Below are 71,785 nucleotides of genomic sequence, written 5' to 3'. Positions count from 1 at the left end.
CAAGCCTTAGGGGCTAAAGGCAACTTATTTATTTACATCTGCCTTGGTTTAACACCCAGGGCTGGACATGGATGCCGTTGAGTATTTCTTCATTGACTGAACAATGAATGATGGAGTTAAGAGTGAAAACAGGGGGGATTCAGTGGGGCCCTGAATGGTTGAGTCAGACCCCAGGAATTGGTGTGAGACCCTTCTGGGACTCAACATTGTAGAGGTCCACTGTATCAGGGAGACTTAACTTCCAGCCAGCACTGTCAGAAAAAAAAAAAAAAAAAGGGAGAGGATCATAGTCTGGCTCAAGTCAGCCTTTTTGTGTGGGAGAGGTTTGGGATCGGCTTTCACTATGTAGCCCAGACTAGCCTTGAACTCATGATCTTCCTCCTTTAGCCTCCAGAGTGGTGTGCCACAGTGCCTGACAGTTTGCTCATGAAACACACAGACTTCACACTGTGGAAGATGCTTTTGGAGGGTCCAAAGATCCCCCCCAAATACTTGAGGCCTGGTGCTAGCCTCTCAGTCATTCATGCTCCCAAAGTTCGTTCATTACAAATGAATCACATGCTTACTTGGGCAATAGCATTCCTAAAGAGCGTTTTTTTTTGTGCTTAACACCAGGGCTACAGAGAGAGCCTGGGGAGTGTGACAGGGTGTTGGGGTGAAGAAAGGGCTCAGGTCATCACTGAACTCAGGTCTCACCATGGAAAGGTTTCCAAGTGACACTAACCCATGGGCTCGAACCTTCAGACTTCTGGTTTGGGAATGTGAAAAATTTTTAATTCTCTAAGATTTTTTTTTTGATTAATTAATTAATTAATTTTTTGAGATAGGGTCTCACTCAAGCTCCAAGCTGACCTGGAATTCACTATGTAATCTCAGGGTGGTCTCGAACTCACAGTTGATCCCCCTACCTCTGCCTCCCAAGTGCTGGGATCAAAGGCACGTGCCACCATACCCGGCTATTTTTACTTCTCATTGCTTATGATTGCGATTGAAGTTCAGGTTATTATTTTGAGTGGCAAAGCAAAATTTCCATTATTCTTTCATACTTTTCTTGGGTTGTTATTGCTTTGAGATAGGATTTCCCTCTGTAGCCCAGGCTGTTCTGGAACTCATGGAGATCCTCCTGCCTCAGCCTTGCAGGTACTGAGTGTACGGGTCTGAGTCATCATGTTCATCTTTTATCTGCCCCTCTTTTATCTATTGAGGGTCAAGTTCAGAATCATGTACCTGCTAAGCATGCACTCTACCGCTGAGCTACACTCACACCCAAGCTCTAAAACTTTAAGAGTGTTGTATAAATACAATCACATGTGAGCTCATGAAGTTTTTAAACTCAGCAGCATGTTCTTTTTAAAAGTTTTGTTTTTACAATATTAATTTGCAAGGAGAGGAAAAGAGGGGGAAGAAAGAAAGAATGGGTGTACTAGGGTCTCTTGCCCCTACAAATGAACTCCAGATGCATGCATCACTGTATGCATCTGCTTTTATGTGGGTGCTGGGGAATCGAACACAGGCTGTCAGGCTTTGCAGGCAAGCACCTTTAACCACTGAGTCATCTCTACAGCCTTAGACACATCTAAGTTGTGTGTATTGGTGCTTTGTTCCTTTTAATTCTAAGTAATTATAGTCAGAAAAGAAAGGCAAGAAAATAAAATAAGCATACAGGTAACAAGGAAAGAGATAAAATTGTTCTATTTGCAGATTTCTTTTTTTTTTTAAATATTTATTTATTTATTTATTTGAGAGCGACAGACACAGAGGGAAAGACAGATAGAGGGAGAGAGAGAGAATGGGCGTGCCAGGGCTTCCAGCCTCTGCAAACGAACTCCAGACACGTGCGCCCCCTTGCGCATCTGGCTAACGTGGGACCTGGGGAACCGAGCCTCGAACCGGGGTCCTTAGGCTTCACAGGCAAGCGCTTAACCGCTAAGCCATCTCTCCAGCTCTGTATTTCCTTTTTTTTCAGTATTTTTTTAAAATTTTTATTAACATTTTCCATGATTATAAAATATATCCCATGGTAATTCCCTCCCTCCCCACCCCCACACTTTCCCATTTGAAAGTCCATTCTTCATCATATTACCTCCCCATTACAATCATTGTAATTACATATATTCAATATCAACCTATTAAGTGTCCTCTTCCCTTCCTTTCTCTACCCTTTATGTCTCCTTTTTACCTTACTGGCCTCTATTTGCAGATTTCTTAATAGTTTGTGTAGAAAATGTCAAGGAATTTATAAAAAAAAAGACCTGGAACTAATTAGTTCAACAAAGTCATAGGACAATCACACAAAAATCAACTGTACTTCTATATAATAGTGATTAATATGTGGCAACAAAAATTAAAAATACAACATTATTCAAGACACTTCAGGAAAACTAAATCTGAAAACAAGAAATGGGCTGGAGAGATGACTAAGTGGTTAAGGTGCTTGCTTGAAAAGCCAAAGAACCCAGGTTCAATTCACCAGGACCCACATAAAGCCAGATGCAGAAGGTGGTGTATGCATCTGGAGTTTGTTTGTAGTGGCTAGAGGGCCTGGTGTGCCTGTTCTCTCTCTCAAATAAATAAAATAAAATAAAATAAACAAGGAACAGAATTTTCAAGTTGAAAACTATGGAATGCTGATAATAACAATAAAGTAAGAATCTAAATAAATAAGACACATACAGTGCTTGTTTTCTTAAATTTTTGTTTATTTTTATTTATTTATTTGAGAGAGAGAAAGAGGGAGGGAGAGAGAGAGAGAGAGAGAGAGAGAGAGAGAGAATGGGTGCACTAGGGCCTCCAGTCACTGCAAATGAACTCCAGATGCATGCACACCTTGTACATCTGGCTTACATGGGTACTGCGGAATCAAGCCTCGAACCGGGGTCCTCAGGCTTCACAGGCAAGCGCTTAACCGCTAAGCCATCTCTCCCGCTCATGCTTGTGCTTTATAAAATGCAGCTGGCAAGAATATTAATCCTTCTCAGGCTAATGGTGCATATGTAACACAATTTGTATTAAATTTCCAGAAAGATTTTTTGGGAGATATAAACAAATTATTTTACACATTATTTTGTCTGAAGAGAACTTTGCAAAGGGCCAAAATGATGAAAATAGCTTTGTAATGTGTTAAAGTTAGAAGTCATTACCGGATTCTATGAGGTATACACAGTGATGGTAATCTGAATGATGTGGCATTGGTGGATGGACACACAGAGCACCACAATAGGAAATGGGGAGCCAGAAGTCGCCCCATGCAGACCCAAGGAACTGATTTTTAAAAACATATTTTTATTTTTATTTAGTTATTTGAGATAGATAGAGAGAGAGACAGAGAGAGAATGGGTGGACCAGGGCCTCTAACCACTGCAAATGAACTCCAGATGCATGTGTGACATTGTGCATCTGGCTTATTTGAATCCTGGGGAATAGAACCTGGGTTCTTTGGCTTTGCAGGCAAGCGCCTTTACTGCTAAGACATCTCTCTGGCCCCAAGCAACTAATATATAATGTATTATATATATTTGGTTTTCTGAGGTAGGGTCTCACTGTAGCCTAGGCTGACATAGAATTCACTATAGAGTCTCAGGCAGGCCTCAAACTCATGGTGATCCTCCTACCTCTGCCCCCCAAGTGCTGTGATTGAAGGTGTGCGCCACCACTCTCGGCTAAAAATTGTTTATTTATTTAGTGAAGAGAGATAGAGATAGAGAAAATAGGCATGCCAGGGTCTCCAGATGCTGCATGACCTTGTGTATCTGGCTTCTGTGAGTCCTGGGAAATAGAACCTGGGTTCTTTGGCTTTGCAGGTGTAGTGGTTTGATTCAGGTGTCCCCATAAACTTAGGTATTCTGAATGCTAGGTTCCCCAGCTGATGACAATTGGAAAGTAAAGCCTACTGAAGGCGGTGTAGTGTTGGGGGCAGGCTTATGCGTGTTAAAGTCAGTTTCCCCTTGCCAGTGTTTGGCACATTCTCCTGTTGCTGTTGTCCACCTTATATTGGCCAGGGGGTGATGTCCACCCTCAGCTCATGCCATCATTTTCTCCACAATCATGGAGCTTCTCCTCGAGTCTATAAGCCAAAATAAACTTTTTTATCCTCCACAAGTTGCTCTTGGTCCGGTGACTTCTGCCAGCAATGCGAACCTGACTGCAACAGCCAGCTGGTGCCTTACCTGCTAAGCCATCTCTCCAGCCCCAAGCAACTGATGTTTTTTTTAAAAAAAATATTTTATTTATTTATTGAAGAGAGAAAGAGAGAGAGAGAGGCAGATAGAGAGAGAAAATGTGTACGCCAGGGCCTCCAACCACTGCAAATGAATTCCAGATGCTTGCACCACCTTGTACATCTGGTTACATGGATACCGGGGACTCAAACTGGATCCTTGGGCTTTACAGGCAAATGCTTTAACCACTAAGCCATCTCTCTGGCTCAAGTAACTGATTTTTGACAAAGCTACAAAAATAATTCAATGGAAAGAATTCATTGTTTTCATTAAATGGTGCTATAGCAATTAAACACACCTAGGCAGAAAGAAAACAAAGTCCACAAGCCCTTGACTTAAACCTCACCTCATATCTTAGATAAAAGTCAACTGAAAATGTGTCATAGGCTTAAGTGTAAAACTATACAATTTCTTGAAGAAAACATAGGACAAAACTTCAGATCTATGTCTTGAAGTTTTGGATATGAAAAGATCAGTCTGTAAACGGTACATGTAATAGTTACCTTCTCATTGCTGGACCTGAACACTTCACCAGAAGCAGCTGATGGGTGGAAATGGTTCATTCCTGACTGACAGTTTTCAGAGGAAGTTTCCTCATGGCGGGGAAAGCCTGGCTGGAGCAGACAGCCAGGCATCAGATCTCCACATCAGCAGGGAGGAAGGTGAGAGCTAAAGTAGGAAGGCCTGCCTCCAGTGACGTACCTTCTTTAGCAAGACTCCACACCCCAAAGGCTAAACTAGCTGGAGATTAAGTATGAAGCTTAATCAGAAACCCACTAGACTATGGGGGACATTTTTTATATTCAAACTACCACAGTAAATATCATCAATGAAGTGGTCTTTATCAAATTTGATCACTTTCCCTTTAAAGATCCTATGAAGAAGTTAGTTGCAAAGATAAATTGCAATTAGACAAGAATATTTGCAAACCACTTATTTAATAAAGAATTGTAGGGCTGGAGGAATAGTGTAGCAGTTAAGGCATTTGACTGCAAAGCCAAAGGACCCAGGTTCGATTCCCCAGGACCCACGTTAGCCAGGTGCACAAGGTGGCACATGTGTCTGGAGTTCATTTGCAGTGGCTGGAGGCCCTGGCACACCCATTCTCTCTTTCTCTTTCTCCCTCTTTCTCTCTGTCAAATAAATAAATAAATTAAATTAAATTAAATAAATACATAAAAATAATTGTAATGTAGACTATAGACACAATGATTAAGCCTCAAACCAGAAAACCAAACAATCCACTAAGAAAATGGACATACGACATGACAAGACTTTCCCTGATGAGGACAACTAGATACATGGAAATATGTCCCACATCCTTAGCCATTGGGGAAATGCAAATTAAAACCAGAGGTAGATGCCACTGCATTCCTACAGAGTATCTAAGATTAATGAGAGCGATACTATCAAATGCTATCAAGGATGCAGAGAACTGTATGCATTGTAAATAGTACAGCCACCCTGGAACACAGTCTGTCAGCTTCTTTGAAAAAAATAAAACAAAGTAAGCTGTGACCGCACTAATCTGGTAAGCAAATTCTTGGTCATTTATGCTAGAAAATGAAAATTTATGTCCATGTGAAAACTGGCAAATGAGAGTCCATAGCAGCTTTATTTTTTTTATACTTAAGAGAGAGATAGAGTGAGTAAGAGAAAGAGAGAATGAATGGGTGAATCAAGGCCTCCTGCCATTGCAAACGAACTCCAGATGCATGCACCACTTTGTACATCTGGTTTTACATGGGTACTGGGGGATTGAACTCTGGTCCTTAGGTTTGCAGGCAAGGGCCTTAACTGCTGAACCATCTCTCCAGCCCAGCAGCTTTATTTTTAATGAGCAAAACCTGGGAACAGGCCCGGCGTGGTGGTGCATGCCTTGAATTCCAACATTCAGGAGGCAGAGGTAGGAGGATCATCATGTGTTCAAGGCCACCTTGAGACTACATAGTGAATTCCAGGTCAGCCTAGGCTAGAGCGAGACCCTGCCACAAAAATAAATTAATTAATTAAAAAACTAGGAACAACCCAAATGTTCCTAAACAGAGGGATGGTCAAGTAAACCATGCTGCATCCACACCATGTTGTAGTGACTAGAACTAACAAGTACGAACCATTGAGGCTTAATACTTGGGTGGATTACAGATTCTGTTGGTGGACTTGTAATTTTTTTTTATATTTGACTTGACATTTTTGTGGTCTTAGAATGGTGAGTCATTTTTTGTAAAGATCACTGTCTTTTAAAAAATATTATTTATTTATTTATTTATTTGACAGAGAGAGAGAGAGAGAGAGGAGGGGGGGGGAGAATGGATGCTCCAGGGCTTCCAGCCATTGCAAACAGACTCCAGACACTTGGGCCCCCTTGTACATCTGGCCAACATAGGCCCTGGGGAATTGAACCTGGGTCCTTTGGCTTTGCAGGCCAACACCTTAACCGCTAGGCCATCCCTCCAGCCCTGGTGAGTCATTTTTTATTGAAACCTGGACATTCTGGGTATTACTAGATTGCGGGCTGTGCTCCAATGCTCTTTGCCAGCCTGTTTGCACAGACTCTGCTCTGCCTAGGGCTATGGGTCTGGCCTTGATCATTCCTCAGATGTGGAGGTGTGGGGAAGAGGAAGCTTCTCATGACTGCATGCAGGGTGAGGTTCCTACTCCAGGATCTTCCTCTTCTGATACTGCCTTGGCTGGGACGGAGCCTGTTCTCCATGTGGCCGTCGCTGGCACTGTGGGGCCTGGTGGCCGGGAATTGCTGCCTGGTGGTGACGGTCTGGACTCTCTGCTAGGTCCCTGTCACTACTACTCCGGCAGGGAAAGGAGCAATGACTTCTTCTCACAGGCAGGGGAAGCTGAGGCTGCCCACGGGACTTCTTTATTTCTTTGTTTTTTTGCATGTGTGTGTTTGTGTGGTGTGCATATCTATGTATATATGTGTTCATATGTGGTGGGTGCACATGCGTGTGCAAATGCATGTACATGTGTGTACATGTGCATCTAAAGGCCAGAGATCATTGTTATGTATATTCTTCAGTCACTCTTCACTGTAGTAAAAAATATTTTATATTTATTTATTTGTCAGCAGAGAGGAAGAGGGAGGGAGGGAAAGAGAGAGAGAGAGAGAGAGAGAGAGGGAAAGGGAGATAAAAAGAGAGAAGAGAGAGAATGGGCACACCAGGGAATCCCGCCACTATAAACAAACTCTAGATGCATGCACCGCTTTGTGCATCTGACTTATGTGAGTAGCGGAGAATTGAATCTAGGCCATCAGGTTTTGCAAGCAAGTGCTTTTAACTGCTTAGCAAGCACCTTAACTGCAGAGCCATCTCTTCAGTCCCCATGGTATTCTCATATTTGTTTTATGTATAATACCAAGGGTTTAAAAGATCATTTTTAATTAACATACAGAGTAGTAGGTGTTATTTTGACATTTTCACAAGTTGATATTTTTTGGGGGGTGGAGCAAGGTCTTACTCTAACTCTACTCTCACTCTAACCCAGGCTGACCTGGAATTCACTCTGTAGTCTCAGGGTGCCCTTGAACTCATGGCGATCTTCCTACCTCTGCCTCCCAGTGCTGGGATTAAAGGTGTGCGCCACTACGCCTGGCTCATGGTTGTTGAATTCTTCCCCACTCTCTTCCCCATCATCCCTCTGGTCCCTACCCCACTCTTCCTCCCTCTCTCCCTGAGGATTCCCCGGCAGATAGGGCTGTGGGAGAGGCGGTCCAGCTGGTCTGGATGGTGAGTGTCAATGACTCAGTCCCTCTCCTAGGCACCACAGAGAAACCACACTGAGTCGGGAGGTGTGTGGAAGCAGGATCTCACTTTATTGTAACAGGCAGGTGCTTATATAACGTTGAGAACGAAGGCGGGGATCTCAGGAAAGGAGGAGGTGTAAGGGCCAGCAGCACATAACGACTTTTTTTTTTTTTTTTTTTTTTTAATTTTATTTATTTGAGAGCGACAGACACAGAGAGAAAGACAGATAGAGGGAGAGAGAGAGAATGGGCGCGCCAGGGCTTCCAGCCTCTGCAAACGAACTCCAGACGCGTGCGCCCCCTTGTGCATCTGGCTAACGTGGGACCTGGGGAACCGAGCCTCGAACCGGGGTCCTTAGGCTTCACAGGCAAGCGCTTAACCGCTAAGCCATCTCTCCAGCCCCATAACGACTTTTGAAATGATTGGTTCTAAGCGCGCTCGGGAACTCTAACTTTTTTTGCAGAAGTAGCAGGCCAGAGGCAATTTGGCGCCCTGCTGAGTCCTAGCTTGCCAGAGACAAGCTTTAGCTAGGCTCAGGAAGTTCCACTAGGCCTTGCCTCTCAAGGCCCAACATCTCCCTTCCTCCCTTCCTTCTTCCTTCCTTCCTTCTCTTGCTTTCTTTCTCTCTGTCCTTCCTTCTCTCTTTCTTTCTTTCTTGGTTTTTCAAGGTGGGGTCTCACTCTGGCTCAGGCTGACCTGGAATTCACTATGTAGTCTCAGGCTGGCCTCGAACTCACGGCGATCCTTCTACCTCTGCCTCCTGAGTGCTGGGATTAAAGACGTGCGCCATCAAGCCCGGCTCCAAGCAGCTCCCTTTGTGCTTTCATGTCAAATGTATTCTGTTACTCTCTTCTTCTTCCTTTCATGGTCCCTTGCTTGCTCCCTGACCTATACCTATATGACACCAACATATAGACACACACACACATGAAAATTAAAATCTACACTTTGTGTATAGGAGAGAACATGCGGTATTTGTCTTTCTGAGACAGTTATTTCGCTTAACATAACAATGTCCAGAGTCATGCATTCTCTTGCAAGTTTCATTTTTGTTTATAGCTGAATAAATCTTCATTGTCTATTTCATCTTCATTAGCCAGGCATCAGTTGATGGATATTTAGGATGAACCTTTTGGAAGTGGTTTTTGTACAGTTTGAGATTTGGGTCTAATTCCATTCTTTTTTTTTTTTTCAGGTGAAAATCCAGTTTTATTATCACCATTTGTTGAATAGTCTTCCTCTCCCTCCCAGCGTGTTTTTGATACCTTTATCAAAAATTGGCTGTGTGCGTTCTTTTTTCTAGATTCCCAACTCTTGTCCTTTATTTATTTTCATGTGCGCACGTGTGTGTGTGTGTGTGTGTGTGTGTGAACACATGTGCACCAAGTTCTCTTGCCACAGCAAATAGAATGCTTGTGCCACTCCTTGCGTCTGGCTTTTCATGGGTGGCTTTATGTGGGTGGGTGGGGAATTAAACCCTGGCTGGCGGGCTTTGTAAGCAAGTGCCTTTGACCGCTGAGCCAGCTCCCCCAGCTGCTCCTGTATCCTGTCTCCCAAGTTTGTTTTTGCACCCCTATCCTGCTATCTTTGTCACTCCAATGTCCAGAGGACAAATAGAGACAGGGTCATTTACTCTATTTCCATGGAAGGTGTCTTGGTTGCTGATGTAAACATTGTCTTTATTGAGCTCCTAACTCATTAGATCTATGCCACTGATACATGGAAATCAGTTACTACTGTTATTACTTTTCTGGACAGGCAGGCGTGTCCTTCGATGCATGGGCGACAGTGGAGTCTGTAGATCCTCTTGCAAAAAGAATGAGCAGCCCTACTCCTACTGCAGAAACAACCAACCATGCTGCCTCAAGTCCTACATGAGGATAAAACTTTTCGGCCCAGAGGAAGCTACGGACTAGTCTTATGAGAACCACTGGCCCAAGATACCATGAAGGCTGGTGATCACTACCTGCAAGTTTTCCCACATTAAAATTTATGCACCTACCACCCTTGTCTATTTTTTTAAAAATATTTTTATTTATTTATTTGAGAGAGAAAGAGAGTGAGAGAGAGAGAGAGAGAGAGTGAGAGAGAGAGAGAGAGAGAGGGAGAGGGGGAGAGGGAGAGGGAGAGGGAGAGGGAGAGGGAGAGGGAGAGGGGGATGGAGAGAATGGGCACACCAGGACATCTAGCCACTGCAAACATACTCCACATGCATGTGCCACCTTGTGCCTCTGGCTTCAGTGGGTCCTGGGGAAATTGAACCTGGGTCCTTTGGCTTTGCAGACAAGTGCCTTAAATGCTGAGCCATCTCTCCAGCCCCCTGTCTGTCTTTTAACCACTAGACATATGACATGAAGCCAGGCGTGGTGGTGCACGCCTTTAATCCCAGCACTCAGGAGGCCGAGGTAGGAGAATGGCTGTGAGTTCGAGGCCACCCTGAGATACAGAGTGAACTCCAGGTCAGCCTGAGCTAAAGTGAGACCCTACCTCCAAAAAACAAAGAAAACAAACAAACAAAAAAGAAACAAATAAACAAAAAAAGAATGACATGAGCGTTGTTGTGTGGTAAGATGTCTGTCTCATTCTGTATACCACACTGTGGGAGAGGGACCCAGGCACCTGGAGTGACCGTAAGAGAGGGGCCTGGCTGGCCATTGAATAAGGGAGGAGATTGCAGTCGAGAGCAACAAGGGAAGGTTGAAGGATTTAGGCAGAGCTGTCTCCCCAAGAGGGACCAGCGAGAATGGGATGGATGTGTAGGGTGGTGGTAGGTAGAAGTTTTGTAGGCAAATTTGGTTAAGCATGGACAAACTTTTAATATGGAATGATCTGCTTTATCAAGGTTTCAGTTGTGAGGCTGGGGTCTGCTTGGTGGTTGTTGTGGAAGGAATTTAAATGCTGCATGTTCTTGTTATTAATTCATAAAATTCTAGAAGACATCTTTTAATTCAACCATCTACATAACATAAAACTTTAATTCTGCTTATGTCCTCCTTTCCACTAATATCTTTTATTAAATCTTTCTGATTTTTCAAGATAGGGTCTTACTCTAGCTCAGGCTGGCCGGGAAGTCACTATGTAGTCTCGGGGTAGCCTTGAACTCATGGCGATCCTCCTACCTCTGCCTCCCGAGTGCTGGGATTAAAGGCATGCACCACCATGCCTGGGCCCACCAACATCTTAATTACTAATTTAATTCCACTTTTATCAAAGGGAGAGTAGCTACCCATGGCCATTAGCTCTTGTTTTTAAAAATATTTTATTTATTTATGTACGAGAAAGAGAGAGAGAGAGAGAAGGAAGAGGCAGATAGAGATATATAGAGAGAATTATGCTTGAGCTTTTAGCTGCTGCACACAAACTCCAGTTTTGCACCTTGTGCATCTGGCTTTATGTGGGTCTTGGGAAATTGAACCTGGGTCATTAGGCTTTGCAGGCAAGTGCCTTAACCATTTAGCTATCTCTCCAGCCCTGTTTTTAGTTTTTTTTTAAAAAAATATTTTATTTATTGATTTGATAGAGAAAGAGAGAGAATGGGCACACCAGGGCCTCTAGCCACTGCAAACCAACTCCAGACACGTGCGCCCCTTTGTGTATCTGGCTAACGTGGGTCCTGGTGAATCAAACCTAGGTCCTTTGGCTTTGCAGGCAAAAGCCTTAACCACCAAACCATCCCTCCAGCCCTTTGCTTTTAGTTTTCCATCTAGGGTGATCCTCCTACCTCTGCCTCCCGAGTGCTGGGATTAAAGGCGTGTGCCACCACGCCTGGCTTTCATTATCTTTTTGTACTTCTCTGACTGTCCTCAATTCGTTACAATCTGCTTTTGTGTTGGTTGTTCTATGGCGCTGGCTCTGTCTGGTCAAAGTCTCCAGCGCACTGTCTTGTTGGGAAAGGTTTAGGATATTGTCAGTTTGAGTTTCACTTTGCCTTTAGGTTACATTTCCTACCATAACTTAGTAGAGCCTAACTTGCTTGGCCTCTGTGACCTCATTCTTTCTCCTGACTTTAAGGCTATTCTTGCTCCATTGCCTGTGGGGCTTCCTGTGCTGTTAGCTATCCTATCGTAGTTCTTTGGAATTATTTTTTTCTTTAAAAACTGTTTTTGTTTACTTTTATTTATTTATTTGACAGTGGCAGACAGAGAGAGAAAGAGGCAGAGAGAGAGAGAGAGAGAGAGAGAATTGGCACAGCAGGACCTCCAGCCACTGCAAACGAATTCCAGATGCACGCACCATGCTGTGCATCTGGCTTATGTGGGTCCTGGGGAATCGAGCCTTGAACCAGGGTCCTTAGACTTCACAAGCAAGCGCTTAACCGCTAAGCCATCTCTCCAGCTCTGGAAATTTTCTTTTTCTTTTGAAAATTAAAACCTCCTCACATTTGTGGTGGTTTGATTCAGGTGTCTCCCAAAAACTTAGATGTTCTGAATGCCAGGTCCCCAGCGGATGGCAATTTGGCAATTAAAGCCTCCTGGAGGCAGTGTATTGTTGAGGGTGGGTATATGGGTGTTTTATATATATATATATATATATAACCAGTTTCCCCTTGCCAGTGTTTGGCACATTCTCCTGTTGCTGTTGTCCATCTGATGTTGCCAGGAGGCGATGCCCACCCTCTGCTCATGCCATCATTTCCCACTGCCATCGTGGAGCTTCCCTCGAGTCTGTAAGCAAAAATAAACCTTTTTTTTCCCACAAGCTGCTCTTGGTCAGGTGCATTCTGCCAGCAATGTGAACCTGACTGCAACAGCATTCCTAGAAAAAGGCTGATAGTTATACAGCAATAATAATCAGTATATATCTCGAAATGTTTTCAACATTTTTTTTTTCATCAATCAGTATCAACCTTCATTTTTTTTTTTTTTTTGTTTTTTGAGGCAGGGTCTCACTCTGGCTCAGGCTGACCTGGAATTCACTATGTAGTCTCAGGGTGGCCTCGAACTCACGGCGATCCTCCTACTTCTGCCTCCCAAGTGCTGGGATTAAAGGCATGCACCACCACGCCCAGCTAGTATCAACCTTCTTGAATGAACACCTCTGATAGGAAGTTGTCAGTGACTGTGAGGCTCTGAGTTCATGTAGGTGCACACGTTCTTTCGTCAGTCCATCCCCACATCTGTAATCAACACAACTTTCCCCAAGTGTCCTGCGGACCCAGCACTTTGCTGCGCTTCCTGAGCCGAGTCTGCCCCGCGGGGCTTTCCTGTGTTCAAGGAAGTGATCACACCAGCATCCTGCTTGAGTGGGGGTCTTCTCTGATCACGTTCCATTCTGTTTTTCCTTCCATTATGGCCACCCAGCATACAGCTTAGGATCTGGAGGAAAGGGCTGCTTCTGAACGCGATTTCAGGGAGAATATTGAGTCAAAGACTCAAGCTGACTTTCTCAGTGAAAACAGCTTTAGAGAGCCCGAGTTAGAAGCCCATCAACTGACGGATGGGCAGTGAAGATGTGGGGCCTGCACGCAACGGAGCTTTCTTCAGCAGTAAAGAATGAAATTATGAGGAAATGCAAAGGCCACACAATCTCTTTCATGTGTAGATGTTAACTTTTAGATGTGTATGTGAGTTGGAATAAGAGCCAGAAGTAGAAGCCAAGCAATTAGAAAGGGGCCCAAAAGGGGAAAAGGCTTAAGGGGAAGGGATAGAAGATATGTAAGTAGAGGAACAGAACACTGGAGGTGGAAGGATCTACTGGGGTCAGGGGAAGGGGATGGAGGAGAGGAGGGAGCGGGAGACAGCTACTTCCTCATTAGCTAATTAAAAATATAAATATAATTAAGGGGCTGGAGAGATGGCTCAGTGGTTAAAGGCACTTGTTTGAAAAGCCTAATGGCCTGGGTTCAAGTTCCCAGTACCCACGTACAGGCAGATGCACAAAGTGGCACATGCACATGGAGTTTATGTGTAGTTGCCAGAGGTCCTAGAGTGCTCACTTTTTTTCTTTGTCTCTGCTTGCAAATAAAATAATAAAAACTAGCTGGGTGTGGTGGCGCATGCCTTTAATCCCAGCACTCAGGAGGCAGAGGTAGGAGGATTGCCATGAGTTCGAGGCCACCCTGAGACTCCATAGTGAATTCCAGGTCAGCCTGGGCTAGAGTGAGACCTTACCTCAAAAAAACAAAAACTATAATTTAAAAAAGAGAGTTTGGGCAGAAGCCCCCTTTGAGGGTGTTCAGTTAATTCTATACCCAGAAGCCATAGGGAGTTCCAGAAAAATCCCAGTGCCAGGGGTAGGATACCGCCCAGTGATTTGTTGGTCAGGGAGAACCATGAGGTCCCCCAAACAATACAGGCCACTGTCAATGTACTTGGTTGCCCATCAGAGTTAGATGGCAAGACCCTACTGCTGAAGACACAGGCTTGGCTTGCGGGACACTGAGAAATCAGGTTGAAACTGAACTGGAAGCTTCCCTGCCTACGAGCTGTCTGGTGTTGGAAGGTGCTATGCTGTGCAGGCTTCTGGAGGAGAAAATTCAACACTGATCTAGTCAACAGTGGACCCTGTGCGCTGCACAACCAGCCAGCAAGGCAAGAAATGCCCACCGGTGCAATGTTGCCATGCTTGGTATCCAACTGTGCTCTGAATGGATCTGAGATCTGTTTCATGGGATGGAATTCATGCCTGGTACTGAAAATCTACTCAAAAGTAGCTTTTTGGCTGGGAAGGCCATAGGCTGTAGAGGGGAAACAAGTACTATTGTTGAGTTGAATATGCTGTGCCAATCACTTTACCCTCTAAATATTTATGGTTCTGCCCATAGATTATTATTGCTCATTTATGATAAGAAAACCATCCTTTTATTGATTGTGGTGACTACTGGGAAGACCCTTATGCAACACAGTGCCATGTACAATGAACACAAAAACACATATATACATACCCACTATATATTAAAAGTTATATATTTATAAAGTTATAAATATATTTATATGATATAGTATATATAAAGTTATATAACTATATTATTATATATAAAGTACATGATATATATAAAGTTATATAAATATATATATAAAGTTCTATGTATGTATAACGTTAAGACATATGAGTCTAGCAGGGGACCCTACATACATGTCCATCCATACTGTCATACCTGCTGTGTAACGTGCATAAGTGAAGTGCACAATCTACCTCTACTGAAAGGCAAATCACCTGGCTTTGAACATGACGCACAGCGTACAGGAAACAATCTCCACTGGAAACTCACAGCCTCAAAATAGCCCTTTTCATCTTCAGTCCTCATTCTCAGGTCTGGGGGTGGTCTGAGAAAACTCAACCTGACCATGCAGTCTCACGTTGACCTAATACTTGTAGTACTAATGATTTCTTTTTTCTTTTTCTTCTGGTTTTTTGAGGTAGGGTCTCACTCTAGCTCAGGCTGACCTGGAATTCACTATGTAGTCTCAGGCTGGTCTCCAACTCATGGTGATCCTCCTACCTCTGCCTCCTGAGTGCTGAGATTAAAAGCGTGCGTCATCATGCCTGGATTGATTCCTTTTTTTTTTTTTAAAATGAATTTATCTCATTTTATTTTTATTTATTTATTTGCAAGCAGACGGAGATAGAGGAGAAACAGAGAGAATGGGCATGCCAGGGCCTCTAGCCACCACAAATGAATTCCAGATGCATGCGCCACTTTGTGCATCTGGCTTTAGGTACTGGGTGTGTGCTTGGGTACTGGGGAATCTAACTCTAGTTTTAGGCTTTGTAGGCAAGTGCCTTAACCACTGAACCATCTCTCCAGCCTGTACTAATGATATCTGACCAGAAGCCAATGCAAATGTATATCTTTAAAAATTTTTTGTTTTATTTTTATTTATTTATTTGAGAGCGACAGACAGAGAGAAAGAGGCAGATAGAAAGAGAGAGAAAAAAGAAGGGCACTCCAGGGCCTCCAGCCACTGCAAACGAACTCCAGACGCGTGCGCCCCCTTGTGCATCTGGCTAATGTGGGTCCTGGAGAATCGAGCCTCTAACTGGGGTCCTTAGGCTTCACAGGCAAGCGCTTCACCGCTAAGCTATCTCTCCAGCTCGCAAATGTATATCTTTAACTTGTGATTCAATCAGTTTTAGTCTGGTAAAATTCCAAGGAGAAAGAAGTGTTCAAGAACTCCAACACACAAGGAGAGGCCAGCAGGGACACAGGCCAGAGACTGTGCCTTTCAAATGTCAGGGTTTTCATTAGTAGTGGCTACATTTGGAAAGAGAACATTTACAAGGCTTGCATTTCCCTCTACAATTTTAGTTATCACTGGGATAACGTTAGAACTGTACGTACAAGCTGGGACTTAGCCGGAGCAAGTCGGCTGCAGGCGGCCGCGGCGCCTTGCCTATTCATGCTGCCCATTGCTGCTCATTGCCTGCCTTCGCCCCACACTCCTGGGGTCGTGAGGAACTTCTGTGGTCAGCTAATGAAAGAGGAAGAAACAATGCCAGGTTTACAGAGTGTCTGTCTGTTTCGCTGACACCAGCCAGAAGTGCTACATTTTTATTAAAAAAAATTTTTTTTTGAGGTTAATATTTCGCTCTAGTGCAGGCTGACATGGAATTCCCTATTGCAGTTTCTGGTTGGCCTCTTCCCTCAGCCTCCTGAGTGCTGGGATCAAAGGTGTGCACCACCACAACTGGTGTTGGGGGAAGAGAGAGAGAGAGAGAGAGAGAGAGAGAGAGAGAGGGAGAGAGAGATTGAGAATGGGCACATCAGAGCCTTTAGCCACTGCAAGCAAAGTCCCAAACCACTTTGTGCACCTGACTTTTATGTGGGTACTGGGGAACTGAACTCTGGTGGTTAGGCTTTGTGGGTAAGTGCCTTAACCACTGAGCTATCTCTCTGGCCCCCTTTAAAATTTTCAATTTAAATTTAACTTAAATTTTATTTTAATTTTGTTGCATTATGTTCTGATGTAGACATAGTCTGAAAGACAAAGACAAAGGGATGACCTTCCTGGAGAAGGAGGTATGCCCCAACACGTGCATCTGTAGTAATTCACAGGGACTAGAAATGAGGGACTTGGAAACAACAAAGTTAGAAGACTTTTACTGATAAAACAGATGGACCTGTGAGGGAGGAGACAAGGTGTGAAGACATTTTTATGCTCTCAGAAGGAGACAAATAGGGCTGGAGAGATGGCTTAGCAGTTAAGGTGCTTGCCTGCAAAGCCAAAGGACCCAGGTTCGCTTCCCCAGGACCCACTTAAGCCAGATGCACAAGGTGGTGCATGCTTTTGGAGTTTGTTTGCAGCAGCCAAAGACTCTGATATGCCCATTTCTCTCTCTCTCTCTCTCTCTCTCTCTCGTCTCTTTCTCTCTTGCCCAAATACATTTTTAAAAAGGAGACAGACGGGCTGGAGAGATGGCTTAGCGGTTAAGTGCTTGCCTGTGAAGCCTAAGGACCCCGGTTCGAGGCTCAGTTCCCCAGGTCCCACGTTAGCCAGATGCACAAGGGGGCGCACGCGTCTGGAGTTCGTTTGCAGAGGCTGGAAGCCCTGGCGCGACCATTCTCTCTCTCTCCCTCTGTCTGTCTTTCTCTCTGTGTCTGTTGCTCTCAAATAAATAAATAAATAAATAATTAAAAAAAAAAAGGAGACAGACAAAGCTCTCAGTTATCAGGTAACAGTGACTCATTTTCTTCACAGTTGAGAGGCTGCACCTAACCTTAATGTCCATGTGGGATGGAGGAAATGGTCCTGTGGAGCAGCCGCTCAATTACTTCTATTTTTACTTAGAAAAATTATTTACTTATTTATTTGAGAGGGAGGCAGACACAGGGAGCGTGAGCACACCAGGGCTTGTTGACACTACAAATGAACTCCAGATACACGCACCATTCTGTGCTTTCTCGCTTTATACATGGGTACTGGGGAATCAAACTTGGGTGCTTAGGCTCCACAGGCAAGCGCTTAACTGCTAAGCCATCTCTCCAGCCCCTCTCTTTTATTTTGATGCCATCATTTTTCTCCTCCTGTCATGTAGGTCTTGTGTAGGTAGCATCAGCCACTGTGAGGTCATGCATATCAAGCCCACTGTGTGTGAAAGACAGTGATATAAGCACTGCTCCCCTTCCTTTGGCTCTCACATTCTTTCTGCCACCTCTTCTGCAATGGACCCTGAGCCTTGGAGGGTGTACTAGAGATGTCTCAGTGCTGGACACTCCACTGTCACTTCCCAACACTGTGGCGAATTTTGAGTCACCCCCATGGTCAGCATTATCTGAAAAGAGAAGCTTCTCTGACCAAAAGTGAGAGTAGCATTAATATGCGAACATAAAGAGTACTTACAGGATAGTCTGGCGGGCAGAATATTTCATTTAACCAGAAAATAGTAGTTGTTCCCCACTTGGGCTTATTGACCTCCCCAGCCATAGACTTCTCATTAGGTTTTCACGACCAGGCAGAAATTCCCTCCCATGGAGTAGGCCTCATGTCCAGTCGGAGAGAAGTTGGTTTCCCCATAACAGAAATGCCACGATTGCATCAGTTGGTATGTTTTCTGGCCAACCATCAAGCTTGCAGGGTCCACTAATAACGGCTAGTCATGAGGGAGGAGGCTTCTAGCTAATCTCCAATTTATAGATTTCTCAGTGACCTTGCAGCCCAAGCATGTGGAGTCTTCAGCAATAGGGTCTTATCATTTAGTTCTGGTAGACAACCAGTGTATTGGCAATGGCCTGCATTGTTTTGGGGACCTCATGGGTCTCCATGACCAACAACTTATTGGAAGGTCACCCCTGGCACTGAAATCTTGCAAAAATCTGTGGCTTCTGGGCACAACATTATCCATCTTCTTAGGATCCTTTTGCCTAAATTCTCTCTTTTTTAAAAAAAAAAATTATTTATTTATTTGAGAGCAACAGACACAGAGAGAAGGACAGATAGAGAGAGAGAGAGAGAATGGGCGCGCCAGGGCTTCCAGCCTCTGCAAATGAACTTCAGACGCGTGCGCCCCCTTGTGCATCTGGCTAACGTGGGACCTGGGGAACCGAGCCTGGAACTGGGGTCCTTAGGCTTCACAGGCAAGCGCTTAACCGCTAAGCCATCTCTCCAGCCCAAATTCTCTCTTTTTTTAACACACACACACACACACACACACACACACACACACACACACAAGCTAGTATTGCAGTTAGGTTCACTTTGCTGGCAGAGATCACCCCACCAAAAGCAGCTTATGGGACAAAAGGTTTATTTTGGCTTACAAACTCGAGGGGTAGCTCCACGATGGCAGGGGAAACAATGGCATGAGGAGAGGGTGGACATCATTCTGTGACCAACATAAGGTGGACAACAGAAACAGGACAATGTGCCAAACACTGGCTTGGAGAAACTGGCTATAACACCCATAAGCCCGCCCCCAACAATACACTGCCTCCAGGAGGCTTTAATTTCCAATTGCCATCAGCTGGGGAACCTAGCATTCAGAACACCTAAGTTTATGGCAGACACCAAAATCAAACTACCACATTCTACCCCTGGGCCCATAAACTGATAACCATACATGATATAAAATACAATGCATTCAGTCCAACTTTAAAACTCCCCATATATATATATATATATATATATATATATATATATATATATATATAAAATCAATATTAATGATGTTCAAACATCCCCATACTTCAAGGATTTTAAACTGAGCCATAATACCAAAATACCCATAATGGCAAAGAATAAACATTCACACTGCAAAAGATGGCATTGTGCATAGCAAAGAAGTAGTCAACCAATATAAGATTTAAAACAACCAGGGCAAACATCAAACTCTATAGCTCCAACTCTGACAACTCTAGTCAGTGACAAATCTCCATGTCCGATAATTCTAAGTAGCAACAAGTCTCTGGCATTCCAATTCCGCCCCTCCGGCTAGGCTACTCACAGTCCTAGAAAACTTCATCCTGGGCCAGCACCTCTCCTTGGCAGTCATCTTGTGGTCTTGGCATCTCTACTGGGTCTCCACTGCAATCCACGGTTCATCCTCATGGCTCCATTGGGTCTCCATGCAGGCATCCAGCAAACCTGCTTCACACTGCCCATGGCCATTTCCAAAACATAAGACTGTGTTGCAAAGACAATGACCCTCTCTTTCCTGCATTTCTTATACTCCACAATACCAGATAGAGTGCCAATTTGTTAATCTAGGCAGGAATAAAGCAGACTTTGAAGAACAGGACACTCCTTGAGCACTCAGGCCCTTCAAAAGAGTTTACATTCTTCCTGCTGCCCCAGTGGAGGTCAGCGGACCCAATCTCAAAGGTTGTAATCTCTCATATAATTGCAGTTGAACGGGCAGAAGCTTCAGCCCAGTGGTTTCATTTCTGTGCCATATCCCTTTGCTCACACCAGTCCATTTCTATGCAATGCAACCCTGCACAGCTTCTCAGGGCATGGGCATAACAGCAAGCCTCTCACACAAATTGCTTGTAGCCCAGTCCAGGCAAAGCTCTTTCTCACCCTCATAAGCCAAACCTCACAGTCCATAGTTCTTACTGCAATCAGATCTTTCAACTGTGACCAGAAGAGTACATCAAATTGAACTTATAGCACAGCAAGGCATCTCTAGGGCCAAGGTTTCAAATCCTTCACATTCCTCTTGAAAATCAGCTCCAAAAGGCCAAAGCCACAGAGTCAGGTGTCCAGCAGCAATCCTACTCCTCAGTACCAACTCTACTGTTGCAGTGAAATTCACATTGCTGGTAGAAATCAGCCAACCAAGAGCAGCTTGTGGGGGAAAGGGGTTTATTTTGGCTTACAGTATCAAGGGGGAAGCTCCATTATTGCAGGGGAAAATGATGTCATGAGCAGATGGTGGACATCACACCCTGGCCAACATCAGGAGGACAATAGCAACAGCAGAGTGTGCCAAACACTGGCATGGAGAAACTGGCTGTAACACCCATGAGCTCGCCCCCAACAATACACTCCTCCAGGAGGCTTTAATTTCCAATTGCCCTCAGCTGGGGAACATAGCACCCTGAATACCTAAGTTTATGGGGGACAGCTGAATCAAACCACCACAGCTAGCAAAGAAATAGGTTTCCACATGGCTTATTCATAACATCTTAAATTTTTAAAAAAATTTTATTTATTTATTTGAGAGCGACAGACACAGAGAGAAAGACAGATAGAGGGTGTCTTTCTCTCTGTGTCTGTCGCTCTCAAATAAATAAATAAAGTTATTAAAAAAAAAAAAAAAGAAAGACAGGTAGAGGGAGAGAGAGAGAATGGGCGCGTCAGGGCTTCCAGCCTCTGCAAACGAACTCCAGACGCGTGCGCCCCCTTGTGCATCTGGCTAACGTGGGACCTGGGGAATCGAGCCTCGAACCGGGGTCCTTAGGCTTCACAGGCAAGCGCTTAACCGCTAAGCCATCTCTCCAGCCCAACACCTTAAATTTTAATGAACTCTCCTCTCCCTTCCTCTCTTCCATCACCTCTCCTGATCGTACTTTGATCCTTTCACTCTCAGTATTCTGGCCCTCTACTTACGTATCTACTATGCCTCCCCCTTCACCCCTTCCCTCCCTCCCTCATAGGCCCTTTCTAGCTTCTGGCCTCTATTGCTGACTTTTACTCCAGCTCATACACAAGTTTAAACATTTGAAGCTAGGATTCACACACCTGAAAGAGAACATGTGGCATTTGACTTTCTGAGCCTGGGTTCCCTCACTTCGTATAATCTTTTCCAGATCCACTCATTTCCCTGTGAATTTCGTAATTTCATTTTTCTTTGCAGCTGAATAAAACTCCATTGTATAAATGTACCACATTTTTATTATCCATTTACCCGTTGAGGGACATCTAGGCTGGCTCCATTTCCAGCTAGTATGAATTGAGCAGCAATACATGGCTGTCTTTAATGCAGACTTATACGTGAGTGGGCATGAGGGTAGGTCATGGGAATCTTCGGTGCTTTATGTAAGTGACTTAGTCCATCCGTGTTAGCATGTGAGTGGCATTTAAGGAGTCATTGATGAAACTAGGGGACGGAGGTCTGAGTCTTCATCCTCTCCGATAATTCTTCCTCTACCCCATTCGCTTTGTCTGCTAATAAGTAGTCCAAAGTGGCCGCCGTCTTATACACATCCATATAATCTAATGGAAACAGGCCTATGGGACTTGTCTCATCTTCCCTGGTGATGGCCTCTTTTTTGTGAAAGTTGGCATCTGGAATGCAGCAGACTTGGTGAGCTCTACATCCTTTCTTTATAATTTCTCCATCTTTGCACATTTTCCTGCATTGTCCTGATTTGCGCAAGCACATTTTTTCACCAAAAATGGCTAAATAATCAAAGGAAAGACCATTAATTTTAGGTTACTCATGCTCCCCATGTTAGTAGATAACTGTACATATAGCACTCCATTAATAACATACACGTAGGGATGGAGGGATGGCTTAGCAGTTAAGGCATGTGCCTGCAAAGCCAAAGGTCTCAGGTTCAATTCCCCAGAACCCACGTTAGCCAGGTGCACAAGGGGGCAGATGTGTCTGGAGTTCATTTGCAGTGGCTGGAGGCCCTGCTTCACCCATTCTCTCTCTGTCCCTCTTTCTCTGTCAAATAAATAAATAAATAAATAAATAAAAAAGAAATATTTAAATAACACATACATAATTAGGAGCCATCTGCAAGACTCAGCTCAGGCCCAATAGCACTGTGTTTCTCAAATTTATCCCTAACTTTCTACCTGCCCATGTTTCTGAAAGTGGGATGGACTGAATCATCAGTGAAAGGGAACTTGCTAGCTGTAAGAAACTGGATCCAGTCACTGAGGAGCACCTGGGTCTGTGTCAAGCCACCCAAGTTATTAGTATTACTCAAATTCCTTTGAATACATTCTACTGCAAAATATACATTCATGTACACATATAAAACATATTTGTGTAAAGACTAATAATCAAATGAATACACACGTAGCTGCACCTTAAGAAATAGGACACTGGGGGGCTGGAGAGATGGCTTAGCAGTTGAGGCACTTGCCTACAAAGCCAAACAACCCAGGTTTGATTTCCCAGGACCCACTTGATCCAAATGCATAAGGTGGAGCATGCATCTGGAGTTCATTTGCAGCAGCTGGAGGCCTGGTGTACCCATTTTCTCTCTTTCTCTCTCTCCCCATCTTCCTCTCTCTCAAATAAATAAATAAAAATGAAAACATTAGAAAAAAGGAAGTAGAGCATTACCCAGGAGCCAGAGGCTATTACAGGAAAATCCTAGTGCCAGAAGTGGGACACTTTTTCAGTGTGTTATTGTTCAAGTCCCTGAGGCTCCCCAACAATACAGCCGATTGCTACTGCCTTTTGTTGTTCCATAGAACTAGAGCGTATCACCCTTTTGCTGACACCACACGCTTCAGTTATGGGACACAGAACTCAAGCTGGAACTGAGAAGGAAGGTTCCTTGCTGCTGGCTGGCTGTGGCAGTGCTGGATGGCATTGAACAGGCTCTGGGGCGAGAAGAGTCATCAACAGTCTTATCTAGCTATGGACTCCATGGCTATACAACTGACCAGTCAGGCAAGACATTCCCACAGATGAAATAGTGACATAACTGTTATAGGGGTAACTAACCTCTCTCTGTTTGGATTTGAGGCCTGCTCCATGAACTAGGGAGTCCATGCCTGGTATTGAAAGCCTAGTCAAAAGCTTACAGCTAGGGAGGTCCTAGGTCCTAGGAGTTAAGTTACTATTGTTATTTGGCTAAATGGATATACCCATCAAATCACCCTCTAAACATTTGTGTTTATGCCCGTAGATTACTGTTGCTCTTAGTTTTGGTCAGAGAAGCTTCTTTTTGTAGCTGGTGGTGGGTGACTACTGAGACTCAAAAGTCATTAAAGTGCTGAGAATAAGTGACTGTTGAGTGCTCAGTGCTAAATGAGGCATCTCTATCACCCCGTGCATGGCTCAGGGAACCTTGCAGAAGAGGGGAGGAAAGAATGTAAGAGATAGAGCATGGGGAGGGTGTGGTGGCATGCTACCTTCCAGTAAGAAGTGACTGTTGTTATGTGTACAAGACCTGCATGATGTTGGGCCCATCAGCCTTCTCTCACAGAAGGTGGAAGAGACTCCGAGGCTCCCATGCTTCCCTGAGGAATTATTGGCAGTTCACGGCTGCTGGGGACTGGGAGACGTTCTCTTCAGTGATATCGCTACTGCTAAGTTGCATGTGCTCTGGTAAAGGATCCTACCACCCATGCTTCCTATTGCCTTTCCTTGAGGCATTTGTTTTAAATTAAATTTAATTAATTCATTTATTTTCACATGTGTGTGTGACATGTGCCAAGGCCTCTTGCTGTTGGAGTTCAAACTTCCAGTGAAGGTATATTAAAAGTAAACACAAATTTTAATAGACCAGCAAGTGTTAAGCAATTGAAATATTAGAGGAAAAACTCCTCCTCAGCCCTTGATGATATTTTTTCAAATTGTAGGAAAATATGCATAAATCTTATCAACTTAGTAGTTAGTTGTTTTCCCTTTTTTTTTTTAATTTTTATTTATTTATTTGAGAGCGACAGAGACAGAGAGAAAGACAGATAGAGGGAGAGAGAGAGAATGGGCGCTCCAGGGCTTCCAGCCTCTGCAAACGAACTCCAGACGCGTGCGCCCCCTTGTGCATCTGGCTAACGTGGGACCTGGGGAACCGAGCCTCGAACCGGGGTCCTTAGGCTTCACAGGCAAGCGCTTAACCGCTAAGCCATCTCTCCAGCCCTGTTTTCCCTTTTTTAAATGAAAGAGTGAGTGTGTGAGATAATGAGAGAAAGAGAGAGAGAGAGAGAGAATTAGCATGTCAGTGCCCTAGCCACTACAATCGAAGTCCAGACATTACATCACCTTGAGCATTTGGGTTATGTGGGATCTGGAGAGTTGAACATGGGTCCTTAGACTTCACAGGCAAGCACTTTAATTGCTAAGCCACCTCTTTAGCCCAATGCTTAGTTTTATTTCTTTATTTTTTTTTGTTGTTTGTTTGTTTTCTCAAGGTAAGGTCTTGCTCTAGCTCAGGCTGACCTGGAACTCACTATGTAGTCTCAGGGTGGCCTTGTACTCAAGGCGATCCTCCTACCTCTGCCTCCTGAGTGCTGGGATGAAAGGCATGTACCACAATGCCCAGCTCTAAAACTTAGTTTTTAAGTGTTTGTTTCGCTGGCATTAAGCACGATCACATCATTGTGTCAATGTCACTACTGTCCATCACAGAACTCTTCATCTTACAGAACTTAATTCTGAAACTACTGGACAGTGAGTCCCCATTTCTACCCCTCTCCTTTGGAAACTTTATGTATCTGTGAATCTGACTTCTCTAAGCATCTCATGGGAGTGGAATTGGGCAATATTTTTCCTTTTGTGACTGGCTTATTTCACTGAGTATAATGTCTTCAAGGGTCATTTGTATTAGACAATGTCAAAATTTCCTTTTTTTTTTCCCAGCTGAATAGTACATTATGCCAACCCATTTACTTGCCAATAGATACTAGGGCTGGTTTTTACCTTTTGGTTATTGTGCATTAATCTTGCTATCTTAGGTCATTTCAAAAGTGAGTTCTACTAATTTCACAGAAAATGTAAGTACTATTATATATGTAATGTTCCAGAAGATAGAAAAACAAAAACAAAAAGGAAAAGCTATCTGTTTTATTTAATGAGACTTGTGTGATCTTTATTTTAAAGCCTCAAAGTTGTAGATCTATTTTCTTTGTAAATATAGATGAAAAAATATGAAAATAAAATATTAACCAACCAAATTTAGCAACACATTATTGTCAAGTAGGATAATATGCATAATGCCTTCCAACATGAGGAAAAAAAAAATCTATCCATGATATTCACTGCTTCTTCAGAGTTAAGGACACAAATAATGAAAATATCTAGATTCAGAAAATCGAGTCAGCAAAATTTACTGCTTGTTTATGATGAAAACTCTAGGCAAAGGAAAAAAAAAAGGATTTTTCCTTATTTTGATGGATGTTGTATATCAAATTTCAAAACCAATATTATCTGATAGAGAAACTTGAATTTCCCCTGGGATTAGGATAATGAAAACATTCTCTTTTCTTTTCTTTTTCACTTATTTACTTGACAGAGAAAGAGGGAGGAGAGAGAGAGGGAGGAAGAGAGAGAATGGGCATGCTAGGACCTCCAGCCACTGCAAACGAACTCCAGACGTATGCGCCCCCTTGAGCATCTGGCTAACGTGGGTCCTGGGGAATCGAGCCTGGGTCTTTGGCTTTGCAGGCAAATGCCTCAACCACTAAACAACCCCTCCAGCCTGAAAATATTCTCTTTCATTGCTAGTATCTAAATACTAGTATTGGGCACTGTCAATTGTTACAAGGAAAAAGGAGATAAACGTTCTAGAAATCCTGATTGTAATATAAAACCAATAAGCTACTGTAATTCATGAATTAAGTCATCGTGTCAGATGAAATGTGAATTTACAAGCATCTATAGCACTGCTTTAAATGAGCAGTAGCTAACTGAAGAGTAATAAGCTATGCAGTATAGCTAAGAGATATCCTCTTACAAACTAAGATCACCCAAGACTTCTATGGGGAGTATATTAAAACTAAAGGAACATGTGACCTTAGGTAACGTAGGGTGACATGATTATTATGAGGATTATTTTCCCCCTAATATGGTACATAAATTTAGCATAATTTTATTCAAAATTCCAGTGGGAATTTGGAGAGAGAAATATATTACATAAGGTTTTAAATTTTTTTTAGTTTTCATGTTTTTTAGAGATAGAGAGATGCAGACAGAAAGAGAGAGAGAATGGGCTAGCTGGGGACAAGCACAGAGCAGAGGAAGAACAAGTACAAAAGACAGAGGCAGGCTCCGCCTCAAAGCTTTCTGGAAAAAAACACCACCAAAATAAGCAGGAGGAGAGGAAAATAAATTAGGGGATGATTATCAGAATGATGTGTAGAAACATAACGAGGCTGATGGGACGTAGGGTCTTGGGAGCCCTTGAAAGGAAGCCATTCATACATGTTGATCACTACATAATAAAAAATGCAAGCCGGGCGTGGCCTTTTATCCCCGCGCTGGGAGGCAGAGGTAGGGGATCGCTGCCAAGTTCGAGGCCACCCTGAGAATCCATAGTGAATTCCAGGTCAGCCTGGGCTAGAGTGAGACCCTACCTCGAAAAACAAATAAACTAAAAGGAAGTACAGATCAAAACAACAGTGTGGTGGCTGGAGAGATGGCTTCACAGTTAAGGCACTTGCCTGCCAAGCCAAAGGACCCAGGCTCAATTCCCCAGGACCCACGTAAACCAGATGCACAAGGGTGCACATGCATCTGGAGTTCCTTTGTAGTGGCTAGAGGTCCTGGCACTCTCATTCTCTCTCTGTCTATCTCCTCTCTCTCTCTGCTTGCAAATAAATAAATAAATAAATAAATAAATAAATAAATAAATAAATAAAAAAAAGACTGTGAGATACGTTCATGCGCATCGGTCTAGAAGAGGTGGTGCTAAGTGTTGAAGGCGGTAGACGCACCCTGTACCTGGCTCTGAGGGCTATGGAGTCTTCCTGTTACTATACTTGCCATTGCTATTTGTTCTTTCTATTTAAAAAAGATTTACTTATTTATTTGAGAGGGTGAGGCAGAGAGTGAAAGTGGCTGCACTTCGTTGTTTTTCTTTAATGAAACAAATACGTGTGTCATTTTTATGTGACTTGGTTCATATACCAAAATGTGCTGTGTAAGCCGAGCGTGGTGGCGCACGCCTTTAATCCCAGCACTCGGGAGGCAGAGGTAGGAGGATCACCGTGAGTTCAAGGCCACCCTGAGACTACATAGTGAATTCCAGGAGAGCCTGAGCTAGAGTGAAACCCTACCTCGAAAAACCAAAAAAAAAAAAAAAAAAAAAAAAAAAAAAAAAGTGCTGTGTGTGATACACAAGAAAAGGCAGAATCAGGCGTCCTTCAGCAGAAAGCTCAAAGTCCTGGTTGTGTCTTTAGATACAATCTAACAAGCAGTAGTTATTAAATCTTAGATTTTCACTTTAGAACGGGGAAGAAAAACAGCTCTACCTTTCACATAACAGCTCTGCAGATATTTTTGGACCTGCTTACCAAATTTCAGACAATGACAAAAAAAAACCAAAAAAACAAGCAAACAACAAAAAACCAAAAGAATGTCATTGAATGCAATTTTGCAAGGATTTTAGGGTTAAGAAGACATGGATCTGTAGACTCTGGGGAGTGTTTTCAAGAGATGCACAAGCTGGAAAGAGAACCAAACCAAAAAACTTGGAACCAAGGACTACTCTGGACGTGGGGCTGCCCCTGTCTGTGGAGTTTTTTTTTTTTTAAATATTTTTTTGTTCATTTTTTTATTTATTTATCCGAGAGTGACAGACACAGAGAGAAAGACAGGTAGAGGGAGAGAGAGAATGGGCACGCCAGGGCTTCCAGCCTCTGCAAACGAACTCCAGACGCGTGTGCCCCCTTGTGCATCTGGCTAACGTGGGACCTGGGGAACCGAGCCTTGAACCGGGATCCTTAGGCTTCACAGGCAAGCGCTTAACCGCTAAGCCATCTCTCCAGCCCTGTCTGTGGAGTTTTTTTTGGTCCTATCCCAGGTTCTCCCCCTACCGGGACGTAGTCCCAATGTGGAAGATGCCAAGCCAGCCGGCTGGAGAGAGCAGCCACACATTGTGGGTTCCACAGGCCAGAGCGCATTACCTCTTCATTTTTGCAGTGCCCCCCGGTTCTGATTACCTGGGATCACTTGGGGTAGGAACACGAGGATGGAAAGAGCCAGCAGCAGAAGTCTCATGGTTCCTGGGAAGTAGGAGGTGGCAGATCTAGGCTTCGAGAACGCTGTGTGCAGTGTGGCTCCCACCAAGCATTTTATGGTCTCTGCAGTGGGGGCAGTGAGGCGGGCACCGAGCCAGAGCCATGGCAGAACCACATCCATGCAAAACAGCAGCCCACTGGCTGTTGTGCTAATAGAGGATCTGATTCAGGCATGGCAAGGACACACCCAGGGTCGGTTGCAAGTCACAGGCTTTGAGGAAGTGTTTGGTGGTCTAGAGAGGGAGAACTCAGGCTAGGATTCCTTCCCTATACTTCTCAGCAGTCTTACCCTGGTTCACAGTCCCTTCACTCCAGCTTTTAAGCTTGCTCTCTCTCTTTTAAATATTTATTTATTTAAGAGAGAGAGAGAGAGAGAGAGAGAGAGAGAGAGAAAATGGGCATACCAGAGCCTCCAGCCACTGCAAACAAACTCCAGATGCTTGAGCCAACTTGTGCATCCAGCTTACATGGGTCCTGGGGAATCGAACCTGGTTCCTTAGGCTTTATAGGCAAGTGCCTTAACTGCTAAGCCATCCCTCCAGCCCCTAAGCTCTCTCTTGACTTGTGTATTTCTCTCCCTTAGATAGATTTCTATGATTAGGAATGAAGCATTTCATCATCAAAGTCCCAAGGTCCAAAACATGCTGTCAGTGAAAGATTGTGGAAACAAAAACCACACATATGTTATCATAAAGGCTCTAGTTCTCACTTACCTATGTTTCCTCAGGGAAAGTGGCCAGCCTGAGAAAACGGAGTTGACTTGCAATAGAGCTTGGGGGAGAGCGTTTATAGTATCACTTCAATAGGTCAGAATATGATGATACTCAGTGTCATCAAGAATGCTCCCTATCAAGGGCACATTGAGAGTAACTTTGGTATGTGTGTGCCTGTTCCTGTATGTGCAAGTGCACGTGTGTGTGTGTGTGTGCACATGGGGTCCAGAGAACAACCACAGGTGCTGGTATTCAGGTGTCATCCACCTTTCTTTCTTTCTTTCTTTCTTTCTTTCTTTCTTTCTTTCTTTCTTTCTTTCTTTCTTCCTTCCTTCCTTCCTTCCTTCCTTCCTTCCTTCCTTTCTTCCTTCCTTCCTTTCTCTTTTCTTTATTCCTTCCTTTCTCTTTTCATTCTTTCTTTCTTCTTTCCTTCCTTTCTCTTTTCTTTCTTTCTTCCTTCCTTTCTTTCTTTCTTTCTTCCTTCCTTCCTTCCTCCTTTCTCCTTTTTCTTTCTCTCTCTCTCTCTCTTTCTTTCTTTCTTTTGATAGGGTCTCTCATTGACCTAGAATTTGCCTAATTAGGTAGGCAAGGGCAGTTTCAGGGAATTGCCTGTCTCCGCCTCCCCAGTGCTGGGATTACAAGCCTGTGCATCACCTAGCCCACCTTTAAAACAAAGTATGCTGGGAATCAACTCAGGTCCTCATGCATGCAAGACAAGCACTTTACCAACTGAGCTATCTGTATAGGTAGGGAGTAACTTTGGAAGTTATTTTTTGACAAGGGCACCATGGGGCACCAGAGAGTTGAGCATTATCTATCAAGGCCCCTGATTTTTAGTCCCATCTTTGGGCTACAGAACCCTGATGTGACTTTCAGAGTCAGCCTCGTGTCACCTTGCTTCAGTCACACTTCCACACTTGCGTTTTCTTTACTGGGCCCTAGATGTCCCTGTGAAACCGGTGAGCAGGTGGCTAGTTTTCCGTCGTCTGGATCTGAGGCCCTCGTCTAGAGGAATTAGCAGGGTTGTCACGTGGAGGAAAGTCTGTGCCCTGCTAGATGTCACCATGTGCCTGGGCTTTCAGGTGAGTGTGTTCTAGCATGTTCATGGCAGGCCTTCCTCACTGCGGAATAGCTGCCCACATCTGGCTTACGTGGGTCCTGGGGGATTGAACCGAGGTCCTTTGGCATTGCAGGCAAACACCTTAACCGCTAAGCCACCTCTCCAGCCCCTTAGCTTTATTCCAAACGATCATTGTCTCTAATGATAGTGATAAACTTGGAGAACTTTCTTAAATCATTATTAAAAGCTGGGTGTTCCTGAAAAGTTTAGGTCTTCCTGGTGGCTGGGTGAGGTGGTCGGTGTGGCTGAGTTTCCGTCTTGCTTGGGATGCAGCAGTAGTCACTGCTGCAGCATGGCTTTTTCACCTGCTCATCAGATTTGCAGGTTTCCCTGCAATGACCTCTTATGACCCAGCGAGCTTTGCGGCTCCTGTAGACTGAAAAGAACACAGGAAGAAAATTATTCCAAGATATAGACACTCATCTGCAGTAACGATCGGGTCACCATATCTGTAATCTCCACAACTGTCTCGAACTCATTAAGGGAGATTATGTCAATGTGGTTAGGTGCCTGTTCTGTGCCCAGAGATCTTGCTCTCAATGTCACAGAGACTTTCTAGCTAGTAGGAACTGGGATTGTTTGGTAAGAAGTTGTGTGATTATGGAAACTTAGCAGTATAGAATAGGCTTATTTAATTCCTCAGAACTGAGCTGTTTTCTTTTCCTCCTATCACGGATATAGGAGTTTCAGCTTAAATTGACTCTAAAATGGCCATTCAAAAATGTATTAAAATGCTTGTTTTAGGGAGGAGGAAACTTCTGGAGGTGAAGGGTAGATTTATAAAGCATGATTGTGGTGATGGTCTTATAGTGTGTTCTTATCTCCAGATCCATCAAATAGGATATATTAAGCTTCTATAGGTTTTCCTATGCCAATGGTTTTGTTTGTTTGTTTAGAGGTAGGGTCTCACACTAGTCCAGGCTGGCCTCGCACTCAGTGACCCTCCTATCTCTGCCTCCTGAGTGCTGGGATTAAAGGCATGTGCCCCCATGCCTGGCCTCCTTTCCTTCTTCTGATAGTCTCCTCCCTTCCCTTATTCTTTAAAGACCCATTTGTGTATATACATGTATACTTTTTTATCTATAAAAATTCTTCTTTATTTTATTTTTAATTTTTTTCAGTTTTATTTATTTATTTGAGAGTGACAGAGAGAGAAAGAGGCAGATAGAGAGAGAGAGAGAATGGGCACCCCAGGGCTTCCAGCCACTGCAAACTAACTCCAGATGCGTGCGCCCCCTTGTGCATCTGGGTAACGTGGGTCCTGGAGAATCGAGCCTCAAACCAGGGTCCTTAGGCTTCACAGGCAAGCGCTTAACCACTAAGCCATCTCTCCAGCCCTTCTTTTATTTTAGAGAGAAAGAATTGTTACACCAGGGCCTCAGACACTGAAATCGAACCCCAGGCGCTTGCGCCACCTAGTGGGCATGTGCGACCTTGTGCTTCCCTCACCTTTGTATGTCTGGCTTACTTGGGGTCTGGAGAGTTAAACATAGGTCCGTAGGTTTCACAGGCAAGCACCTTAACCACTAAGCCATCTCTCCAGCCCCATATCTATACAACTTCTAAGACCCAACAATGATCTTTCTTTTGCATCTGGCTTATTTCTTTTAATGTGATGAACTCCATTTGCAGCCATTTTCCCACAAACAGCATTCAGTCACTCTTCTTGATGAGTGAATAAAACTCCATGTGGACACATAGCCATTCATCTGTTGACAGACACCGAGGCTGAGTCTACACCTTGTCTATTGTAAATAGGGCTGCAATAAATGTGAATATGCAGGTAACTCTGGTATGTTGCCTTAAAGTCTTTTGGCTACATACCAGAAGCTAGGTTGTATGGTAGTTATAATTTTAGTTTTATGAGGAGCCTCCCCACTGAGTTTTGTAGTGACTTGACCGATTTACTCTCCCACCAGCAGTGCAAAAGGGCTCTGCTTTCCCCACCAGCATTTGTTCTTTGGTTGTCTTTTGGTGATAGCCCTTCTGATTAGAGTGAGATAGAATCTCAAAGCAGTTTTAATTTGCATTTCTCTCATAGCTAAGGAGATAAACAGAATCTTAAACAATGCCTTTGGGAGCTCACTCCAGGGCTTAACTCACAATGGCTTATATTTACTACCTGAGCTGAGTATGGTGGTGCATACCTACAACTCTAGAATGTAGGAGGCTGAGCAGAAGGATTGAGAGTTCGAGACCAGCCTGGGCTAGAGCTTGTCTTCAAAACCTAGTAAATACTGTCTCCCCAAATTTACTGCCTTATATAACTCAGTGGTATCACATCTCATTTTTTATTAATAAAAAGGCTATTTTAAGTGCCAGGATGAATAAAAGGAAAAGAAGGATCACTAAAGGGAATCTATACAATTCTGTAAACTATAAATTTAGAAGCTATGTGAAATAAACTTATATTTGAGTTTTTTTTAAAAGGAAATGTATTTTTTAATATCTTACTTTTTTAAATTTATTTGAGAGAGGGAAATAGGGGAGAGAGAGAGAGAAAGAGCGAGAATGGGTCCCCCAGGGCTTCCAGCCACTGCAAACAAACTTCAGATGCTGCGCCACCTTGTGTATCTGGCTTATGCGTGTCCTAAGGAATTGAACTGAGGTCCTTTGGCTTTGCAGGCAAGTGCCTTAACCACTAAGCCATCTCCTCAGCCCTTATATTTGAGTTTTGAAAGTTAACTTTTGAGTTGGAGAGATGGGTTAGCAGTTAAGCCGCATGCACATAGTGGCACAAGTGTCTGGAGTTCATTTGCAGTGCCCTCTCTCTCCATCTGGCTGTAATAAATAAATAAAAATAAAATCTTTAAAAAAAGAAAGTTAACTTTTTTTGAGGCAAGCCCAAGAGACTGTCCCCTTTTATTTCTATGAAAGGGAGAAAGAGAGAGAGAGTGAGTGTGAGAGAGAGAACTGGCACGTCAGGACCTCCAGCCAATGTAAATGAACTCCAAATGTGTGCGCCACCTTATGAGCTTGTGCACCTGTGTCGTTTTGTGCATTTGGCTTATATGGGACCTGGAGAGTCAAACAGGGGTCCTCAGCCTTCTCAGGAAAGTGCCTTAATTGCTAAGGCATCTCTCCAGCCCAAAAGTCCAATTTCTTTTTAAAATTTTATTTAAGAGACAGGTAGAGAGAGAGAGAGAGAGTGAGAGAGAGAGTTGTGGGGGGGGAGAGAGAGAGAGGGAGAATGGGCACACCAGGGCTTGCAGCCACTGTAAAAAAACCTCCAGATGCAGGTGCCACCATGTGCATCTGGCTTATGTGGGTCCTGGGGAATTAAACTTGTGTCCTTTGGCTTCACAGGCAAACAAATGCCTTAGCCACTAAGCCATCTCTCCAATTCCCTGGGAAGCAAACTTTTAATTGAAGTATGACATACAACCAGAAATGTATGCTAGGCGTGGGTGTGCAGCTGGGTGAACCGTCATGGAGAAACACACACGTAGTTGGCACAAAAGGGTGTTGTTTCCACTCCCTCCAAGGCAGTCCCACCGTGACTCCAACACCCTGTGTTAGACTGACTTCAAAAAATGCACCAAGTTTTCTCTCTCTTTCTCTCTATGGCCATTGCTGTATAACTTTATGGCATCTTGTTTTATGACTGGGGGTGGGGGTCACCTTACCATTTGAGTCATCCATATTATTTGCTTATTAGTCATGGTGAGTTTTTACTTAACTCCAGTTTATTTAGTAACATGTTATTTCATTTCTAAATATATGTGTTTCTGATATTCTAAGTTCCCATGTTACTTATTATCATGGGGAATACAGTGGACATATTATTTAATAAAGCTTCCTCTTTGGGCTAAAATGTGAACTATTTTGTGCCCAAAAGAATAGTTACTCTGTTGGGCATAGAAATATTCTCTCATAAATACATATTCAGTAATTCAAACTTTTCAACATATTGGCCAAATCATCAATGTGTTGCTTTTATTTCCAGTGCTAAAGTTTGGTTTAAGGATTGGTGCTACAGCTCAGTTGTAGTAGTAATAGTAGGCTGTGGGTTTGATCCCCAGCATGGAAAAAAATCTCATTGCAGAGGTGCTAAAGCTCTCCAAATATGGCTTGGAAAGAAGCTTAATGGTTAAAGTCCTTGCCTGAGAAGTCCAAGGACCCATGTTCAACTCTCCAGGTCCCGCGTAAGGCAAACACGCGAGGTCACCCAAGCGTTCAAGGTCACACATGCACACAGGGCGGCACAAGCATCTGGAGTTTGACTGCAGTGGCCCAAGACCCTGGTGCACCAATTCTCTCACTCACTCACTCTCTGGCATGAAAAGATCCCTAAATCCTATTGTTAATTATTATTTTCTTAAGTAGTGTCATCTGCTGCTTTTCGAATTTGGAAGCTAAAATTGTAGATGCCAATACTTTTCTATATCTCAATTATCACTTTACCAGTAGATACCCCACCTGCACATGCATGTACATGCACCACACATCTTATACATGCACATATGCACACACGTGTGCATTATACTACGTACATATACATGCAAAAAGAGATTTGGAAGTACATAATTTGACCCTCACTAGGGACAAGTTGGACAAATTATAAGTTACAGAATAGCATACAACTTCTAGAAATATCAAGGTACATGTCTATGTGCCAGCAAGAAAGATGTTTACCATAAATTTAAAAATTCAGTTCAATTCAATTAAAGTTTTTTGAACACCATGTATACTACATGTCCATACATGTTTATATGGATTTACATAGACACAGATAAAAGGGTTTCAAATATCTGGAGGGGGGTACAATACTTTATCTGAAAACCATTCAGACCCAATAAACAGTCATTTCAAAGCTCTGAACATCTGCTTGTGAAGTCGTGTTATACATTACTAACAAGACCACCCACTTCCACGGCTGTAAAGGAGCAGGAAGTTGTGCATTTTCTTCCACATGACTGCTCTGCAGACGCTTTCATCTTGGGAGAACAGGGACTTCGTGGGAAGCAGTAATGCAAGTTAATGTCTAAGCAAGAGAGGCTTCTGGACTCACCCTCAGCAAAGACTGGAGAAACTGCTGAAGAAACACAGCCTCTCAGCTGGGTCATGGGGCCACTGATTGGTGCAAAACACCAAGAGAAACAGCTGAGCATGGCAGGGACTTTTCCGAGGACACCCTGATCAATTCCATGGTTCTAAGGATGCTAGCCAGAGACGTCCCCAATCTAGGCCCCAAGAGAACATCATTGGGCTAAGGTCGATCAGATTGCAGCCACCGGGAAGACTCTGTCCACGATGGATGGACAGATGGTAAACCTTCCTGCCACTGGCAGTTCTCCAGCCTAGCTCTCTTTCCTTTTGGTTGGTTCTGTTTACCTGGAAACATCTGGAACAGTAACGAGAATACCGTAAGAGTCAGGAGCAAGCATTTCATGGTCTTTGGGAAGGATGCGGCACATCCAGGAATCCAGGACATTTTGCAGTGGGGCTCTGGATTTGGGTTTTTATTTGCTCCCATGGGGTGGAGTCCAGAGAGTGAACCGTGGGTAACAAATGATGCACAAAATGGCATTCAACCTATTGGCTCTTTGGCCAGTATCACAAACCATCACTGCTCAGGACACTGCTCCAGGTACTCTGAGGGCATGCAGAGGGTGAGAGAAAGGTACAAGTTCTGTGCAGGTGTATTCAGAGAGGACCCATGCACAGCAAGTTTCCCTTGGCATGTGTCCTCCTCAGGGGAGAGTTGGGAGGATTTGTCTCATAGCTTCTCTCATTCTCCTTTCATACTGTTTTGGCTCAACTGAAGACTCCTTATGGATAGAAACTCTCTCTCTCCTTACCATGTTTCCAGGGCCAGGGACTTCAAATTAGGTGGCATCAAAATGCATATCTTAATGAAGTGGACAAGCACATACTTATTTAATCTATAGCACCCTAGGGACTCTAACCATAAGATCTTCTCATTTTATTTATATTTATTATTTATTTGTGAGACACAGAAGAGAGGCAGAGAGAGAGAGAGAGAGAGAGAGGATGAGAGAACGAACACACCAGGGCCTTTAGCCACTGCAAACAAACTCATGCACCACCTTGCGCATCTGGCTTACATGGGTACTGGGGAATCAAACCTGGGTCCTTAGGCTTGGCAAGCAAGCACATTAACTGCTAAGCTACCTCTCCAGCCCAGATCTTTGTTTTGTAGGTTGGGACACAGAGACCAATGACATGTAGCAGGGCCTGTTGTCGTCAGAAATGCCCTTTTCCCAGGGTGAGGTATAATAGGTGTGTTTCCTGGGACAAAGGTCTTTTGGGAAAGAAGGCAGTAACTTCTATGAAGAGCTGACACATGGAGTTGCTTATGGACCTAGATGTCATCCCAGATCTACCTCAGGCTTGTCTCTCCAGACACCTCGTGAGCAGTCCTGGCAGAATGAGCCACAGACTTTCATACTCACGAAATCTGCCACAGAACTACCAGTAGACTGTGGGAGGAGGTGCCAAGGAGGACTCTCGCTCTGGTTAAGTTTCCTGGTGGCTTATTTCCTTTGTTTAATTTGTGGACGATTAGCTTTTGGCCCTGATGACTATGGTCAAAAACTTGAGCCTGATAGCCATGATTTATTTTTGAGGAATTGTGGGGATCGAGACAGGGTCTCCAGGGCTTTGCCACTGCAAATCAACTCCAGACGCATGTGGCCCTTTGTGCATCTGGCTAATGTGGGTCCTGGGGAATTGAATCTGGGTCCTTTGGATTTGCAGGCAAACGCCTTAACTGCTAAGCCATCCCTCCAGCTCCAGTAGTTTCTTTTTGCCAAAGATCTGGTTCTGTGGTCTGATTTTGGACAAATCTATTAAGTTAATCCTTTTTGCTCTCTTGCTCAAATCCCAATATTATCACTTAATTTCTGTTTACTTGAAGTGTGAGATACTCAGAGAACTGCATTAATATCTTCTGGGTCTGATAAAACATTTGACCCAGGTCTCCTCTCTTATTTCCAGGAGTTTTAAAATAATGTGATTATTTTACTGATTTATTTTATGGTGCATTAATTTTTATAACTGTTAGCATTTCTCTGTGGATTATGGCATTTTCTTTTACATGCTATTCCATATGTCTTCCCCTTAAATTCCAGTGTTTTTTTTTTTTTTTTTCCTGAGGTAGGGTCTCAGCCCCAGGCTGACCTGGAAGTCACTCTGTAGTCCCAGGCTGGCCTTGAACTCACAGCAATCCTCCTGCCTCAACCTTGCAAGTACTGGTATTAGATGCGAGGGTGATCTGGCTGTGACATCTGTCACCCCATTGACGGCCAGGGTTGATTTGTCTGATCTGGCTGGCTAGGGGGTGTCCCTTTCCCCCTCACCGCTACATGTGAGTCTCTCCCGAAGCTGTGTGCTCGGTTGAAGAGGGTGACCTTCCCAGAATAGGGGAGGATCTGTCTTTGCTCAGGGGTATATGAGTCGCTAGAACCTCCAAAAAAGCTCCCGAGTGCTGGTATTAAAGGAGTGGGCCACCCCGTCCAGCCAATCCCACTGTTTTTGTGTTTGAACAGGGTGTCACTAAGTAGCTGGCTTGGCTTCGAATTGTGATTCTCCTGCCTCATCCTCCCAAGTTCTGGGATTGCAGGTTGTCAGGAGCAACAATTCAAAGCAAAAGTGGGATGTTAGAAGAAGCAATAGTTAGAAGTAAAATGGGGACTGCTAGAAGCAGTAGTTGGAAGTAGAAATGGGGCCCTCACTCCGCAGGGACAAGGTCGCCATGGCAACCAGGGCCCAAGACCAGAGACTGACCAGAGACCCTCTGCCAGCTGATATGCAAATGAGCTAACCCTAGGTGGCCACCAGCAGCCAGAATGACTGAGGAAAAAATGGGTATAAGAATTCCAGCAAAGGCTCAGGAAACTGCCACTCAAGTCAGAGAGGCAGACTCCAATGTCCCTCTCTTTCTCTCTCTCTCTCTCTCTCTCTCTCTCTCTCTCTCTCTCTCTCTCTCTCTGTGTTGACATCAGCCCCGAGGAGAAGGAGCAGCCAGAGGTGGAAGTCGCTTGGGAGTGCCCCAGGGGGTTAAGGCCAGGAGGCTAGGGTAGATGAGGGGATAAGGGAAAGGGAATTGGCTTAATTCACATGTGTGAAGAGTGAATAAAGTCTGTAAACTGAATCCACATAATCTGCCTCTTGACTAATGAGCTCGCAACACAGGTGTGTGTAACCCTAGGCTCTGTAGACTTGAAGTCTCATGTCATTTGATTCCTTTTTCTTTATTGGTATCTTCTATCTTTTGCCTGTAAATTTATTTTATCTTTTTTAATTAAAATTTTAACTGATATAGTCGGGCATAGTGGTGCACACCTCTAATCCCAGCACTCAAGAGGCAGAGGTAGGAGGATTGCTGAGAGTTCAAGTCCACCCTGAGACTACATAGTGAATTCCAGGTCAGCCTGGACTGGAGTGAGAGCTTACTTTGATAAAGAAAAAGAAATAGAAAAAAAAAATTAACTGGTATACAGAAATGCACATACTTATGGGATAATTATGTAATAGTTTGATACATGTATACAATATATAATGTTTAAATCAGGGTAAGTAAATTCATTTCTTCAAGAATTTATTTTTTCCTGGTGGTGGAAGCATTCAAGCTTCTTCCTTCCAGTTTTGAAAATACGACACATTATCATTACTGTAAGTGCTGGGCGGTGGGACCTCAGAATTGCCTCTTCCATTGAGCTCCCTGGAAGAGCGGCCTTTCCCATCCCTTCTACACATTGTGCTCCACAGCTTCTGGTAATTATTATTATTTTAAAAATATTTATTTTATTTTTATTTATTTGACAGAGAGAAAGAGGGAGAGAGAGAGAAAAAAAAAATGGTTGTGCCAGGGCCTCCAGCCACTGCAAACGAACTCTAGACGCGTGTGCCCCTTGTGCATCTGGCTAACGTGGGTCCTGGGGAATCAAACCTGGGTCCTTTGGCTTTGCAGGCAAATGTCTTAACTGCTAAGCCATCCCTCCAGCCCTCTGGTAATTATTTACTCTCCACTTCTATGAGATAATCTTTTTTATATTCCAGCTGTGAATGAGCTCATGATCTTTTAAAAAAATTATTATTTTCTTTTTTTTGAGGAGCTCCACCAACACCAGCAGGATGCTGGGTCTTTTTTTTTTTTTTTTTTTTTTTTTGGTTTTTCGAGGTAGGGTCTCACTCTGGCTCAGGCTGACCTGGAATTCACTATGTAGTCTCAGGGTGGCCTCGAACTCACAGCGATCCTCCTACCTCTGCCTCCCAAGTGCTGGGATTAAAGGCATGTGCCACCACGCCCGGCTATTATTTTCTTTTTTTGGTTTTCCGAGGTATGGTCTCACTCTAGCTCAGACTGACCTGGATTTCACTGTGCAGTCTCAGGGTGGCCTCAAACTCATGGTGATCCCCCTACCTCTGCCTCCTGAGTGCTGGGATTAAAAGTGTGTGCCACCACACATGGCAAAAAATTATTTATTGATTTATTTATTTGTAAGGAGAGAGAGAGAGAGAGAGAAGAGAAGAGAAGGGAAGGGAAGGGAAGGGAAGGGAAGGGAAGGGAAGGGAAGGGAAGGGAAGGGAAGAGAAGAGAAGAGAAGAGAAGAGAAGAGAAGAGAAGAGAAGAGAAGAGAAGAGAAGAGAAGAGAGGAGAGGCATGCCAGAGCTTCCTACCACTGCAAACAAATTCCAGATGGACGTACCACCTTGTGCATGTGGCTTTATGTGGGAACCTTGAAATTGAACCTGGGTCTTTAGGTTTTGCAGTCAAGTAGCTTAACTGATGAGCCATCTCTCCAGCCCCAAAACTTTTGTTTTTCTTATTTTTTGAGGTAGGGTCTTGTCATTCTAGTATAGGTTGACCTGACATTCATTATGGAGTCTTAGGCTGGCCTTGAATTCACAGTCATCCTCCTACCTCAGGCCCTCGAGTGCTGGGATTAAAGGCATGCACCCCCATACCTGGATCATGGAGTCTTTTTGTTTTTTTCTTTGAGAGAGAGAGAAAATAGGAGGAAGGGAGGGAGAGAGAAAGAGAGAATGGGCATGCCAGGGCTTTCAGCCATTGCCAATGAATTGCAGATGCATGCACCCCCTTATGCACATGTGTGGTATTGCATACTAGGGTCACTATACATCTGGCTTAGGTGGGACCTGAGCATAAGTTCTTATGCTTCACAGGCAAGTGTCTTGACTGCTAAGCCATCTCTCCAGTAGCAGCCGTTTTGTTACAGAGCTTGGCTCATGCACTTAACATGTCTTCCAGTTCCATCCATATTGCTGGTAATGATAAAGGCTTCATTTCTTTCTATGGCTGACTGACATTCTGTTGTGCACATATGATCATCTATATATCTTTATTCATCAGTTGACAGATACTTAAGTTGATTCCACTTTATTATTAACATAGGGTCTTATGTAGCCCAGGTCTAACCCAAACTTGAGGTTCTCCTGCCTCTGCCTCCTGAGTGCTGGAATTATAGATATGCATCATCACATCCAACTGAATAATTCTGCAATATACAAGATGGTGTGTATCTCTTTGATATACTGATTTCATTTCCTCTGGAGTCAGACCCAATACGAAGTGGGATTGCTGGGTCAGAAGGTAATTATGGTAATTCTATATTTTAATGATTTGGGAAACATCTGCACTATTTTTTTTAAAATTTTTTATTTATTTATTTGAGAGTGACAGACACAGAGAGAAAGACAGATAGAGGGAGAGAGAGAGAATGGGCGCGCCAGGGCTTCCAGCCTCTGCAAACGAACTCCAGACGCGTGCGCCCTCTTGTGCATCTGGCTAACGTGGGACCTGGGGAACCAAGCCTCAAGCCGGGGTCCTTAGGCTTCACAGGCAAGCGCTTAACCACTAAGCCATCTCTCCAGCCCCATCTGCACTATTTTACATGTCGGTTATACTTCTTTAATTCTTGCCAACAATTTATAAGGGTTCCCTGTTCTGCACGTCTTTGTTGACACTTGTTGCAGTTACTTTCGTGTTGCTGGCAGAAAGCACCCGACCAAAAGAAGTTTATGGAAGGAATGGGTTTATTTTGGCTTACAGGCTCGAATGGAAGCTCCACAATAGCAGGGGAAAACGTGGCACAAGCAGAGGGTGGACATCATCTCCTGGCTGACATCAGGAGGATGATAGCAGCAGGAGAGTGTGCCAAACACTGGCAAGGGAAGCTGCCTATAATACCCATAAGCCCGCCCCCAATAATACACTGCCTCCAGGAGTTTCCACTTCTTAAATTGCCACCAACTTGGGACCTAGCATTCAGACCATATAAGTTTATGGGGGATACCTAACTCAAACCACCACACATGTTATCTTTTGTCTTTAAAAAATATTTTATTTTATTTATTTGACAGAGAAAGAGACAGATATAGAGAATGGGCGTGCCAGGGCCTCTAGCCATTGCAAGCAAATTCCAGATGTTTGTGTCCCCTTGTACATCTGGCTTATGTGAGTACTAGTGAATTGAACCTGAGTCCTGCGGCTTCACAGGCGAGTGCCTTAACTGCTATGCCATCTCTCAAGCTCTCTTTTGTCTGTTTTTTTTTTTTTTTGTTTATATATTTATTTGAGAGCAACAGACAGAGAGGGAAAGAGGCAGACAGATAGAGAGAGAGAGAGAATGGGTGCGCCAGGGCCTCCAGCCACTGCAAACGAACTCCAGGCACATGCGCCCCCTTGTGCATCTGGCTAACGTGGGTCCTGGGGAGTTGAGCCTCGAATCGGGATCCTTAGGCTTCACAGGCAAGCGCTTAACCTCTAAGCCATCTCTCCAGCCCTCTTTTGTCTTTTTGGTAATAGGCACTCTAGCTGAAATGAAGCGTATCTTGTGGTTTTCATGTGCATTTCAGTGATGGTTAGTGATGCTGTGTATTGCTCATATCCCTGCTGTCCACTTGTAGGCCTTTTCTTGTGATGCTAGGGATCAAGCCCAGAGTCTTGCGCATCACAAGCAAGTACTTTATCACTGAGCTCCAGCCCCAGCTTGGGGGAGGATTTCTCAGCTCTGTAGTCCGTTCCATTGGTCTTTGTGTTTGTTTTATGCCAATGAGATGCTGGTGTTTTTTTTTTAATTTTAAAATATTTTTTGTTTATTTTTATTTATTTATTTGAGAGCAACAGACAGAGAAAGAGGCAGATATATAGAGAGAATGGGCGCACCAGGGCTTCCAGCCACTGCAAGCAAACTCCTTGTGCATCTGGCTAACGTGGGTCCTGGGGAATCGAGCCTCGAACCGGGGTCCTTAGGCTTCACAGGCAAGCGCTTAACTGCTAAGCCATCATTTTGTTTTTTGAACAAGACTTTCCCTATGTATGAGTCCCTGTGAACTGATTGATTGGAGGATGCACACACTTGTATTGTATAAACTGCATCTCCATCTTTGTGATGCTGAGGCTATGGAAGCCCAGGACAGCTGCAGAAGGCCCGGACCCTTGGGCGTTGATGCGGACGTGATGAGACTAAGATGAAAGGGGTTTCCTTTCAACCTTGTCTTTAGGTATGGTATTGACAAAGCTGTAAAGGATTTACTATCAGAAAACACACACACCAACACACAATTCTTAGTGCTTTAAATTTGGTAGCACATCAAGGAATGAAAAAAGCCCTCCAGAGTTGGAGAGATGGCTTAGTGGTTAATGTGCTTGGACCCAGGTTCTATTCTTCAGATCCCACGTTATCCAGACACACAAAGGTGAGGAAGGTCACACATGCCCACCAGGTGGCACAGGCATCCAGAGTTCTACTGTAGTGGCTGAGACCCTTGCATGCCAATTCTCTCTCTCTAAGATAAAATGAAAAATAAATAAATTAAAACAACCCTCCAGCCTAGGAAGGTGGTGAGCTTGAGGAATCAAGTTCCCAATTAAGCTTTGTAATACATAAATTGAGTAAGTAAATTGGAGAGATGTGTCTTTAGAAGTCCGACTAGTAAGGATTTCCCACTTTAAAAAGTTCTTTGGAAGTGAGGACATTAAAGCACTGTGGTGGTCTGAGTTAGGTGTTCCCTGTAAACTCGTGTGTTTTGAATGCTTGATTTCCAGCTGGTGGCAATGTGGGAAGTGGAGCCTTGCTGGGGGAGGTGTGTTATTGGGGATGGGCTTAGGGGTGTTATAGCCAGCTCCCCCTTTCCAGAGGTCAGCCCACTCTCCTGTTGCTGTTCCCACCTGCTATAGCAGATGTGATGTCCAGCCTCCGCTCAGGCCATGTTCTCCCCACCATCACTTCCCTCCAAGACTATAAACCAAAATAAACAACTTTCCTCTCATGAGTTGCTTTTGGTCAAGTGATTTGTACCAACAACACAAAGGTAACTACAGCAAGCACTGAAGTGTTTGAAATCTTTTTTTTTTTGTTTTGGTTTTTCAAGGTAGGGTTTCCCTGTAGCCCAGGCTGACCTGGAATTCACTATGGAGTCACAGGGTGGCCTTGAACTCACGGCGATCCTCCTACCTCGGCCTCCCGAGTGCTGGGATTAAAGGTGTGCACCACCACGCCCGGCTTTTGTTTGAAATCTTAGATGCTTTTACTATAATGCATTGAAATGTTATAGTCATAAATATGTACAGAACTTTAAGAAATTAAAAAATAGATATTGTAGTAGGTGGAAAATGACATTCCAAAAGATAAGAGAAAGGAATTTTATACTTCCAGATATACAGTATCGAATGTACAAACAACAAATGTATAAAGACCCTGTCAGAAGCACAACAATCTTAAAAGTTATTTTAATGGTATCATTTAAAAGTGATTTTTGGAAGAGAGAAGGGAAAATCTAATTTGGGTTAAATGACCTCAATGTTTCTGTCAAAGACAGCGTGAGAGACAAAAGCAAATCAACTCTCATGTTACTGTGATGGCCAGTTCCCATTAATACTCCCAACCAGCAGAAACTTTTATTTCAGGTTAAATAGAGTCAATGTTTACTGTCTAAATTCGCCTTAGTGGGAAAGAGAAATACAAATATAAGATTTTTATTAAGAACTTTATTGTAAGAACATATTGAAAATTAGTCACATTCTCATGGGGTCATACTCTATGTCTCCTCTTCCTGCTCCAGTTCCACTGATGTCGTCCTCGGTGGGGTTATTGGAATTCACTGGGGGATCGTAATGGCACCAGTCAGTCTGTGGCAGGGACAATACCTCAGGACACTCCTTCCCACCCTATTGTCTCTTGCATTCTTTCTGCCCAGTGGTCCCTTGAGGAACATTGTAGGGCATGCTGTATCTTTTAGGGTTGAGCTCTCAGCAGCCTATGATTTTCTGCTTTGCTGAATTTCGAGTCACCTCAGTGTGCACCCCCATTTCTCTGGTGGGGGTTCTCGGGCCAGCAGTGAGAGCAGCTTTCATATTTAATCCACCCCTTCCTGTCATGCTTCCTAGGCCCCGACAGATGTGCTAGAGATGACTCATCTCATGCTAGGCACTGGGCTTTCTTTCTTGTCAGTCCGATGGGTCTCAAAAAAAGCAGATTCTCCAGCCAAGAGTGAGAGCAGCATGGATCAAAGGAATAAACACAGACATTTAGATATCTTTTTGATGGGCACAGTCTCTCCCTTTAGCCAAAGAACAGTGGAAGCTTCCTGCTAGGGCCCATGACCTTCCAAGTTATAGGCTTGGTTCTTTTCAGTAGCAGATAGGAACTTCTTCCCTCTGAGAGGGTCTCATCCAATCAGAGAGTAGCTGATGACCCTCATATCCAATTACACCAGTGAGTACATCTTGCCTGGCGGGTTGGTTGATTTTGTAGCTTCAAGATCCACTGCTTGTTCACACTGTTGGTGACCATTATACTCCAGCAGCTCACATAGCATTTTCCAGCACTATGAGAGCTAGGCAGCTGGCTTCCATCTCAGTTCCAGCATGATCTCTCTGTCCCACCATCGCAGCCTATGGTGCCTTTAGCAAAAGGGTTTTACCATTGGGATCTTGTGGGTAATCAAGTGCGTTGGCAATGAGTGCTCTGCATTGCTTTGGGGGCCCCATGGGCCTTGCTGATCAATGGCTCACTGTGTGTGTGTGTGGGGGGGTAATCTAATTCTGGCACTGGGATTTACCAGCAAGAGCCTATGCTTTTAGGGGAAAGCTTGCTCTACCCCTGCAGAGTATTTCTGCCCTAACTATTCCCCCCTCCCCTATTCAGGGTATTATCTCTTGGGGGGGGGCACTGGGGAAATGGCTTAGCAGTTAAGGCGTTTCCCTGCAAAGCCTAAGGACCCCATTTGATTCCCCAGGACCCACATAAGCCAGATGCACAAGGGGGTGCATGTGTCTGGAGTTAGTTTGCAGTGGCTGGGCCCCCTGGTGTGCCCATTCTGTCTTTCTCTCTGTCTCTTCCTCTCTCTCACTCTCATACATAAATAAATAAATAAATAAATAAAATAAATAAAGAGTGTTATCTCTTTTAATTAGCTAACCAACAGGAAGGTTTCTATGGTACTGGTTTATGCTACCATTAGTTTTGTATATCTACCCCTTCCCTTATCCCGGTTAAATATGAGATTTTTAGTTTACTTATGACTTTCCATTTATTTATCATTTTACAAAATAAATACCCAATTCTTCACAATTGGTTTTTAGGTTGGATAGATTTTTATTGATTCTAATCATTTTTTAAGAATGTACAAACATAGGGCTAGGGCTGGGGAGATGGCATAGCGATTGAGCGCTTGCCTGTGAAGCCTAAGGACCCCGGTTCGAGGCTCGGTTCCCCAGGTCCCACGTTAGCCAGATGCACAAGGGGGCGCTCGCGTCTGGAGTTCGTTTGCAGAGGCTGGAAGCCCTGGCGCGCCCATTCTCTCTCTCTCCCTCTATCTGCCTCTTTCTCTCTCTGTCACTCTCAAATAATCAAATAAATAAATAAATAAAAAATCTTAAACATAGGGCTAGGGAATAGCTCAGCAGTTGTGCTTAAGCACAAGAGTCCCTGGGCAGAGACTGCAAGTTCAACTCCCAGAACCCATGTCAAAAGCTGGGCATGGCTGGAGTGATGGCTTAGTGGTTTAGATGCTTGCCTGCAAAGCCAAAGGACCCAGGTTCTATTCTCCAGTACCCATGTAAGTCAGATGCACAAGGTGGCGCATGTATCTGGAGTTTGTGTTCAATGGCTTGAGGCCCTGGTGTGCCTGTACTCTCTCTCTCTTGCTCATAAATAAATAAAATATTTAAAGGAAAAAAAGCTGGGTGTGAGCTGGAGAGATGGGTTAGCAGTTAAGGCACTTGCCTGTAAAACCTAAGGACCCAGGTTCAATCCCCAGGACCCACATAAGCCAGATGCAGATGGTAGCACATGCATCTGCAGTTCCTTTGCAGCGGCTAGTGGCCCTGGCGTGCCATTCTCTCTCTCTGTCTGTCTGTCTAATAAATAAAAATAAAACCTTAAAAAAAATAAGATGTAATGGGATTGACATCAATCTCTATCTCTGCACACACGCACACATGATGCGTAGGGGAGGCTGCGTAGTTTGCAGCCTTCACTAGTAAATAGCAAATTCCCTGCCTGGATTTTTCCACAGCAGTGTGTAGTGGAAAAAGAAACCCTGAAAATGAAGTAAAGGCTCCTCGGTATATTCAAGCATGAGGTGAAGCGCCCCCACATGGCAACAGAGAGGAATATCATGTGCATGTAACACCACATAGTTTATTTGTTACAATATTGGGCCTATCAACACCCTGTCATCATGGACGATGAAGGAAGGCATAAAACAATAACACCACCACATCGTGGGAAAATATGCATAATAAATTTAAAACTACCTTAAAAAGGGATAGAGAAATGGCTTAGTGGTTAAGGTCTGCAAAGCCAAAGGACCCAGGTTTGATCCTCCAGTACCCATTTAAGCCAGATGCACAAGGTAGCACATACATCTGGAGTTTGTTTGCAGTGGCTGAAGGCCCTGGTGTGCCCATTCTCCCTCTCTCTCTCTCTCTTCCTCTTTCTCTCTCTCTCTCTCAAATAAATAAAATAATTTAAAAAAATACCTCAAAGCAAAACAATCCAGCAAGAGTCACACTGGAAGCAATGCAAACCTGTGAAGATCAACCAAGTTATTGAAGTGGGCCTGGGAGGCTTCCCTCCCCACAAGTCACAGGCTCAGAAAATGCCAATGTTGAGTTCCATCTAATTTTGGTTAGAACAGTCCTTCTTGTTCATGTTCTTTCACCCTGGCACATTTATTAATAATATTTATTCTCAAGTGTGTCCTGATTCCATAAATCATCGCTGAATTGTGCAATCATCTAAGATCTTTAAGGACAGGTTAATTTCTGTGTTGTACAAGTTGTTCTAGAACAGCAGAAATGTCAAAGCTGCTCAGATGACTTCAGAAGGTCAGGGTTCTTGTGATTTCAAAGACAGGTAAGAAGCCAGGCATGGTGGTGCACGCCTTTAACCCCAGTACTCGGGAAGCAGAGGTAGGAGGATCACCGTGAGTTCAAGGCCACCCTGAGATGACATAGTGAATTCCAGGTCAGCCTGGGCTAGAGCAAGATCCTGCCTTAAAAAAAAAAAAAAAGATAAGAAGGAGTGCTTTGGAATACTGTCTTCCAGACACTAAGTGGCTGCTGCATTCATGACCTTACAGTAGCTGTCACTACTTACACAAGACCTGCATAACATGAGGCCAAAAAAAGTCCAAAATATCAAAATAGAAGAGGGACTGTCAGAAAGATGAACGGGTTCAGGGGAGAGGTAATAAAAAAGGAGAAGCAAAGAAGAATGGTGGGAGGGAATTATGGCCAGGGTACATCGTGTGTATGTGTGAAGGAGGCTGTCAATAAAAAGTTTTAAAACTTGGGCTGGAGAGATGGCTTAGCGGTTAAGCGCTTGCCTGTGAAGCCTAAGGACCCCGGTTCGAGGCTTGGTTCCCCAGGTCCCACGTTAGCCAGATGCACAAGGGGGCGCACGCGTCTGGAGTTCGTTTGCAGAGGCTGGAAGCCCTGGCGCACCCATTCTCTCTCTCTCCCTCTATCTGTCTTTCTCTCTGTGTCTGTCGCTCTCAAATAAATAAATAAAAATAAAAAAAATAAAAATAAAAAAAAAGTTTTAAAACTTACAAAAATTTTTAGAAAAAGAAACAAAGGCAAATTATAGCCAAATGGCATATGGCATGAGATAAATTCGAATGAAGAGAGAATTGAATAATAAGAAAATTAATATGCAACTATAATAAAGAATCCTTAGACATGCATCTTTATTAGAAGGTAAAGAATGACTAAATTCAATCATTAAAAAACATGCAGAAGTTTAATACTCCTAAGAAGAGCACCCAATCATATAAAGCAATGTTATTATATAAAACAATATTATTCTATGAAGCAATGTTATTACCTCTTAATGGAGAGATCAGCCCCAATTCCATGGTGGGGAATTTCAACACTCCTCTTTCTTCTGTGGATATATGATCCAGATGGAAAGAAAACAGCAAAGGAACATTAAAGCACGCTGCAGACCAATGGGCCCACCAATGTTCACAGAGTCTCTCATCCACCAGCCACAGAATGCACACCATTCTCACAGCACACAGAACACCTCCCCCTTAGGCCATATATTAGATCACAAAAATGTCTCAACAAAGTTTTACAAATCAAAATCATAACTTGGAATTTCTCTGATCACAGTAGAATAAAACTAGAAATTAACAGGAGGAAGTCTTGAATTTTCTTTCTTTCTTTCTTTCTTTCTTTCTTTCTTTCTTTCTTTCTTTTTTTTTTTTTTTTGGTTTTTCGAGATAGGGTCTCATTCTAGTCCAGGATGACCTGGAATTCACTATGTAGTCTCAGGGTGGTCTTGAACTCATGGTGATCCTCTACCTCTGCCTCCCGAGTGCTGGGATTAAAGGCATTGCACCACTACATCCAGCTTTTTCCTGCCTACTTAAAATTTTTTTTGGTTTATTTTTATTTATTTACTTGAGAGTGCCAGACAGACAGAGAGAGAAAGAGGCAGATTATGAGAATGGACGCGCCAGGGCTTCCAGCCATCGCAAATGAACTCCAGATGCATGCGCCACCTTGTGCATCTGGCTTAGGTGGGTCCTGGGGAATCAAGCCTCGAACTGGGGTCCTTAGGCATCACAAGCAAATGCCTAACCACTAGGCCTTTTCTGCCTACTTTTAACGACTGAACTTTTATGAAATAAGCTAGCATGTAGACAGACATAGTAACATATCTCCAACTAATGTAAGGTTCTCACTGACTCCACTATATTCATCAAACCCAATATTATTTGCAGCTACTACTTGGCAATGAGATGCTCCTTTCAGGTTTTTGGACCTCTGTGTGCAAATATGATCGCAGGACCCATTAAATGCCATCTTCCACTGTAAATTCTGGTTCTGTGAAGCAGAAGGCATCTGTGAGATGCCTTTTCTGTAAGGGAAACAAAGATTAGTAAATAGCAAAAATACATGTATCTGGCTAGAGAGGTGGCTTAGTGATTAAGGCGCTTACCTGTGAAAACTGAGGACCCAGGTTCGATTTCCCAGGACCCACGTAAGCCAGATGCACAAGGTGGTACATGAGTCTGGAGTTCATTTGCTGTGGTTGGAGGCCTGGTGTGCCTATTGTCCCTCCCCCCTTTCTCTCTTTCAAAAAAAAATAATAATTTAAAAAAATTATTTATTTATTTATTTGAGAGTGACAGACAGAGAGAGAAAGAGGCAGAGAGAGAGAGAGAGAGAGGGAATGGGCACACCAGGGCTTCTAGCCACTGCAAATGAATTCCAGACGCTTGCGCCCCCTTGTGCATCTGGCTAACGTGGGTCCTGGGGAATCGAGCCTGAACTGGGGTCCTTAGGCTTCACAGGCAAGCGCTCAACTGATAAGCCATCTCTCCATCCCATAAAATATTTTTTTAAAACATAGACGTGTCTCCGGGCGTGGTGGTGGATGTCTTTAATCCCTGCACTCGGGAGGCAGAGGAAGGAGGATGACCAAGAAAGAGTTCAAGGCCACCCTGAGACTACATAGTGAATTCCAGGTCAGCCTGGGCTAGAGTGAGATTCTACCTCAAAAAAAAAAAAAAAAAAAAAAAAAAGAAAGAAAGAAAAAAGAAAAAAAAAAAACCCCTGTGTCAATGCAATGTTATTTCTAGTAGCTCTTACATGTTTTTGTTACTGGGAAGGAAGGTAGGCCTTCCTTGAAATAAGTATTGCTAGCAGTCCTTTCACTTTCACATCATCTCCAGTAAAGCCGTGTGATACACACCATCCTTCTGCTTGCCTAACCTCGTTGTCTACCATTCCTTTAGTTCACTGCACACAACCCTGGCCCATTTCCAAAACTTATAAAGGCAGCACCCGGCTCTGCTTCAATGATCTCTGCGCAGTCACCTGCAGCGCAGCTCTCCATTCTCTCTCTTCAACTTACCAGTCATGAGGCTCTATTTCATGACCATTGCTGCTCTTCTAATCCTGGTTGAAAAGACTCCAGGTAACTCAGGTGTCTTTCTTAAGTTCTGGGGTGTTGCATGTGATGTTGATGTCTTGGTGACTTCTGAGAAGGTCGTGTATGGTAGACAGCACAGATAGCCTCCCCTGGCCTCAGATGAATCAGAGATGTTACATGTTAAAATATCCCCTCGTTCTTCTCTGCCAGGGCAAGTTTAAGGCTGTTGTCCTTTTGCTCTTGGCATAGTGACTCAAAGCATGAAGATTCGAGGTAGCATCATAATTGGGACTGGAGCTTGATTCATGAATTGGGTGTAAGAGGTTGGGGACCAGCTAGTGAGGTATAGGAGGGCAACGTGATGTTGGGTAGTGGATTGTCGTAGAGAGATTATACGACATAAGAGACAGAGTCATATTGGAAAACTGAGCATGCGGTGGGCAATTCTACTTATAGAATTGAGCTTGAGGACTTTTGTGAGTTCAAGGCCACCCTGAGACTACAAAGAATTGGGCTTGACTACTGTTAAGACATAGGCGGGTGAGGGAGTATATTTGTGGCTAAGTGGAGCTGGGGGTAGTTGAGCAAAAAGGGAAAATGGGCTGGGCGTGGTGGCGCACGCCTTTAATCCCAGCACTTGGGAGGCAGAGGTAGGAGGATTGCCGTGAGTTCAAGGCCACCCTGAGACTACATAGTGAATTCCAGGTCAGCCTGGGCTAGAGTGAGACCCTACCTCAAAAAAAAAAATAAATAAAAAAAAAAGGGAAAATGGGCTACAGAGAGATAGAGACAGAGAGAGAGAGAGAGAGAAAGAGAGAGACAGAGTGAGACAGAGAGATCTATAGTTGAACTCTAGGACAGGTAGTTTTATTGTGCTGTGTTCGTGGTGGGTTTTCAACTGGCACTTCAGTAGTTATCAGAACACATAGTGTTTTATTGAGGTTAGTGTCTGACCCAAGCAGGAATCTTATTCAGGCCAGGTTATTTACCTGGATTTAGCCAGGTTTGGGGCTGATTATAAAGCCTCCATAAGACAGCTGAGAACATCACAGCAGGGCTGTAGTCACTGGTGTGGGGAGATGGTTAACCTTGCACCAGATCCGTGACTTGCAAATCTTTCTCCCGCTCTGTTTGGTTACTGCTGCTTTTCTTTGCATTTTCTTGGTGACTTCCTTTACTTTGTAAATTTACTTTGTAAATCAGTGCAATACTGCTTATCTATTTTTGTTCTTGTGCCTGTGTGTTTGAGGTTCTAACCAATAAATTGTTGCCAGGGCCAATGTCAAGATGGTTTCCCGCCATGTTTTCTTCTTAAGAGTTTTATGATTTCAAGTCTTCCATCCATTTTGAGTTGACCTTTGGACATGGCATAGAAGTCAATTTCATTCCTTTATATCCAGTTTTTCCAGCCCTATTCATCAGAGACTATTCTTTCATGAATAAGTATAAAAATCTACTGTGCAGGAAGATTCTATACTGCACTGTGTATTTTTAAAATTTACTAAGAGAGGGGGCTAAGAGAGATGGCTCAGTAGTTAAGGTGCTTGCCTGCAAAGCCTAACGACCCTGGTTTGGCTCCCCAGTACCCGCCTAAAGCCAAATGCACAATGTGATGCATGAATCTGGAGTTCATTTACAGTAGCTAGAGGCCCTGGTGCATCCATTCTCTCTCTCTCCCTCTGCATATATATATATATACATACATATATATATATATATATATATATACACACACACATTTAAAAAATTGCTAGGAGAGAAGACAATTACATAACAGTTGATAAACAAAAACTACTAAGTAAGGGGCTGGGAGGAAACCTTTGGTGATGGGCACTGGTGATGGTTTCATGGGTGTGAGTTTCTACTCAAGATGTAGAAACTAAATATGTACAGCTTCAATAAAGTAGTTGAAAAATAAATGGGATGGGGCTGGAGATGGACTCAGAGGTTAAGAACACTTTCTTGCAAAGCCTGATGGCCCGAGTTAGATTTCCCTGTACTTACATAAAGCCACATGCACTAAATGGTACATGCATTTGGAATTTGTTTGCAGTGGCAGGATGCTCTGGCCTCCTGGAGTATGGATACATTCTCTCTCTCTCTCTGTTTGCCTCTTTCTCACGGTCTCTCTCCTAAATAAATAGAAATATACAAAAATAAATAAATGAGATTAATTATCACTGAATGGAAAATATCTATCATCAATTCCAAATTCTGAGAAAGGTTTTCGAGTGATGTTCAGGAGCACGGAAGAACAATTTCTCTACCTACATGCAGGGAGGGCAAGTGAAATTAGGGGACTTTCGAAGGATCTCTTGTAAGATGCTGAGCTGTGGGAGCAGTCTCAACCTGGTCTTATGGAAGACCAGGGCCATCTTCTTTCTTGAGAGTAAGTTCAGTCACTGTGTCTAGAATTTTCTTTCCCACCTTCCCTTTCTCTTCTTTTAACATTTTCTCCTTCCCTTTTTACAAAGTCTTTCTACTTCACATTCTCTTTCTTAGCTATTTCTCACTTCATTTCATGCCCTTAATTGAAGGGCCCTGGATCTCATGCGCTGTGAAGTCCAGTTTCCGTGTTAGAGTAGTGGTCTAAATTAGGGATGGGTTTGTAAAAAAAAAACAACCAAATGTAAAGACAGCTCCGTGCTCCAAAATTCGTACATGGTGTTGCTTTTGTAGTAGCTTTAGTCTTTCCATCTGCCGGGATTTATGAGCACAAACTGTTCTGAGCAACCTTTTCTGCTAGGACAATCAAAGTCATTTTTCCCTTTTATCACTTCAAACATATGCATATCCAGTTGAAGTGTTTGCTTGCCAAGGCTCTTTTAAATTAGCATTGAGCTGAGTGTGGTTTGCATAGAGCAGGCCTTTTCTTTTCTTTTTTTTGAATTTTCTAGGTAGGGTCTTACTCTAGCCCAGGCTGACCTGGAATTCACTATGTAGCCTCAGGGTGGCCTTGAACTCATGGCGATCCTCCTTCCTCTGCCTCCCAAGTGCTGGGATTAAAGATGTGAACCAGCAAGCCTGGCTAAAGTGGGCTTTAATAAATGTTAATTGAAAGAATGAATACATAAGTGACTGATGGACAATACATGATATGGATGGGAAGAGCCTTAGGAGGAGTTGAATGGGAACCATTATGTTTGGGAGCTTAAGTGGTGGAGAGATGATGCATAGTATTGATTCCGGGTTCAGACTGAGTTGTTAGCAAGGGTCCAGAGCATACCTATGCTTTTTGATTATAATAATTTAATTTGCTCTTAAAACGCTTCCACTGGGCGATGTGCGTAGTTTAGCTTCAGAAGGCCTTGTAGGGTTAGGCTTTCATTTCAGTCAGGAGCCAAGAAGCACCTTTGTTGTGGCCTCTCTTGAGACCTGCTCAATTAGAAACTCTAGCAACATGGTATGAGTATACTTGCAACTTCCCCAGGTTATTGCAAAGTATGATCTCTTATTAGCCTCTTTCAAAAACACAGCTGAGGGCTGGAGAGATGGCTTAGCGGTTAAGCGCTTGCCTGTGAAGCCTAAGGACCCCGGTTCAAGGCTCGATTCCCCAGGACCCTTGTTAGCCAGATGCACAAAGGGGCGCATGCATCTGGAATTTGTTTGCAAGTGGCTGGAAGCCCTGGCGCGTCCATTCTCTCTCTTTCTCTCTGCCTCTTTCTCTCTCTGTCGCTCTCAAATAAATAAGAACAAACAAACAAACAAAAAAAAAAAAACAAAAAAACCACAGTTGAGGGCTGGAGAGATGGTTTAGTGGTTAAGGCACTTGCCTGCGAAGCCTAAGGACCCAGGTTCAATTCTCCAGGTCCCATGTAAGCCAGATACACATGGTGACACATGCATCTGGAGTTCGTTTGCAGTGGCTCAAGGTCCTGGTCTCTCTCTCTCTCTCTGTGTGTCTCTAACAAATAAATAAAAAAAAAGATCAACAACAAAACACACACAGCTGAGATGGTGCTAACTCCCCCATGACCATTTCTCACCCGAAGAGATCAAGTGCAGAGGTAGGACATAACATGGCACAGAGAATCCGTGAAAGGTCTCCTAGGACTTCAACTGAAAATGGAGACATCATCAAAGGTGATATTATTATGACATGCATATGAAGTTTTGTGGTAATGCAAACCAGTTAGGGTTATAAGCTGTAGGATTGAGAAGCTGTGTGTCTATGAGAAAATCTCCAGTTCAAAAATTACTAGTAAGTAAGTTTTTGAATAAGTATTTTTTTGAGACAGTGTAGACAGAGAATTCTCTTGGGATCGCCACATGGAGACAATAAAGACAAGGTGGTTTGTCTGATACTAATTCTTGCCATCTACATTCCCAGCCATCCCTCTAGTGACGACAGAGGAGAAATCTGGGTCTCTGATTTTCACCCAGGGTGTTTGGGAGAAAGGGAAAATCCCTCCAGGCCAGATATTGGCAGCAGAGTAGAGATGCCACTCTGGGGAGGCCCTTGCAGGTCTTCTCCAATGAAGGGAAAGGAGAGAGAGAGAGAGAGAGAGAGAACCCAAGATGGGGTGAGGGTAGAGGTGGGATGGTGGCACATGCTTTTCATCCCAGCACTCGGGAGATGGAGGTAGGAGGATCACCGTGAGTTCAAGGCCAGCCTGAGACTATATTGTGAATTCCAGGTCAGCTTGGGCTAGAGCGAGACTCTAGTTAAAAAAATATCACTGAGTAGAACCATTCCCCTCTCTTTCTGATTAGCCAGCAGGCTGGGTGACGTGGCACGTCATGGCTTCCCTGGATTTCTGATGGCTTCATGCATACACCAGAACCCAAACACCATGGGATAACTGTTTCCGGGAGGTTTTCCTCTCCTCTTTATTTACTGTCCCATTCTCCATCTTTACCTGAATGATGGTTTCTGAGTATGTAAAATTTTATATTTTGTTATCAAAAAAATTGGCAAAGTACTTCTTTTACATATGAATTAAATAGCATCAAACTTTCTTTGCCCAAAATTTTATAATGCTACTAATAAATTAATTTTATTTACTAGCTGGAGACCTCAGTATGGTTTCTTCTGAGAACCTGGTCTGGGTATGGGCCAAAGGGAAGGGTAGATGGCTGGAAAGGTCCTTGAATGCTAAGCTATTGCCTTTTTTTTTTTTTTTTTTTTTTTTTTGAGGCAGGGTTTCTCTCTAGCCCAGGCTGACATGGAATTCACACTGTAGTCTCAGGGTGGCCTTGAACTCACAGCAATCCTCCTACTTCTGCTTCCCAAATGCCGGGATTAAAAGTGTGTGCCACAACGTCCTGACTAAGCTAGGGTTTTTGAAATGACTGTGGAACTGACTGTTGAAGGCCCCATGCCTTCCTACATGATATAGAAGATGCTACCAATGAAACCCTGTTGGGGAAAAATAACGTGTGACCCAGAGAGGAAAGAGTGTGGGCACTGTGTCATGTAGACTAGAAACTGAATACTGGTTTGGTCCAGTACAAGCTATGACCATTTGGACCAAACACTTGGGTCTTTGAGCCATAGTGTCTTTATCTAAACAATGAGAGTTACGACAGGTCTTTGAGGTTTCTGTGAAATCTTGGAACCTAGTCATTGGTAACAACTCTTCTGATGGTTTGTTTTCTCAAAGCTCCTTTGTTACTGCAAGAGCCAGTGGGTAACCGATGCCACTGACCTTAGGAAATGCTCATTGTGTGTCGGGAACTTTGGGTATCTTTAGGCAAAAAAGTGTGAACACCATGCACATTCTTGGATGACTGATACATAGCTTTCAAGAAGTGCGTGTGTGCATGTGTGTGTGTGTGCTGGTGTGCTGTTCATTTGCACACTGCACCTATTTACTTGGGTCAGTGTTTACACTTGTGTGGAACGTGTTTGTGTCTCAGTAGTTTCACAGCATAAAGGCACATGTGCCCACGGGCTCAAACATGTGCGTGTTGTCTGGAATATATGCCGCTGACTCTGATGCACACCTTAGATTTCCACATGGCTGTGGTCGCACAGAACGTGTCCGACAGGTATTCTCAGCGGCAGTCTTTGGAGCTCTGGACACTTGGGAAAGACGCTTACATCAACAGAACCCTTTAATATTTACCTACTTATTATATGTTAATTACATATACATATACAAGCCATGTATGCTAACTTAGTCTTCACAAAAGCCTTAGGAAATTTGGGCTTGGTGATTAAGCCCTGCGTGTAGATGGTACAATGGAGAATCACAGTACTAAGTGGCAGAGGCCCAGTTGCATCCGGGATGGCTTTGACCCTGGGTCCCCCGCTCCCCGGGCTCCCCACTTTCAGTGGTACTCCCTCACCTCTCTCGTCACCATGGCAATGCAGAAACTGACCCGGCTTTGTCTTTCCCAGGCGGCCTGTTGAGATTCTATGATAACACAAACAAAGTGCCTTGGAAACCATGTGAGATTTACCAAGGCACGTGCAGAACCAGCTGCGGAAAGGCTGAAGTGCAATACTTGACCTGTCCGCAGGACCAGAAGTGCTGCCTGAGACTCCCCACAAAAAGGACTTACTCTAAGTCCAGGAAGAAGGAAAACAAGCCCAGCTCCAGCTTGCCCCTCACAAACACTTCCAGTCACTCTCGGGTTTGAAATTCAAGCCCCACGTCACATCTCTTGTAAATCATTCCCGATAAAATGTAGGCCTTCTCATGAATGTGTCTCTCCTCTGTGAACAGCTGTCACTGGATGGCAGAGGTCAGTCTGGGAGCTGGTTAGCCGCGCGGCATGGGGGAAAACGCCGATAGACACCAGGGTAGCTCAGGAGGGGTAGAGGGTGCTAGAAAGAAAGAGGCCCTGGTGTGCCCATTCTCTCTCTGCCTCTAATAAATAAATAAATAAAAAATCTTTTAAAAAAAAGAAAGAAAAAAATCTGGATGTGGTGGTGCATGCCTTTAATCCCAGCACTCAGGAGGATCGCCGTGAGTTCAAGGCCACCCTGAGACTACGTAGTGAATTCCAGGCCAGCCTAGGCTAGAGTGAGACCCTACCTTGAAAAAACAAAAAAGAAAGGAAAAGAAAGAAAGGTTGCCACTTGTAGGTCCTGCTTTCACACTACTGTGGAGACTGCACAGTGACAGCCACAAGTGGACCGAGTGGGGAGGGTCCGCTGGACATGTAGGAGGTCATGAAGTCCCTGTCAGTGAGGACTCCTTCTCCTCCTGCCCATTCTCTACCCACATGGCTTGGTAGGCACACAGATGAACACCTCACACACATGGATTGAAAGATATGCACTAAATGACCAAGCTTGGATTAAAAAAAATTTTTTTAAGCCGGGCGTGGTGGCGCACACCTTTAATCCCAGCACTTGGGAGGCAGAGGTAAGAGGATCGCCGTGAGTTCGAGGCCACCCTGAGACTCCATAGTGAATTTCAGGTCAGCCTGGGCTAGAGTGAAACCTTACCTCGAAAAACAAAAAACAAAAACAACAACAACAACAACAAAAAATTTAAAACAGTTCTTGCTACATGGCTAAGACTGGCCCTAAACTCTGTCTTATACTTCAGTCTCCTAATACCAGGGTTACAGGTCTATACCACAATTGACTTACTTTGCCTACGGCTTGGGAGTTGGTATGAAGTTTATTCATGTTTCTGTCTTTGAAATTCACTGGCATTCAGACATGTTTGTCTTTGGCGCAAGACAAGGACTTGGCAGAGCCAGGTTTTAAGGAGGGACACAGAAATTTGGAGTACAATATAAATAGGAGTGGTAAAGAAATACAATTTAATATTTAAGACATTGTCTGGCCCTGGGTTCAGCATAGCAGTTGAGAGGCAGCTCTCAACTTTCTATTATAACGTAGCTTGAGAGACAGGTGATGTGCAACTCCAGGTTCAATGCACACACCCCCGTTTCCCCGGGTCCCATGTGTCTTCGACAAAGACACTTGTGATGGAGCCTGGCGGGTTTGTCGCTTTCCCACATTACTGCTCAGTGTCTGTGTATTCTCGGGCCAATCCTATACTCATATATTCAACTCACATCTCGTCTCCGAGGGCCAGACACACATATTGAATTACATATTGATTATGTTGTCACCCATCCCTGGCTCAGATTGTTCCCAAATGAACTCCAACTCTGTTCCCCTGGCTGTCTCCTGCCTTCCTCGTCACTCACCGCCACCACTTGTCCTGTTGCTCAGTTCTGAAACTTGGAAGTCATTCTTGCTCCACCAATTCATCTCAAGTCACCACATCAAAACCATTAACGTGTGCCTTTAATCCCAACATTGTCTAAAAAACAATGTACTTGTGGAGAGCTTTAATACATGGACATACTATATTTTAAAAACTTTTTTAAAGAATAATTTTTAAAATATTGTATTTACTTATTGGAGAGAGAGAGAGAGAGAGAGAGAGAGAGAGGGAGAGGGAGAGAATGGGCAGGTCAGGACCTCCAGCCACTGCAAATGAACTCCAGATGCATACACACCACTTTGTGCCTCTGGCATACATGGGTACTGGGAAATTGAACTCGGGTCATTAGGCTTTGCAGCCAAGTGCCTTAACCACTGAGCCATCTCTAGCCCTTTAAAAGCTTTAAAAAAAAACACTTTTTTTTTCTTCAAGGCAAGCCCAACAGACTGCCCTTTTTAAAAAAAAAAAAAAATTTGTTTATTTATTTATTTATTTGATAGTGACAGAGAGAGAAAGAGGCAGATAGGGAGAGAAGAGAGAATGGGCGCGCCAGGGCCTCCAGCCACTGCAAACGAACTCCAGACGCGTGCGCCCCCTTGTGCATCTGGCTAACGTGGGTCCTGGGGAATCGAGCCTCAAACCGGGGTCCTTAGGCTTCACAGGCAAGCGCTTAACCGCTAAGCCATCTCTCCAGCCCCCAGACTGCCCTTTTTAAATATATGAGAGATGGGGGGAGAGAGAAGAAGAGAGAAAAATTGGAACGCCAGGGTCTCCAGCCTCTGCAAATTAAACTCTGGACACGTGCGCCCCCTTGTGTGCATGTGCAATATTGCACTTGCATCACTGTGCATCTGACTTACATGGAACCTGGGGAGTTGAACGTGAATCCTTAGGCTTTGTAAGCCTTAGACTTAACTGCTCAGCCATCTCTCCAGCCCTTAAAGCTTTTTAATGACAACCTCTATACATATAAACAATGTACTATGATTCCATCACCCCATCCCTTCCCCCTTCCCAAATCTCCCCTCCACTGAATCCCTTCTTTCCATTTAGTCTTTCTTATATTTTGGTGTCATTATTTTTTTAAATTATTTATTTATTTATTTGAGAGCGACAGACACAGAAAGAAAGACAGATAGAGGGAGAGAGAGAGAATGGGTGCGCCAGGGCTTCCAGCCTCTGCAAACGAACTCCAGACGCATGCGCCCCCTTGTGCATCTGGCTAACGTGGGACCTGGGGAACCGAGCCTCGAACTGGGGTCCTTAGGCTTCACAGGCAAGTGCTTAACCGCTAAGCCATCTCTTCAGCCCTTTTGGTGTAATTATTAACATACTCTAATTTGATCATATTCCCATTCCATTATGATTTTTTAAAAAATTATTTATTTGCAGGGGAGGGGAGAGAATGAGTGGGCATGTCAGCGCCTTTTGCCACTGCAAACAGACCTCAGATGCACATGTCACTTTATGCATCTGGCTCTCATGGGTGCTGGGGAATCACACCTGGGCCATCACACTTTGCAAGCAAGCACCTTTAACCACAGCACCACCTCTCCAGCCTATTACTGTCTTCTGATCCCCTCTCAACCCCACTCCACTGAGCACCCTCCTCTGTCCACAGTCCTTCCTCTCTTTTGTTTCCTTCCTCTCGTTCGATGTCTCATTAGTTTTGTCCTCCTCCCTTGATCATGTTAGCTCCAACTTTTAACCTGATCCCAATTTAATGATGAGATTGGCATTTGCATAATTAAGCAAAATCATTACCTCTAGTGTGAAAAACCTCAACTAATTATGAAAACTTTAGTGTTTAACTCCTCAAAAGATTGCTGGTGTCTTTTCAGTAGCATTGTGGATGTGGTCTGGTAGATCTTTCTCGGAGTAAATTACCCCCCCAGCAGTGTGTGCCTCAGAATAATTGCCCATTCACTAGACTATTTGAAAACTCCGTAGAAGCAGAGGTCAGCCCCTTAGAAACCTGATGTCACTGCAAACACGCTGTTTTAGGAGTTAAGCAAACTATTCCCACATATCAAAACAAAGATCACAATGCAGAGACAGGGTGGAATTGATCCAGCTGAATCCACTTGGTTTCCATCAGGTGGCATGGATAGATTTGAATGTTATTGTCCTTTACAGAGTTTCACAGGCTTATGTCTACATGCAAATTTGTTACATGATATGCAAATTTGTTACATGATATGAAAATTGATGGGTGGAGTACAGGGGATAGAAAGGTTTAAGTGCAGATAGAGGTGGGGAAGGAAGGAAAGAAGGAGGAGGGTTAACCAAAACTGTAGATGTATGAAAGGACCATATGGAAACCTACTTCTTTTTAGAAATTTTTTGAAGATTTTATTTATTTATTTATTAGAAACAGAGGGAGGGAGAGATAGAGAGAGTGAGAATGAGCATGCCAGGGCCTCCAGCCACTGCAAACAAACTCCAGATGCATGCGCCACCATGTGCTTCTGGTTTATGTGGAACATGGAGAATTGAACCTGAGTTCTTAGGCTTCGCAGGCATATGCCTTAAGCCTCTAGCTGCTGCAAGTGAGCTCCAGATGCATGCACCACTTTGTGCATCTGACTTTACATGGGTACTGGAAATCAGATCTGAATGGTTAGACTTCACAGGCAAGTGCCTTAACCACTAAGCCAGAAAACTACTTCTTTGCTAGCTAATTAAAAAAAATAAAATTCAGATATATGTGTGTGTCTTTATTTTAATAAAAGTAGTCATAACAACTCCTGCAGAAGACTAATTCTTTATTTATTAATTTATTGAGAGACATAATTTATTTGAGAGACATAGTGAGGCATAGATAGAGAATGGGGGGCACCAGGGCCTCTAGCCACTGCAAACAAACTCCAGATGCATGTGCCATCTTGTGCTGTGTCTTGGAGAATTGAACCTGGGTCCTTTGGCTTTACAGACAAGCGCCTCAACCACTGAACAATCTCTCCCACCCAGAAGACTATAATTCTTATGCTATTATTTCTTGCATCTTCCTACTTGATAAGTATTGGTCCATCCTTTAATCGCATGAAAAAGTGATACAAAAAACTAAACACATCCCTAAGTCCAGGTTATCTGGCATCTAATAGTATTAAAGCATTTTCCTTAACTGAAAGACAGAACAATAGTTGGCTAACACATAAAATAAAGGTGCTTGCTTGCAAAGCCTGCTGGTCCAGAACCATTTTTCCAGTACCCCAATAAACCCAAATTCACAACGTGGCACATGCATCTGAAGTTCACTTAAAGACAAGAGGCCCTGGCAAGCCCATTCTGGCCTGCTGTCCTCTCTCTCAATCAAATATATATTATCTATATTAGTTTTTGGAAGTAAGGTCTCACTGCAGCCCAGGCTGACCTGAACTTCACTATGGAGTCTCAGGGTGGCCTTGAACTCATGGCAATCCTCCTACCTCTGCCTCCCAAGTGCTGGGATTAAAGAGATGGACCACCAGGCCCAGCTCTATTAAAAAAAATAAATAAATAAAATTCAAAAAAAAGTGTGAGCAGAAGCACCCTATATAGGTGGATAACATGGCTCCTAGGAGCTGTAGATTCTATCATAGAGAAACCCCAGTGCCAGGGTGGCACACTTCCCGGTGGGTTGCCAGTTAGGGAAGCTCCTGGGGCTCTCCCATCAACATAGGCTTTTGCCATTTGTTGCATGAAACCTTTTCCCTAGAGAGATACTAACAACACACCTATCCAACCCAGATAGGCCACAGATAACGGACTAACATACAATTACACCCAAACCACTTCTAGTGAAAAATGAGTTTATTGGGGTTACGTTCCGAGCAGGGAGAAGGGCTACTTACAGGAGCGTAGAGACTCTACCATAGCCGTAACCATCAGGAAGTCTCATCCGGGGTGGATGGACGCCTCCCCATAGCTGCTCTTAGTTGCCCCCTGGAACTAGATGGTAACACCCTATTGCTGAAGACGTCGCTTATTGTAATTTAGTTTTTAAGCGTTTTATTTATTTATCATTTTGCAAGGAGAGAGAGAGAGAACAGCAGGGCCTCTTGCCACTGCAAACAGGCCACAGCTTTCATGTACCATTTTGTGCATCTGGTTTTACATGAGTACTGGGGGAATTGAACCTGGGCTGTCAGACTTCACAAGCAAGTGCCTTTAACCATTAAGCCATCTCTCAAGCACGACATGTTTTTAATATAAAAACCTTTATGGTAATGAGACAAAATACTTCACTGTGGTTTTGCCTTAAAAAAATTTTTTTTGTTTATTTTTATTTATTTATTTGAGAGCAACAGACCGAGAGAGAAAGAGGCAGACAGAGAGAGAGAGAGAGAGAGAGAGAGAGAGAGAGAGAGAGAGAATGGGCGTGCCAGGGCCTCCAGCCACTGCAAACGAACTCCAGATGCATGCGTCCTCTTGTGCATCTGGCTAACGTGGGTCCTGGGGAACTGAGCCTCGAACCGGGGTTCTTAGGCTTCACAGGCAAGCGCTTAACCGCTAAGCCATCTCTCCAGCCCGGTTTTGCCTTTTTTTGTTACACGCAGTTACTTGTAAAATACATTCTAAATTTTTTCAATAAAAATAAGAATTTTTCTGTATGATGTCTTAGTCAATGTTTTCAAAGAACTGATTGCATCCCATTTCTTGTCAGTTTTCTCTCTTTCAATTTTAAGCGAGCATAATTCTGACTGGTTCTAATTAATCACTGGCTTTGTGTGTGATTAGAATAATAGTTACCAATGCTAGAGAGATCTTACATATTGAGCAAGGATTGAGTTTGACTGCAGTATTTTACAGTGCACTTTCGTATTTCTAAATCTGATGAAAACAGGGAGCCACTAGATTTGAGAGAGACCCAGGATGTAAGGGTATGGGGTATTTAGTATATGGAGAGCCAATCAAAAGATTGCTTGCCTTTTTTTTTTTGTTGTTGTTGTTGGTTTTGGTTTTTCGAGGTAGGGTCTCTCTAACCCAAACTGACCTGGAATTCACTCTGTAGTCTCAGGGTGGCCTCGAACTCACGGCAATCCTCTTACCTCTGCCTCCTGAGTGCTGGTATTAAAGGCATGCGCCACCAAGCTTAGCAAGAGATTGCTTTCATCATGATGGTTTTGTCTTGCTGGTCCTCTCTCCTATGTAACCCAGAGATGGGATGGTTTGCGCTAGAAACCTGCCAAGTAGAAAAGGAAGCCTATGGAAAGGAAGGTAAAAATAAGATAATTTCCCAAGGACATAGCTGTTTGTGAGGTCAAAGATAGTCACTGAAAAAGGGGGGCCACAGGTGAGATTACAGGGTGGAGAGAGATTCTCCTAAAGGGATTATAGAGTTGACTCCTTGAGGGTTTAGAGCTTTTGGACAGTTTAAGATCAACTCTAAACCTTCAGATTTGAATTTTAGGCAAATACTGTGGTATGTTTGGCTTCATTTCTGAGAGCTTTCATAACAAAGTACAAGGCTGGAGAGATGGTTCAGTGGTTAAGGCACTTGCTTGCAAAGCCTAACGACCTAGGTTTGATTCCCCAGTACTCATGTAAGCCAGATACGCAAAGTGGTGCATGCATCTGGAATTCATTTACAACGGCTAGAGGTTCTGGTTTGCCCATACACTCCATGTCTCTGTCTTTCTCTCTCACTTTGTCTCTGTCTGTATCTCTCTGCTTGCTAATAAATAAATAAAATACTTTTTAAAAGGAGTTTAAAAAAATAACGGAGTACAACAAACTAGGTGACTAAAATAGCAGAAATTTAGTTTCTCATAATTCTGGAGGCTTGAAGTCCAAGACAAAAATATCAATAGAGCTACCAACTTGGGCATCTCTCCTTGGCTTCAGGATGGTCACCATCTTCCAGGATCTTAACAGGAATATCCTCCTACAGGTCACAATATTTTGCAAAATAATTATGCCCTAATGTCTTCTCAGAAGGAGACCAGTCCCATGCTAATGATCTCATTTCACCTCAGCTACCTCTTTAAAGACCTCATCTCCAAAAGCACTCCCAAGGTACTCTGGGCTTGGATATCAACGTGTAAGTTTTGGGTAGAGGGTGATTGGGTAAGGGAGGGCAATGGCTGAACTAGAATAGTGGAGGCAGGGATGGCGAGCAGGTGCCCTGGGGCAGGCTTGGAAGGTTACGGGGTTGAGCTGCTTGATGGGTGGAGACTAAAGAGCCAGAAGGTTCCCTCATGCACGTTAGGACTGTGATGTGCATATGTAGACCGAGGGCGGCTTCCTCAGCCCAGTGTGTCTCTTTCTCTCTCTCTCTCCATCATCTTTCTTCCTTAGGTGGCAGAGATAGAGGGGCTGTTCACCATAATTTGAAGAATGAAGGTCGTAAAGGTTGAAAGGTACGTGAAACTCACAGTCCGCTCCAACACTTCCATTTTGGTGATGATCAAACAGAGGCCAGAATGGTGAGGTGACTCAGCCAGGCCCCGTTAGCACATCTGAATTTCCTCTGCACCCTCCTCATTTCTGTGGGACCATGGGGCTGGGATCATGTTTCCATAAGCATGTAATCCTGGAAAAAGTAGGACATCCAATAGTATGGGTCAAAATACTCCTTTCTAGCCAGGCATGGTGGTGCACACCTTTAATCCCAGTATTTGGGAGGCAGAGGTAGGAGGATTGCCGTAAATTCAAGGCCACCCTGAGACTACATAGTTAATTACAGGTCAGCCTGGACCAGAATGAGACCCTACCTCGAAAAACCAAAAAAATAAAAATACATACTCCTTTCTGAGGCTAGAGAGATGGCTCAGCGATTAAGGTGCTTGCCTGCAAAGCCCAAAAACCTGAGTTTGATTCCCCAGTAATCATAGAAAGCCAGGTGTACAAGGTGGTACCTGTATCTGGAGTTCATTTGCAGTGGCTAGAGGCCCTGGAGCACGCTCTTTCTCTCAAATAATAAATAAATAAATAAATTTTAATATTCATTTTGGGCTGAAGAGATGGATTAGCAGTTAGGGCACTTGGCTGAGAACCCAAAGAACCCATGTTTGACTCTCCAGGTCCCACAGTGAGCCAGACGCACAAGGTGATGCAGGCATACCAGGTCACACATGTGCACAAGGTGGCTCACATGTCTGGAGTTGGATTACAGTGGCTGGAGGCCCTGGCATGCCAATTCTCATTCTCTCTCTCTCTCTCTCTCTTTCTGTCTTTCACTCTTGCTCTCTCACATTAAAAAAGGCCAGTCTGTTGGGCTTATCTGAAAAGGAAATATTCATTTCTCTCTCCCAAGGTTCTTGTCACACAAATAAGGATAATGAGGTAGGGCAGACACCCCACCAAATGCTACAAAGAAAGAACATTAACTCCCCACTAGAGCAGTGAAAACTAGCAATGTGCTTATCAGTGTTCTTTGAGTGCTGGACACACAATGAAACAAAGCCAGCTAACGAAGCCACCACTTGCATGTTATTCTGTAATGCCCTCTCTGTTCCACAATGTGGGGAGAAGTTAAGTGCCACATGTCTAGCCCACTGCCACCAACTGTTTGGCAAGGCCACCTGTCCCTGTTGAGTTTCCATGAAGCCTCAGTCTTGCAGAACCCCTTTTGGTATTTTCTTGGTATGTTGGCAACCTATCCCAGTGCCCTATAGCCACTGGGCTGTGGCGGGGACAATGACTGTCTAAGACTCCTGGGATTGTTTGGGGACACAGGTTCTGTAGCCAAAATTACGTTAAAAAAAAAAAAAAGATCTTAAGGAACATGTGGCTCTTTAAAATTTCCTAGCATCACCTGGATGACATGCACTGAACCTGAAATAGTGACTGGAATCACCAGGTGATCCAAGACGCGGTCCCTTCTCCGCTCTCCGCACATGCAAGGACGTCCTCGGGTTCACGGACGCCGCCCGGGTGCTCGGTGGGGGAGGGAGCAGAGAGCGGACCGCGCACGAGAAGCGGTCGGAGCGCTGAGCAGCCGCTGTCTCCGCGAGCTGCGCCTGCGCTCACGCTGCCCGCCGCTCGGAACTGCGCAGAGGCAAGGGATGAGTCCCCACTGCAGACCTGCCTGTCGCTGGCCTCCGAACTGAGACAGTCTGCGCAGTGGGAGCCCCTCCGCCCTTCAGCGCAGCCCAGGAAACCTCCACTTGGGCCTGGTAACAGTTAATACCTGGTTCGTTACATATTTCAACCACAAGAGGGCGCACAAGGCTCGCCTTCCACCACAGTCCACATTAAGATGGGCTCAGGGTGAGGTTCTCCTTAAAGGAGCAATCTTTTTTTTCACCTGGAGAAGCACTCTTTAAACGTAACCACTGGGGTCCAAAGACCCCCTCTTGTATTAGTGGTCTGCATCATATGAGGAAAGTCACCTTGAGCTCTATAATTTAATGTCCTCTCAGGCAAAGAGACCCAAGGTATATGGCCTAATAGAATTTTGGTTTATCTTGAGCCATTTCTTTGTTTTTACTATTCTTGCCTCCCATTTGGTTGGGGCAGGAGTGGTCGCTTCCTGGTCAAAGGCCATGCCCATCTTTAGACAACCCAGTGTGATTAGAGACTTTGGGATTTGAGGTAAGGGAGATATTCCACGAGAGCAGAGAACAGAGCCTGGAGCTAAAAATTCAGCCGACAAATCCAGAGGAGACACTTTGGTCTATGGGGCCATCTCCACTCCCCAGGATGAGACAATGCGTAAACATCTATGGCCAATGTGCAATTTACATTAACCTGGAAATTTCCACATTCCGGGCTTTCCTAGTATTTGTCAGAGGCTCAGGAACACAGGGTGTAGATCCCCAAAAGATCTCTCACCGTGAGAACTGATAATTATTGACTGTTGTACCCAACCTAAAAGGACACTGGATGACACACCGCTAAGGAGATAAGCCAGCAGCTAGAGTGCACTGTTTTTCTCCTGCAGTGCCAGGATCCAACCCACTGCCTGCACGTGGTTAGCCAAGCGCTCTGCCACTGCTCTGAGCCGCAGGCCCTGTACAGGACACTTGTTAGTGAACCTGTGGAGCACCGATATTGCCCTAAGAATAGCAGGGGTGTCATCGATAACCACTAAACAATGACCCAGGTTCTGAAATCCAGTGTCTTAAATGGGTGCATATCCCTACCGTGTTTGCTCCGGAGATGTGCGAGGCCAGGCCTTACTTTTTTGGTGCAGCAAGCATAGTTATTCCCACAGCTTTCTGTCAAACACCTCTCCTTCCCATTGCACGTCTTTTTTTTTAAAAAATTTTTTATTATCATTTTCCACGATTATAAAAAAAATCCCATGGTAATTCCCTCCCTCCCCCTCCTCCACAATCTTCTTGCATTTTCCCACTCCATAAGAACGTACTTTGAGGGCTGGAGAGATGGCTTAGCGGTTAAGCGCTTGCCTGTGAAGCCTAAGGACCCCGGTTCGAGGCTCGGTTCCCCAGGTCTCACGTTAGCCAGATGCATAAGGGGGCGCACGCGTCTGGAGTTCGTTTGCAGAGGCTGGAAGCCCTGGCGCGCCTATTCTCTCTCCCTCTACCTGTCTTTCTCTCTGTGTCTGTCGCTCTCAAATAAATAAATAAATAATTAAAAAAAAAAAGAACGTAGTTTGAACGTTCCACCTTTCAAAGGAGAGGAGTGCATGGAAAAGTAGAGACAACTAGACTAAGGATGTTGGCGATAATACTGGTTACAGAGAACATCGACCTTGACCCCTGCTAGCTCTCTTGGAAATGCCACAGATTCGTGGATGTGGAACTCCTGCTGCTGGTGGCGCCATGTGGTAGACAGGAGGATGTCTCTCCCTCCCCCAGCCAGCTCTGACTTTGACCCCACGCTCAGAATGTTGCCATTGTTGCCAGTTTTCACGGGTTCACTAACTCTATTCTCCCATGCCTTCAGTTATGCATCCCCGCCCCCCGCCATCCCTTATTCATTCCACAGCAGCTTGCTGAGTACCTGTTGAGTGCCAGGCACTGGGCAAGGTACTTGTCACAGAGGATGCCCAGAGCAGGACTCAACACTGGATGATGGATTTGGAGCGCTGGCCTGCAGGCTGTCACCTGCCTGGTGTAACCCTCTGCCCTCCTCCAGTTCATTGTCTGGGCCTTGGCCCTACTGAGGTCCATTTAAAAAAAAGAAAAAAGAACAAAAGCACAGACCTGAGAACATTGGGTTCAGTTAAAAAACATTTCTAACCTTAGTTTGAATGACAAATTCTCTCTATTTGTCTTTTGCCAAAATCCTGTCCTGGGAGCTAATGCTCCTTTCTCAACAGAACATTCTGGCTGGAAAATTAGGCAGCTTGACTCTTACTCTTCCATTCCAAAACTCCATGAGCCCCTATACCAGTTGTATCTCTGCACTGTCCTTCCCACAACTGCAGGCCCTCCACTGTTCTGATTCTCTCTAGAGATTAAGCCAGATTGACATCAACAGGTCAGAATAACCTTCTTTCACCCCATCCCTTCTTAGATTCTTCTTCTTGAACTGCCGAGTGATTGATTGGCAAAGGCTTTCGACTTGCAAAGCTGACCCAGCACAGGATGTGATCCCCAACAGTCATGTACCAACGGGAAATGATGCATTAAAAACCATAAACATGGGCCGGGGAGATGGCTTAGCAGTTAAGCATAGGACCCATGTTTGACTCTCCAGATCCCACAGAAGCCAGATACACAAAGGTGAGGCAAGCGCAAGGTTGCACATGCCCACTAGGTGGCGCAAGTGTCTGGAGTTAGATGGCAGTGGCTGAGGCCCTGGCTCTCCCTCTGTCTTCTCTTTCTCTCTCTATCACTCACTCTCTCCAAAATAAAATTAAAAAATACAAACATGGGCTGGGAGATGGCTCAGCGGATTAAGCTTGTGTAGGCCAAGCTGGAGTATCTGAGTTCGGTGGGCTTCTGTAACCCCAGTATGCTGCCCCTGAGGGTGAGGTGGGAGGAAGAGACAGGCAAACTTCACACAAGGTGGTGGTGAGGCCAGCATGGAAGAGCAAAGCAAGAATCCAGAGTGGGAGGCTGCCTCAGAGGCGGTGAACAGACAAAGACCAACTTGGAAGTTGTTGTCTGCCCTCCACACGAGTGCTGTGCCCACACGCATCCACACTCACACACAAAACATGTGCACACACAGAGACATAAATGGAGTCCCAAAGAAAGCCAAGGAAAAAATCAAACATTTCCTTTCCCAAGTTATTCTCCAGATCACAGTGAGTCCTGCTGTAACTAAAGAGCTTAGACCACGTTCGATCCGAAACCCCAGAATCCTCAGCCCTGGCAGCTCCGTACGCTGACCCTACTTTCCTGTGCTGGTAGACACCCACCGTCGCTCTACAGATTCACCAGCACGTGTGGTAAGACAAGAGCAAGGCGCCTCCTGTGCTCGCTTCAAGGGAGCCTTCCAAGCCAGCAGTGGAGCGGTGAGCTAGAGACACTGGTTCCTGCAGAGCAGGGCACCCGTGGAGGGGCTGGACATGAGAGAGCTGTGGGATGAGGCTGTGGGTGCTTGGGCCACAGCACTGACCCTAGGATGGTGGTGTTGCTTCTGCATTTGGAAGGGACTTCGTATGAGGCACCTGGTCTCTGGGGTTATTCTCTAGGCTCCTTAATCAAAGACAGAATGATGGCCGGATGGGACTGGATGCCTGAAGGAGCCCTTCCTTCTCTCTCCTCGCTCTCCTCCCTCTCTCCCTCCCTCTCTTCCTCCAGTGCTGAGACTAAACTCAGAGCATCACACAAACCCTCTCCCACTGGGCTGCAACCCCAACACCAAAGATTCTCATTTCCAGGTTTCCCTTCAGATCTCCTCCACTGCCATAAGTGGTCCCTCCTCCTATGCGCCCCTACTTTTCCCAAAGGTCCCGCAGGTAGGGCCTCTGCCATTCTCTCCACAGTTCTGGTTACCTTGGGACACCTGAGCCAGGAACACAAGGAGAGCTAAGACCAGGAACAAGAGTTTAACGTGTCCAGCGAGGACTGAGGGGCGACCCAGGAACGTTCTGAACGCCCTGCGGGGGCTTAGTGGGCACTCCGGGTTTTAATGAGCAGCGCAGAGCTGAGTCAGAGGCACTAAATCAGAAGCTGAGGCTCACGCCACCCCACGCACCACCTGCACGTCAGCACTCGGGGCTGGGCATCCAGTGGTTAGGGTTATCTTTCTTGTTTTTTCTTTCGTTCTTTTTTGTTTTTGTTTTTTTGGATACAGAAATCCAGTCCCAAGTCCTCTCTGGCCCTCTCAGTGAAGCAATGAACCCCTCCCTCTATTCTCAGTCTCTCTGCCTGTTTCTCTTTCTCTCCTTCTTTCTTTCTTCTGTGTGTTTGCGCTCATGGTGTGGGCGCATACACTCATGCATGGACACGGGTATGTGCGGGTGTGCACGTGTATACATGGAGACCGGAGTTTGATCTCTGATGTCTTCCTCCATTGCTTTCCACCTTATTTTTTGAGACAGGGCCTCTCACCAAACCCAGAACTCATCAATTTGTCCAGACCAGCTAATCGGCAATGCCCGGGAATCCTCCTATCTCTGCCTGCCCAGCCCTAGGAATCTACTTCTGTAACAGGCCGTAGTCACTACAGAGGATCTAAATAGAAGTTTTCAAACATGGTCCTATGAATAATTGCCTAAGCTGAAACTTTAGGCATTAATATACTTTTTCTGAGTCTTTAAAACAAAATTCAGGGCTGGAGACATGGCTCAAGTGGTTAAAGGTACTTTTT

At 44.2% G+C, this 71,785-nt stretch overlaps 2 protein-coding genes across 2 annotated transcripts; one reads left to right on the top strand and one right to left on the bottom strand.

Moving 5' to 3' along the window:
• Positions 1-21,835: 21,835 nt before the first annotated feature.
• Positions 21,836-28,819, bottom strand: Defb118 (defensin beta 118). The gene is made up of 2 exons (XM_045157813.1): positions 28,705-28,819; positions 21,836-22,257 (listed from the first exon to the last, which is right to left on the bottom strand). The coding sequence occupies exons 1-2, from the start codon at positions 28,760-28,762 to the stop codon at positions 21,956-21,958; spliced, it is 360 nt and encodes a 119-aa protein (XP_045013748.1). The 5' UTR covers positions 28,763-28,819; the 3' UTR covers positions 21,836-21,955.
• A 1,740-nt stretch (positions 28,820-30,559) lies between these two features.
• Defb116 (defensin beta 116) lies at positions 30,560-57,581 on the top strand. Its single transcript, XM_012951032.2, has 3 exons — positions 30,560-30,577; positions 50,948-51,041; positions 57,340-57,581. The coding sequence occupies exons 1-3, from the start codon at positions 30,560-30,562 to the stop codon at positions 57,579-57,581; spliced, it is 354 nt and encodes a 117-aa protein (XP_012806486.2).
• The last annotated feature ends 14,204 nt before the right edge of the window (positions 57,582-71,785 follow it).

This window comes from Jaculus jaculus, chromosome 8 (genome assembly GCF_020740685.1).
Source record: "Jaculus jaculus isolate mJacJac1 chromosome 8, mJacJac1.mat.Y.cur, whole genome shotgun sequence".
In the NCBI taxonomy this organism is placed as follows: Eukaryota; Metazoa; Chordata; class Mammalia; order Rodentia; family Dipodidae; genus Jaculus; species Jaculus jaculus.
Note: the sequence above shows the minus strand (reverse complement) of the source record. Positions and strands in the feature narration are given on the sequence as shown.

Coding starts and splice junctions, on each gene's coding strand:
- Defb118 (XM_045157813.1), bottom strand. CDS start 28,762: ATGAGACTTCTGCTGCTGGCTCTTTCCATCCTCGTGTTCCTACCCCAA. Junction 22,258..28,704: donor CCTACCCCAAGTGATCCCAG/GTAATCAGAACC, acceptor TTGATTATTTAG/CCATTTTTGGTGAAAAAATG.
- Defb116 (XM_012951032.2), top strand. Junction 51,042..57,339: donor CCTGGTTGAAAAGACTCCAG/GTAACTCAGGTG, acceptor TGTCTTTCCCAG/GCGGCCTGTTGAGATTCTAT.